The sequence below is a fragment of the Mercurialis annua genome, linkage group LG3 (genome assembly GCF_937616625.2).
Source record: "Mercurialis annua linkage group LG3, ddMerAnnu1.2, whole genome shotgun sequence".
Classification (NCBI taxonomy): domain Eukaryota; kingdom Viridiplantae; phylum Streptophyta; class Magnoliopsida; order Malpighiales; family Euphorbiaceae; genus Mercurialis; species Mercurialis annua.
Window position 1 is genome coordinate 34,640,427 of NC_065572.1, and position 71,856 is coordinate 34,712,282.

A 71,856-nucleotide genomic window follows, 5' to 3' on the forward strand; every position below is an offset into this window, starting at 1 on the left:
ATTGCAAAAAAATTTAAACTCTTGGTTTTTGTTTTGTAAATTTTGTAAATGTTTGGCTTATATTGCTAAAAATGTGAAACATTTAGATTTGTTTCTTAACGTTTGGATTTGTTTGGCTTCAATCGCTAAAAATGTGAAATGTTTGGATTTGTTTCGTAACGTTTATAAACGTTTGGCATAAATTGCTAAAAAGGTAAAACGTTTGTATTTGTTTTGTAACTTTTTACACGTTTGGCTTAAATCGCTAAAATGGGAAAACGTTTAGATTTGTTTTGTAACGTTTGTAAACGTTTGGCTTAAATTGCTTAAAAGGCGAAATGTTTGGATTTGTTTCGTAACATTTTGTAAAGGTTTGGCTTAAATCGCTAAAAATGTGAAATAATTGGATTTGTATCGCAACTTTTGTAAACGTTTGTCTTATATTGCTAAAAAAGGTGAAACGCTTGGATTTGTTTCGTAACGTTTGGAAACGTTTGTAAACGTTTGGCTTAAATTGCTAAAAAGGTGAAACGTTTGGATTTGTTTCGTAGCGTTTGTAAACGTTTAGCTTAAATCGCTAAAAAGGTGAAATGTTTGGATTTGTTTCGTAACGTTTTAAACGTTTGGTTTCATATCGTAATGTTTGTAAACGTTTGGCTTAAATTCTAAAAAAGGATAAACGTCATGTTTTGTTTCGTAATTTTTGTAAACGTTTGGCTTATATCGCTAAAAAAGGTGAAACGTCCTGTTTTGTTTCGTAATGTTTGTAAACACTTTGTTTTATTTCATAACGTTTGTAAACGTTTGGCTTAAATTGTTAAATATGGGAAACGTTTGGATTTGTTTCATAACGATTGTAAACGTTTGGCTTAAATCGCTAAAAGGTGAAACGTTTGGATTTGTTTCGTAATGTTTGTAAATGTTTGACTTAAATCGCTAATAAGGTGAAACGTCCTGTTTTGTTTCGTAATGCTTGTAAACGTTTGACTTAAATCGTAAAAAAGGTGAAACGTCCTGTTTGGTTTCGTAACATTTGTAAATGTTTGGCTTAAATCGCTAAAAAGGTGAAATGTTTGGATTTGTTTCATAAAGTTTGTAAACGTTTGGCTTAATTCGCTAAAAAGCAGGAACGTTTGGATTTGTTTCGTAACGTTTTGAAACGTTTGGCTTAAATCGCAAAAAAGGTGAAACGCTTGGATTTGTTAAGTAAAGTTTATAAACTTTTGGCTTAAATAGATAAAAAGGGGAAACGTTTAGATTTGTTTCGTAACATTTGTTTGGCTTAAATCGCTAAAAAGGTGAAACTTTTGGATTTGTTTCGTAACGTTTGTAAATATTTGGCTTAAATCATTAAAAAGGTAAAATGTTTGGTTTTGTTTTGTTACGTTTGTAAACATTTGGCTTAAATCACTAAAAAGGTGAAACGTTTGAATTTGTTTCGTAACGTTTGTAAACATTTGTTTTATATCGCTAAAGAGGTGAAACGTTTGGATTTGTTTCGTAAGGTTTGTAAACATTTGGCTTAAAATGCTAATAAGGGTTTCTTAACATTTTAAACGTTTTGATTAGTTTTGTAACGTTTGTAAATGTTTGGCTTAAATTATTGAAAAGGTGAAACATTTGGATTTGTTTTGTAACCTTTGTTAACGTTCGGCTTAAATTGCTAAAAACGTGAAACGGTTGGATTTGTTTGTAACGTTTTTAACTTTTAAATTTGTTTCGAAACGTTTGGATTTTTTTCATAACGTTTGTAAATGTTAGGCTTCAATCAATAAAATGGTGAAACGTTCGGATTTGTTTCGTAACGTTTGTAAACGTTTGGCTTAAATCACTAAAAATGGGAAACGTTTGGAGTTGTTTCGTAACGTTTAGCATCGTTTGGTTTTGTTTCGTAACGTTTGTAAACGTTTGGTTTAAATTGCTAAAATGGGGAAACATTTGGTGTTGTTTTGTAACTTTTGTAAACATTTGGATTCGTTTCGTAACGTTTTGAAAGTTTGGTTTTAACGTTTATAAACGTAGGACTTAAATCGATAAAAAGGTGAAACGTTTGGCTTAAATCGATAAAAAGGTGAAACGTTTGGATTTGTTTCGTAACGTTTGTTAACGTTTGGCTTAAATTGCTGAAAAGGTGAAACACTTGGTTTTGTTTCGTAACGTTTGTAAACGTTTGGCTTAAATTATTAAATATGAGAAACGTTTGGATTTGTTTCCCAACATTTGTAAACGTTTGGCTTAAATCGCTAAAAGGTGACACGTTTTGATTTGTTTTGTAAGGTTTGTATATATTTGGCTTAAATTGCTAAAAAGGTGAAACGTTTGGATTTGTTTCGTAACGTTTGTAAACGTTTGGCTTAAATCGCTAAAAAGGTGAAACGTTTGGATTTGTTCGTAATGTTTGTAAACGTTTGGCATAAATCGCTAAAAAGGTGAAATGTTTGGATTTGTTTTGAAACGTTTTAAACGTTTGGTTAAATCGCTAAAATGGGGAAACATTTGGATTTGTTTCTTAACGTTTGTAAACGTTTGGCTTAAATCGCTAAAAAGGTGAAACGTTTGGATTTGTTTCGTAGCGTTTCTAAACGTTTGGCTTAAATCGCTAAAAAGGTGAAACGTTTGGATTTCTTTCGTACCGTTTGTAAACGTTTGGCTTAAATCGCTAAAAATATGAAACGTTTGGATTTGTTTCGTAACGTTTGTAAAAGTTTGGCTTAAATTGCTAAAAAGTTGAAACTCTTGGTTTTGTTTCGTAAATTTTGTAAACGTTTGGCTTAAATTGTTAAATATGAGAAACATTTGAATTTGTTTCGTAACGTTTGTAAAGATTTGGTTTCAATCGCTAAAAATGTGAAACCTTTGGATTTGTGTCGTAACGTTTGTAAATGTTTGGCTTTCAACGCTAATTAGGGGAAGTGTTTGGATTTGTTTCGTAACGTTTGGAAACGTTCGCCTTAAATCGCTAAAAAGGTGAAACGTTTGAATTTGTTTCATAACGTGTGTAAATGTTCGGCTTAAATCGCTAAAAAGGTTAAACGTTTGGATTTGTTTCGTAACGTTTGCAAACGTTTGTCTTAAATCGTTAAAAAGGTGAAACGTTTGGATTTATTTCGTAACGTTTGTAAACGTTTGGCTTAAATCGCTAAAAAGATGAAACGTTTGGATTTGTTTTATATCGTTTCTAAAAGTTTGGATTAAATAGCTAAAAAGGTAAAACGTTTGGATTTGTTTCGTAACATTTTAAACGTTTGTTTTTTTTCCTAACGTTTTTTGACGTTTGGCTTAAATAGCTAAAAGGTGAAACGTTTAGATTTGTTTCGTAACGTTTGTAAACGTTTGGCTTAAATCGCTAAAAAGATGAAACGTTTGGATTTGTTTGGTAACGTTTGTAAACGTTTGGCGTATATCGCTATAAAGGTGAAACGTTTGGATTTGTTTCCTAATGTTTGTAAACGTTTGGCTTAAATTTCTAAAAAGGTGAACCTCTTGGATTTGTTTGATAATGTTTGTAAATGTTTGGTTTAAATTGCTAAAAAGGTGAAACGCTTGGATTTGTTTCGTAACGTTTGTAAACGTTTGGCTTAAACTACAAAAAACGTGAAACGCTTGGTTTTTGTTTTGTAACTTTTGTAAATGTTTGGCTAATATTGCTAAAAATGTGAAACGTTTAGATTGTTTCTTAACGTTTGGATTTGTTTGGCTTCAATCGCTAAAAATGTGAAATGTTTGGATTTGTTTCGTAACGTTTGTAAACGTTTGGCATAAATTGCTAAAAAGGTAAAACGTTTGGATTTGTTTCGTAACTTTTTAAACGTTTGGCTTAAATCGCTAAAATGGGGAAACGTTTAGATTTGTTTTGTAACGTTTGTAAACGTTTGGCTTAAATTGCTTAAAAGGCGAAACATTTGGATTTGTTTCGTAACATTTTGTAAAGGTTTGGCTTAAATCGCTAAAAATGTGAAATAATTGGATTTGTATCGCAACTTTTGTAAACGTTTGTCTTATATTGCTAAAAAAGGTGAAACGCTTGGATTTGTTTCGTAACGTTTGGAAACGTTTGTAAACGTTTGGCTTAAATTGCTAAAAAGGTGGAACTTTTGGATTTGTTTGGTAGCGTTTGTAAATGTTTGGCTTAAATCGCTAAAAAGGTGAAATGTTTGGATTTGTTTCGTAACGTTTTAAACGTTTGGTTTCATATCGTAATGTTTGTAAACGTTTGGCTTTAATTCTAAAAAAGGATAAACGTCATGTTTTGTTTCGTAATGTTTGTAAACATTTGGCTTATATCGCTAAAAAGGTGAAACGTCCTGTTTTGTTTCGTAAAGTTTGTAAACAGTTGGTTTTATTTCATAACGTTTGTAAACGTTTGGCTTAAATTGTTAAATATGTGAAACGTTTGGATTTGTTTCATAACGTTTGTAAACGTTTGGCTTAAATCGCTAAAAGGTGAAACGTTTGGATTTGTTTCGTAATGTTTGTAAATGTTTGGCTTAAATCGCTAATAAGGTGAAACGTCCTGTTTTGTTTCGTAATGTTTGTAAACGTTTGACTTAAATCGTAAAAAAGGTGAAACGTCCTGTTTTGTTTCGTAACGTTTGTAAACGTTTGGCTTAAATCGCTAAAAAGGTGAAACGTTTGGATTTGTTTCATAAAGTTTGTAAACGTTTGGCTTAATTCGCTAAAAAGCAGGAACGTTTGGATTTGTTTCGTAACGTTTTGAAACGTTTGGCTTAAATCGCAAAAAAGGTGAAACGCTTGGATTTGTTTCGTAACGTTTATAAACTTTTGGCTTAAATAGATAAAAAGGGGAAACGTTTAGATTTGTTTCGTAGCATTTGTAAATGTTTCGCTTAAATCGCTAAAAAGGTGAAACTTTTGGATTTGTTTCGTAACGTTTGTAAATATTTGGCTTAAATCATTAAAAAGGTAAAATGTTTGGTTTTGTTTGGTTACGTTTGTAAACATTTGGCTTAAATCACTAAAAAGGTGAAACGTTTGAATTTGTTTCGTAACGTTTGTAAACATTTGTTTTATATCGCTAAAGAGGTGAAACGTTTGGATTTGTTTCGTAAGGTTTGTAAACATTTGGCTTAAAATGCTAATAAGGGTTTCTTAACATTTTAAACGTTTTGATTAGTTTTGTAACGTTTGTAAACGTTTGGCTTAAATTATTGAAAAGGTGAAACATTTGGATTTGTTTTGTAACCTTTGTTAACGTTCGGCTTAAATTGCTAAAAACGTGAAACGGTTGGATTTGTTTCGTAACGTTTTAAACGTTTTAAATTTGTTTCGAAACGTTTGGATATTTTTCATATTGTTTGTAAATGTTAGGCTTCAATCACTAAAATGGTGAAACGTTCGGATTTGTTTCGTAACGTTTGTAAACGTTTGGCTTAAATCACTAAAAATGTGAAACGTTTGGATTTGTTTCGTAACGTTTCGCATCGTTTGGTTTTGTTTCGTAACGTTTGTAAACGTTTGGTTTAAATTGCTAAAATGGGGAAACATTTGGTGTTGTTTTGTAACTTTTCTAAACGTTTGGATTCGTTTCGCAACGTTTTGAAAGTTTTGTTTTAACGTTTATAAATGTTTGGCTTAAATCGCTAAAAAGGTGAAGCGTTTGGCTTAAATCGATAAAAAGGGGAAACGTTTTGATTTGTTTCGTAACGTTTGTTAACGTTTGGCTTAAATTTCTGAAAAGGTGAAACACTTGGTTTTGTTTCGTAACGTTTGTATACGTTTGGCTTAAATTATTAAATATGAGAAACATTATGATTTGTTTCCCAACATTTGTAAACGTTTGGCTTAAATCGCTAAAAGGTGAAACGTTTGGATTTGTTTTGTAAAGTTTGTATACATTTGGCTTAAATTGCTAAAAAGGTGAAACTTTTGGATTTGTTTCGTAACGTTTGTAAACGTTTGGCTTAAATCGCTAAAAAGGTGAAACGTTTGGATTTGTTCGTAAATTTTTTAAACGTTTGGCATAAATCGCTAAAAAGGTGAAATAATTGGATTTGTTTTGAAACGTTTTAAACGTTTGGTTAAATCGCTAAAATGGGGAAACATTTGGATTTGTTTCTTAACGTTTGTAAACGTTTGGCTTAAATCGCTAAAAAGGGGAAACGTTTGGATTTGTTTCGTAGCGTTTGTAAACGTTTGGCTTAAATCGCTAAAAAGGTGAAACGTTTGGATTTCTTTCGTACCGTTTGTAAACGTTTGGCTTAAATCGCTAAAAATATGAAACGTTTGGATTTGTTTCGTAGCGTTTGTAAACGTTTGGCTTAAATTGCTAAAAAGGTGAAACTCTTGGTTTTGTTTCGTAAATTTTGTAAACGTTTGGCTTAAATTGTTAAATATGAGAAACATTTGAATTTGTTTTGTAACGTTTGTAAAGGTTTGGTTTCAATCGCTAAAAATGTGAAACGTTTGGATTTGTGTCGTAACGTTTGTAAATGTTTGGCTTTCAACGCTAAATAGGGGAAGTGTTTGGATTTGTTTCGTAACGTTTGGAAACGTTCGCCTTAAATCGCTAAAAAGGTGAAATGTTTGAATTGGTTTCGTAACGTGTGTAAATGTTCGGCTTAAATCGCTAAAAAGGTTAAACGTTTGGATTTGTTTCGTAACATTTGCAAATGTTTGTCTTAAATCGTTAAAAAGATGAAACGTTTGGATTTATTTCGTAACATTTGTAAACGTTTGGCTTATATTGCTAAAAAGGGGAAACATTTAGATTGATTTCGTAGCGTTTGTAAACGTTTGGCTTAAATCGCTAAAAGGGGGAAACTTTTGGATTTGTTTCGTACCGATTGTAAACGTTTGGCTTAAATCGCTAAAAAGGTGAAATGTTTGGATTTGTTTTGTATCGTTTCTAAAAGTTTGGATTAAATCGCTAAAAAGGTAAAACGTTTGGATTTGCTTCGTAACATTTTAAACGTTTGGTTTTTTTTCTTAACGTTTTTTGACGTTTGGCTTAAATAGCTAAAAGGTGAAACATTTGGATTTGTTTCGTAACGTTTGTAAACGTTTGGCTTAAATCGCTAAAAAGGTGAAACGTTTGGATTTGTTTGGTAACGTTTGTAAACATTTGGCTTATATCGCTATAAAGGGGAAACGTTTGGATTTGTTTCCTAACGTTTGTAAACGTTTGGCATAAATTTCTAAAAAGGTGAACCTATTGGATTTGTTTGATAATGTTTGTAAATGTTTCGTTTAAATTGCTAAAAAGGTGAAGCGCTTGGATTTGTTTCGTAACGTTTGTAAACGTTTGGCTTAAATTGCTAAAAATGTGAAACGCTTGGATTTGTTTCGTAACGTTTGTAAACGTTTGGTTTATATTGCTAAAAAGGTGAAACGCTTGGATTTGTTTCGTAACGTTTGTACACGTTTGGCTTAAATTGCTAAAAATGTGAAACGTTTGGTTTTTTTTCGTAACGTTTGTAAATGTTTGGCTTTAAATCGCTTAAAAGGTTAAACATTTGGATTTGTTACGTAATGTTTGTATACGTTTGCCATAAATCGCCAAAAAGGTGAAATGTTTGGATTTTTGTTGTAAAGTTTGTAAACGTTTGGCTTAAATTGCTAAAGAGGCGAAACATTTGGGTTTATTTCGTAATGTTTGTAAACGTTCGGCTTAAATGGCTAAAAAGGTAAAATGTTTGGTTTTGTTTAGTAACGTTTGTAAACGTTCGGCTTAAATAGCTAAAAAGGGGAAACTTTTGGTTTTGTTTCGTAACATTCTTAAACTTTTGGCTTAAATCACTATGAAGGGGAAACATTTGGATTTGTTCCGTAACGTTTGTAAATGTTTGGCTTAAATTTCTAAAAAGGGGAAACGTTTTGATTTGTTTCGTAATGTTTGTAAACGATTGGTTTTGTTTCGCAATGTTTGTAAATGTTTGGCTTAAATCGCTAAAAATGTGAAATTTTTTAATTTGTTTTGCAATGTTTTAAACGTTTGGTATTGTTTCATAACGTTTGTAAACGTTTGACTTAAATCGCTAAAAAGGTGAAACATTTGGATTTGTTTCGAAAAGTTTATAATAGTATTCCTTAAATTGTTAAAAAGGTGAAACGTTTGGATTTGTTTCGTAAGATTTGTAAACGTTTGGCTTCAATCTCTAAAAAGGTGAAACATTTGGATTTGTTTAGTAACGTTTGTAAACGTTTGGCTTATATCACTAAAAAGGTGAAACGTTTAGATTTGTTTCATAACGTTTTAAATGTTTGGCTTAAATCGCTAAAATGGGGAAACATTTGGATTTGTTTCGTAACGTTTGTAAACGTTTTACTTAAATCGCTAAAAAGGTAACACATTTGGATTTGTTTCGTAACATTTGTAAACGTTTGACTTATATTGATAAAAAGGGTAAATAAACGCTTGGATTTGTTTCGTAATGTTTGTAAAAGTTTAGATTATGTTGCTAAAAAGGTGAAACTTTTGGATTTGTTTCGTAATATTTGTAAACGTTTGCCTTCAATCTCAAAATTGGGGAAACGTTTGGATTTGTTTCGTAACGTTTGTAAACGTTTGGTTTAAATCGCTAAAACTGGAAAACCTTTGGATTTATTTCGTAACCTTTGTAAACGTTTGGCTTAAATCGCTAAAAAGGTGAAACGTTTGGATTTGTTTCGTGACATTTGTAAATGTTTGGCTTAAATCGCTAAAAATGGTGAAACGTTTGGATTTGTTTTGTAATGTTTGTACACATTTGGATATGTTTGTAATCGTTTGGGTTTTGTTTCGTAACGTTCATAAACATTTGGCTTAAATCGCTAAAATGGGGAAAAGTTTGGATTTGTTTCTTAACGTATGTAAATGTTTGGCTTCAATCGCTAAAAAGGTGAAACGTTTGGATTTGTTTTGTAACGTTTGTAAATGTTTGGCCTAAATTGCTAAAAATGAGAAAAGTTTGTTTTTGTTCCGTAATGTTTGTAAAGGTTTGGTTTTGTTTAGTAACGTTTGTAAACGTTCGGCTTAAATTGACAAAAAGGTGAAATGTTTAGATTTGTTTCGTAGCGTTTGTAAACGTTCGGCTTAAATCCCTTAATAGGTCAAATGTTTGGATTTTTTTTGTAACGTTTGTAAACGTTTGGCTTAAATTGCTAAAAAGGCGAAATGTTTGGTTTTGTTTCGTAATGTTTGTAAACGTTCGGCTTAAATCGCTAAAAAGGTGAAATGTTGGGTTTTGTTTAGTAACGTTTGTAAACGTTCTGCTTAAATAGCTAAAAAGGTGAAACGTTTGGTTTTGTTTCGTAACATTCGTAAACGTTTGGCTTAAATCGCTATGAAGGGGAAACGTTTGGATTTGTTCCGTAACGTTTGTAAATATTTGGCTTGAATTGTTAAAAAGGGGAAACGTTTTGATTTATTTGGTAATGTTTGTAAATGATTGGTTTTGTTTCGTAATGTTCGTAAATGTTTGGCTTAAATCGCTAAAAATGTGAAATTTTCTAATTTGTTTTGTAATGTTTTAAAAGTTTGGTATTGTTTCGTGACGTTTGTAAACGTTTGGCATAAATCGTTAAAAAGGTGAAACATTTGGATTTGTTTCGTAAAGTTTGTAATAGTTTGTCTTAAATTGCTGAAAAGGTGAAACGTTTGGATTTATTTCGTAACATTTGTAAACGTTTGGCTTCAATCTCTAAAAAGGTGAAACGTTTGGCTATGTTTAGTAACGTTTGTAAACGTTTGGCTTAAGTCGCTAAAAAGGTGAAACGTTTGGATTTGTTTCGTAACGTTTGTAAACGTCTGGCTTAAATTGCTAAAAATGGGGAAACATTTGGATTTGTTTCGTACTTAAATCACTAAAAAGGTGAAACATTTGGATTTGTTTCGTAATGTTTGTAAACGTTTGTCTTATATTGATAAAAAGGGGAAATAAACGCTTGCATTTGTTTCGTAACTTTTGTAAAAGTTTGGATTATATTGCTAAAAAGGTGAAACTTTTGGATTTGTTTCGTAATATTTATAAACGTTTGCCTTCAATTGCGAAAAAGGGGAAACGTTTGGATTTGTTTTGTAATGTTTGTAAACGTTTGGCTTAAATTGCTAAAATTGGAAAACCTTTGGATTTATTTCGTAACATTTGTAAACGTTTGGCTTAAATCACTAAAGAGGTGAAACGGTTGGATTTGTTTCGTGACGTTTGTAAACGTTTGGCTTAAATCGCTAAAAAGGTGAAACATTTGAATTTGTTTCGTAAAGTTTGTAAACGTTTGGCTTATATTAATAAAATGGGGAAATAAACGATTGGATTTATTTCGTAACGTTTGTAAAAATTTGGATTATATGGCTAAAAAGGTGAAACTTTTGGATTTGTTTCGTAATATTTATAAACGTTTGCCTTCAATCTTAAAATTGAGGAAACTTTTGGATTTGTTTCGTAACGTTTATAAACGTTTGGCTTAAATAGCTAAAATTGGAAAACCTTTGGATTTATTTCGTAACATTTGTAAACATTTGGCTTAAATCGCTAAAAAGGTGAAACGTTTGGATTTGTTTCGTGACGTTTGTAAACGTTTGGCTTAAATCGCTAAAAATGGGGAAACGTTTGGATTTGTTTTGTAACGTTTGTACACATTTGGATATGTTGCGTAACGTTTGTGAACGTTTGGGTTTTGTTTCGTAACGTTTATAAACATTTGGCTTAAATCGCTAAAATGGGGAATAGTTTGGATTTGTTTCTTAACATATGTAAATGTTTGGCTTCAATCGCTAAAAAGGTAAAACGTTTGGATTTGTTTTGTAACGTTTGTAAATGTTTGGCTTAAATTGCTAAAAATGAGAAGAGTTTGTTTTTGTTCCGTAATGTTTTTAAAGGTTTGGATTTGTTTCGTAACGTTGGTAACCGTTTGGCTTAAATCGCTAAAAAGGTGAAAAGTTTGGATTTTTTCGTAACGTTTGTAAACGTTTGGCTTAAATCGTTGAAATAGGGAAATGTTTAGATTTGTTTCGTAACGTTTGTAAACGTTTGGATTTTATTTCGTAATGTTTGTAAACGTTTGGATTTTGTTTCGTAACGTTTGTAAACGTTTGGCTTAAATTGCTAAAAAGGTGAAATGTTTGGATTTGTTTTGTAACGTTTGTAAACATTTGGCTTAAATTGCTAAAAAGGTGAAACGCTTGGATTTTTTTTGTAACTTGTGTAAACGTTTGGCTTAAATCGCTAAAAAGGTGAAATGCTTGGATTCGTTTCGTAACATTTGTAAACGTTTGGCTTAAATCGAAAATGGGAAACGTTTTGTTTTGTTCCGTAACGTTTAAACGTTTGGCTTAAATAGCTAAAAATATGAAACGTTTGGATTTTCGTAACGTTTTAAACGTTTGGTTTTGTTTCTTAACGTTTGTAAACGTTTGGCTTAAATCGTTAAAAAGGTGAAACATTTGGATTTGTTTCGTAACGTTTGTAAACGTTTGTCTTAAATCGCTAAAATGGGTGAAACGTTTGGATTTCTTTCGTAACGTTTGTAAATGTTTGGCTTAAATCGCTAAAAAAGTGAAACGTTTCGATTTGTTTCGTAACGTTTGTAAACGTTTGGCTTAAATCGCTATAAATATGAAACATTTGGATTTGTTTCCTAACGTTTGTAAACGTTTGGATTAAATTTCTAAAAAGGTGAAACGCTTGGATTAGTTTGATAACGTTTGTAAATGTTTGGTTTAAATTGCTAAAAAGGTAAAAGGCTTGGTTTTTGTTTCGTAATGTTTGTAAATGTTTGGCTTAAATTGCTAAAAATGTGAGACGTTTGGATTTGTTTCGTAACGTTTGGATTTGTTTGGCTTCAATCGCTAAAAATGTAAAATGTTTGGATTTGTTTCGTAATGTTTGTAAACGTTTAGCATAAATTGCTAAAAAGGTAAAACGTTTGGATTCGTTTCGTAATTTTTTAAACGTTTGGCTTAAATCGCTAAAATGGGGGAACGTTTGGATTTTTTTTGTAACGTTTGTAAATGTTTGGCTTAAATTTCTTAAAAGGGGAAACGTTTGGATTTGTTTCGCAACATTTTGTAAAGGTTTGCCTTAAATCGATAAAAAGGTGAAACGATTGGATTTGTATCGTAACTTTTGTAAACGTTTGGCCTAAATTGCTAAAAAGGGTGAATAGCTTGGATTTGTTTCGTAACGTTTGGAAATGTTTGGCTTAAATTGCTAAAAAGGTTAAACGTTTGGATTTGTTTCGTAGCGTTTGTAAGAGTTTGGCATAAATCCCTAAAAAGGTGAAACGTTTGGATTTGTTTCCTAATGTTTTAAACGTTTGGTTTCATATCGTAATGTTTGTAAACGTGTGGCTTAAATTTTAAAAAATGATAAACGTCATGTTTTGTTTCGTAATGTTTGTAAACGTTTGGCTTAAATCGCTAAAAAAGGTGAAACATCCTGTTTTGTTTCGTAATATTTGTAAACACTTGGTTTTGTTTCATAACGTTTGTAAACGTTTGGCTTAAATTGTTAAATATTGGAAACGTTTGGATTTGTTTCATAACGTTTGTAAACGTTTGGCTTAAATCGCTAAAAGGTGAAACGTTTGGATTTGTTTCGTAAGGTTTGTAAATGTTTGGCTTAAATCGCTAAAAAGGTGAAACGTCCTGTTTTGTTTCGTAATGTTTGTAAACGTTTGACTTAAATCGTAAAAAAGGTGAAATGTCATTTCTTGTTTCGTAACATTTGTAAACGTTTGCCTTAAATCGCTAAAAAAGGTGAAACGTTTGGATTTGTTTCATAAAGTTTGCAAACGTTGGGCTTAATTCGCTAAAAAGCAGAAACATTTGGATTTGTTTCGTAACGTTTTGAAATGTTTGGCTTAAATAGCTAAAGAGGTGAAACGCTTGGATTTGTTTCGTAACGTTTGTAAACTTTTGGCTTAAATATATAAAAAGGGGGAAACGTTTGGATTTGTTTCGTAACATTTGTAAACGTTTGGCTTAAATCGCTAAAAAGGTGAAACTTTTGGATTTGTTTCGTAATGTTTGTAAATGTTTGGCTTAAATCGCTAAAAAGGTGAAACGTTTGGTTTTGTTTTGTTACATTTGTAAATGTTTGGCTTAAATCACTAAAAAAGGTCAAACGTTTGGATTTGTTTCGTAACGTTTGTTTTATATCACTAAAGAGAAGAAACGTTTGGATTTGTTTCGTAACGTTTGTATACATATGGCTTAAATTTTAAACGTTTTGATTAGTTTCGTAACGTTTGTAAACGTTTGGCTTAAATTACTGAAAAGGTGAAATATTTGGATTTGTTTTGTAACCTTTGTAAACGTTCGGCTTAAATTGCTAAAAAGGTGAAACGGCTGGATTTGTTTCGTAGCGTTTTAAACCTTTTGATTTGTTTCGAAACGTTTGGATTTTTTTCATAGCGTTTGTAAATGTTTCGCTTCAATCACTAAAATGGCGAAACGTTTGGATTTTTTCGTAATGTTTGGCTTAGATCACTAAAAATGTTAAACAAATGGATTTGTTTCATAACGTTTACCATCGTTTGGTTTTGTTTCGTAACGTTTATAAACGTTTGGCTTAAATCCCTAAAATGGGGAAACGTTTGGTATTGTTTTGTAGCTTTTGTAATCATTTGGATTCGTTTCGTAACGTTTTGAAAGTTTGGTTTTAACGTTTACAAACGTTTGGCTTAAATCGCTAAAAAGGTGAAACGTTTGGCTTAAATCGATAAAAAGGTGAAACGTTTGGATTTGTTCGTAACGTTTGTTAACGTTTGGCTTAAATTGCTGAAAAGGTGAAACACTTGGTTTTGTTTCGTAACGTTTGTAAACGTTTGGCTTAAATTATTAAATATGAGAAACGTTTGGATTTGTTTCCCAACGTTTGTAAACGTTTGGCTTAAATCGCTAATAGGTGAAACATTTTGATTTGTTTCGTAAAGTTTGTATACATTTGGCTAAAATTGCTGAAAAGGTGAAACGTTTGGATTTATTTCGTAACGTTTGTAAACGTTTGGCTTAAATCGCTTAAAAGGGGAAACGTTTGGATTTGTTCGTAACGTTTGTAAACGTTTGGCATAAATCGCTAAAAAGGTGAAATGTTTGGATTTGTTTTGTAACGTTTTAAACGTTTGGCTTAAATCGCTAAAATGGGGAAACATTTGGATTTGTTTCTTAACGTTTGTAAACGTTTGGCTCAAATCGCTAAAAAGGTGAAACGTTTGGATTTGTTTCGTAGCGTTTGTAAACGTTTGGCTTAAATCGCTAAAAAGGGGAACGTTTGGATTTCTTTCGTACCGTTTGTAAACGTTTGGCCTAATATTGCTAAAAATGTGAAACGTTTGGATTCGTTTCGTAACGTTTGTAAACGTTTGGCTTAAATTGCTAAAAAGGTGAAACTCTTGGTTTTGTTTCGTAAATTTTGTAAACGTTTGGCTTAAATTGTTAAATATGAGAAACATTTGAATTTGATTCGTAACGTTTGTAAAGGTTTTGTTTCAATCGCTAAAAATGTGAGATATTTGGATTTGTTTCGTAACGTTTGTAAACGTTTGGCTTTCATCGCTAAAAAGGGGAATCGTTTGGATTTGTTTCGTACCGTTTGGAAACGTTCGGCTTAAATCGTTAAAAATGTGAAACGTTTTAATTTGTTTCGTAACGTGTGTAAACGTTCGGCTTAAATCGCTAAAAAGGTTAAACGTTTGGATTTCTTTCGTAACGTTTGAAAATGTTTGTCTTAAATCGCTAAAAACGTGAAACGTTTGGATTTATTTCGTAACGTTTGTAAACGTTTGGCTAATATTCCTAAAAAGGTGAAACGTTTAGATTGATTTCGTAGCGTTTGTAAACATTTGGCTTAAATCGCTAAAAAGGGGAAACGTTTAGATTTTTTCGTACCGATTGTAAACGTTTGGCTTAAATCGCTAAAAAGGTGAAACGATTGGATTTGTTTTATATTATTTCTAAAAGTTTGGCTTAAATCGCTAAAAAGGTGAAACGTTTGGATTTGTTTCGTAACATTTTAAACGTTTGGTTTTTTTCGTAACGTTTTTCGACATTTGGCTTAAATCGCTATAAGGTGAAACGTTTGGATTTGTTTCGTAACGTTCGTAAACGTTTGGCTTAAATCGCTAAAAAGGTGAAACGTTTGGATTTGTTTCGTAACGTTTGTAAACGTTTGGCTTAATTCGCTATAAAGGTAAAACGTTTGGATTTGTTTCCTAACGTTTGTAAACGTTTGGCTTAAATTGCTAAAAAGGTGAAACTCTTGGATTTGTTTGATAAGGTTTTTAAACGTTTGGTTTAAATTGCTAAAAAGGTGAAACGCTTGGATTTGTTTCGTAACGTTTGTAAACGTTTGGCTTAAATTGCAAAAAAATTTAAACTCTTGGTTTTTGTTTTGTAAATTTTTTAAATGTTTGGCTTATATTGCTAAAAATGTGAAACATTTAGATTTGTTTCTTAACGTTTGGATTTGTTTGGCTTCAATCGCTAAAAATGTGAAATGTTTGGATTTGTTTCGTAACGTTTGTAAACGTTTGGCATAAATTGCTAAAAAGGTAAAACGTTTGGATTTGTTTTGTAACTTTTTAAACGTTTGGCTTAAATCGCTAAAATGGGAAAACGTTTAGATTTGTTTTGTAACGTTTGTAAACGTTTGGCTTAAATTGCTTAAAAGGCGAAACGTTTGGATTTGTTTCGTAACATTTTGTAAAGGTTTGGCTTAAATCGCTAAAAATGTGAAATAATTGGATTTGTATCGCAACTTTTGTAAACGTTTGTCTTATATTGCTAAAAAAGGTGAAACGCTTGGATTTGTTTCGTAACGTTTGGAAACGTTTGTAAATGTTTGGCTTAAATTGCTAAAAAGGTGAAACGTTTGGATTTGTTTTGTAGCGTTTGTAAACGTTTAGCTTAAATCGCTAAAAAGGTGAAATGTTTGGATTTGTTTCGTAACGTTTTAAACGTTTGGTTTCATATCGTAATGTTTGTAAACGTTTGGCTTAAATTCTATAAAAGGATAAACGTCATGTTTTGTTTCGTAATGTTTGTAAACGTTTGGATTATATCGCTAAAAAAGGTGAAACGTCCTGTTTTGTTTCGTAATGTTTGTAAACACTTTGTTTTATTTCATAACGTTTGTAAACGTTTGGCTTAAATTGTTAAATATGGGAAACGTTTGGATTTGTTTCATAACGATTGTAAACGTTTGGCTTAAATCGCTAAAAGGTGAAACGTTTGGATTTGTTTCGTAATGTTTGTAAATGTTTGGCTTAAATCGCTAATAAGGTGAAACATCCTGTTTTGTTTCGTAATGTTTGTAAACGTTTGACTTAAATCGTAAAAAAGGTGAAACGTCCTGTTTTGTTTCGTAACGTTTGTAAATGTTTGGCTTAAATCGCTAAAAAGGTGAAACGTTTGGATTTGTTTCATAAAGTTTGTAAACGTTTGGCTTAATTCGCTAAAAAGCAGGAACGTTTGGATTTGTTTCGTAACGTTTTGAAACGTTTGGCTTAAATCGCAAAAAAGGTGAAACGCTTGGATTTGTTAAGTAAAGTTTATAAAATTTTGGCTTAAATAGATAAAAAGGGGAAACATTTAGATTTGTTTCGTAACATTTGTTTGGCTTAAATCGCTAAAAAGGTGAAACTTTTGGATTTGTTTCGTAACGTTTGTAAATATTTGGCTTAAATCATTAAAAAGGTAAAATGTTTGGTTTTGTTTTGTTACGTTTGTAAACATTTGGCTTAAATCACTAAAAAGGTGAAACGTTTGAATTTGTTTCGTAACGTTTGTAAACATTTGTTTTATATCGCTAAAGAGGTGAAACGTTTGGATTTGTTTCGAAAGGTTCGTAAACATTTGGCTTAAAATGCTAATAAGGGTTTCTTAACATTTTAAACGTTTTGATTAGTTTTGTAACGTTTGTAAACGTTTGGCTTAAATTATTGAAAAGGTGAAACATTTGGATTTGTATTGTAACCTTTGTTAACGTTCGGCTTAAATTGCTAAAAACGTGAAACGGTTGGATTTGTTTGTAACGTTTTTAACGTTTTAAATTTGTTTCGAAACGTTTGGATTTTTTTCATAACGTTTGTAAATGTTAGGCTTCAATCAATAAAATGGTGAAACGTTCGGATTTGTTTCGTAACGTTTGTAAACGTTTGGCTTAAATCACTAAAAATGGGAAACGTTTGGATTTGTTTCGTAACGTTTAGCATCGTTTGGTTTTGTTTCGTAACGTTTGTAAACGTTTGGTTTAAATTGCTAAAATGGGGAAACATTTGGTGTTGTTTTGTAACTTTTGTAAACATTTGGATTCGTTTCGTAACGTTTTGAAAGTTTGGTTTTAACGTTTATAAACGTAGGACTTAAATCGATAAAAAGGTGAAACGTTTGGCTTAAATCGATAAAAAGGTGAAACGTTTGGATTTGTTTCGTAACGTTTGTTAACGTTTGGCTTAAATTGCTGAAAAGGTGAAACACTTGGTTTTGTTTCGTAACGTTTGTAAACGTTTGGCTTAAATTATTAAATATGAGAAACGTTTGGATTTGTTTCCCAACATTTGTAAACGTTTGGCTTAAATCGCTAAAAGGTGACACGTTTTGATTTGTTTTGTAAGGTTTGTATACATTTGGCTTAAATTGCTAAAAAGGTGAAACGTTTGGATTTGTTTCGTAACGTTTGTAAACGTTTGGCTTAAATCGCTAAAAAGGTGAAACGTTTGGATTTTGTTCGTAATGTTTGTAAACGTTTGGCATAAATCGCTAAAAAGGTGAAATGTTTGGATTTGTTTTGAAACGTTTTAAACGTTTGGTTAAATTGCTAAAATGGGGAAACATTTGGATTTGTTTCTTAACGTTTGTAAACGTTTGGCTTAAATCGCTAAAAAGGTGAAACGTTTGGATTTGTTTCGTAGCGTTTGTATACATTTGGCTTAAATTGCTAAAAAGGTGAAACGTTTGGATTTGTTTCGTAACGTTTGTAAACATTTGGCTTAAATCGCTAAAAAGGTGAAACGTTTGGATTTGTTCGTAATGTTTGTAAACGTTTGGCATAAATCGCTAAAAAGGTGAAATGTTTGGATTTGTTTTGAAAAGTTTTAAACATTTGGTTAAATCGCTAAAATGGGGAAACATTTGGATTTGTTTCTTAACGTTTGTAAACGTTTGGCTTAAATCGCTAAAAAGGTAAAACGTTTGGATTTGTTTCGTAGCGTTTGTAAACGTTTGGCTTAAATCGCTAAAAAGGTGAAACGTTTGGATTTCGTTCGTACCGTTTGTAAACGTTTGGCTTAAATCGCTAAAAATATGAAACGTTTGGATTTGTTTCGTAACGTTTGTAAACGTTTGGCTTCAATTGCTAAAAAGTTGAAACTCTTGGTTTTGTTTCGTAAATTTTTTAAACGTTTGGCTTAAATTGTTAAATATGAGAAACATTTGAATTTGTTTCGTAACGTTTGTAAAGATTTGGTTTCAATCGCTAAAAATGTGAAACCTTTGGATTTGTGTCGTAACGTTTGTAAATGTTTGGCTTTCAACGCTAAATAGGGGAAGTGTTTGGATTTGTTTCGTAACGTTTGGAAACGTTCGCCTTAAATCGCTAAAAAGGTGAAACGTTTGAATTTGTTTCATAACGTGTGTAAATGTTCGGCTTAAATCGCTAAAAAGGTTAAACGTTTGGATTTGCTTCGTAACGTTTGCAAACGTTTGTCTTAAATCGTTAAAAAGGTGAAACGTTTGGATTTATTTCGTAACGTTTGTAAACGTTTGGCTTAAATAGCTAAAAAGATGAAACGTTTGGATTTGTTTTGTATCGTTTCTAAAAGTTTGGATTAAATAGCTAAAAAGGTAAAACGTTTGGATTTGTTTCGTAACATTTTAAACGTTTGGTTTTTTTCGTAACGTTTTTTGACGTTTGGCTTAAATAGCTAAAAGGTGAAACGTTTATATTTGTTTCGTAACGTTTGTAAACGTTTGGCTTAAATCGCTAAAAAGGTGAAACGTTTGGATTTGTTTGGTAACGTTTGTAAACGTTTGGCTTATATCGCTATAAAGGGGAAACGTTTGGATTTGTTTCCTAATGTTTGTAAACGTTTGGCTTAAATTTCTAAAAAGGTGAACCTCTTTGATTTGTTTGATAATGTTTGTAAATGTTTGGTTTAAATTGCTAAAAATGTGAAACGCTTGGATTTGTTTCGTAACGTTTGTAAACGTTTGGCTTAAACTGCAAAAAACGTGAAACGCTTGGTTTTCGTTTTGTAACTTTTGTAAATGTTTGGCTAATATTGCTAAAAATGTGAAACGTTTAGATTTGTTTCTTAATGTTTGGATTTGTTTGGCTTCAATCGCTAAAAATGGGAAATGTTTGGATTTGTTTCGTAATGTTTGTAAACGTTTGGCATAAATTGCTAAAAAGGTAAAACGTTTGGATTTGTTTCGTAACTTTTTAAACGTTTGGCTTAAATCGCTAAAATGGGGAAACGTTAAGATTTGTTTTGTAACGTTTGTAAACGTTTGGCTTAAATTGCTTAAAAGGCGAAACGTTTGGATTTGTTTCGTAACATTTTGTAAAGGTTTGGCTTAAATCGCTAAAAATGTGAAATAATTGGATTTGTATCGCAACATTTGTAAACGTTTGTCTTATATTGCTAAAAAAGGTGAAACGCTTGGATTTGTTTCGTAACGTTTGGAAACGTTTGTAAACGTTTGGCTTAAATTGCTAAAAAGGTGAAACTTTTGGATTTGTTTCGTAGCGTTTGTAAATGTTTGGCTTAAATCGCTAAAAAGGTGAAATGTTTGGATTTGTTTCGTAACGTTTTAAATGTTTGGTTTCATATCGTAATGTTTGTAAACGTTTGGCTTTAATTCTAAAAAAGGATAAACGTCATGTTTTGTTTCGTAATGTTTGTAAACATTTGGCTTATATCGCTAAAAAGGTGAAACGTCCTGTTTTGTTTCGTAATGTTTGTAAACACTTGGTTTTATTTCATAATGTTTGTAAATGTTTGGCTTAAATTGTTAAATATGTGAAACGTTTGGATTTGTTTCATATCGTTTGTAAACGTTTGGCTTAAATCGCTAAAAGGTGAAACGTTTGGATTTGTTTCGTAATGTTTGTAAATGTTTGGCTTAAATCGCTAATAAGGTGAAACGTCCTGTTTTGTTTCGTAATGTTTGTAAACGTTTGACTTAAATTGTAAAAAAGGTGAAACATCCTGTTTTGTTTCGTAACGTTTGTAAACGTTTGGCTTAATTCGCTAAAAAGGTGAAACGTTTGGATTTGTTTCATAAAGTTTGTAAACGTTTGGCTTAATTCGCTAAAAAGCAGGAACGTTTGGATTTGTTTCGTAACGTTTTGAAACGTTTGGCTTAAATCGCAAAAAAGGTGAAACGCTTGGATTTGTTTCGTAACATTTATAAACTTTTGGCTTAAATAGATAAAAAGGGGAAACGTTTAGATTTGTTTCGTAACATTTGTAAATGTTTGGCTTAAATCGCTAAAAAGGTGAAACTTTTGGATTTGTTTCGTAACGTTTGTAAATATTTGGCTTAAATCATTAAAAAGGTAAAATGTTTGGTTTTGTTTGGTTACGTTTGTAAACATTTGGCTTAAATCACTAAAAAGGTGAAACGTTTGAATTTGTTTCGTAACGTTTGTAAACATTTGTTTTATATCGCTAAAGAGGTGAAACGTTTGGATTTGTTTAGTAAGGTTTGTAAACATTTGACATAAAATGCTAATAAGGGTTTCTTAACATTTTAAACGTTTTGATTAGTTTTGTAACGTTTGTAAACGTTTGGCTTAAATTATTGAAAAGGTGAAACATTTGGATTTGTTTTGTAACCTTTGTAAAAGTTCGGCTTAAATTTCTAAAAACGTGAAACGGTTGGATTTGTTTCGTAACGTTTTAAACGTTTTAAATTTGTTTCGAAACGTTTGGATTTTTTTCATATCGTTTGTAAATGTTAGGCTTCAATCACTAAAATGGTGAAACGTTCGGATTTGTTTCGTAACGTTTGTAAGCGTTTGGCTTAAATCACTAAAAATGTGAAACGTTTGGATTTGTTTCGTAACGTTTAGCATCGTTTGGTTTTGTTTCGTAACGTTTGTAAACGTTTGGTTTAAATTGCTAAAATGGGGAAACATTTGGTGTTGTTTTGTAACTTTTCTAAACGTTTGGATTCGTTTCGTAACGTTTTGAAAGTTTGGTTTTAACGTTTATAAATGTTTGGCTTAAATCGCTAAAAAGGTGAAACTTTTGGCTTAAATCGATAAAAAGGGGAAACGTTTGGATTTGTTTCGTAACGTTTGTTAACGTTTGGCTTAAATTGCTGAAAAGGTGAAACACTTGGTTTTGTTTCGTAACGTTTGTAAACGTTTGGCTTAAATTATTAAATATGAGAAACATTATGATTTGTTTCCCAACATTTGTAAACGTTTGGCTTAAATCGCTAAAAGGTGAAACGTTTTGATTTGTTTCGTAAAGTTTGTATACATTTGGCTTAAATTGCTAAAAAGGTGAAATGTTTGGATTTGTTTCGTAACGTTTGTAAACGTTTGGCTTAAATCGCTAAAAAGGTGAAACGTTTGGATTTGTTCGTAAATTTTGTAAACGTTTGGCATAAATCGCTAAAAAGGTGAAATGTTTGGATTTGTTTTGAAACGTTTTAAACGTTTGGTTAAATCGCTAAAATGGAGAAACATTTGGATTTGTTTCTTAACGTTTGTAAACGTTTGGCTTAAATCGCTAAAAAGGTGAAACGTTTGGATTTGTTTCGTAGCGTTTGTAAACGTTTGGCTTAAATCGCTAAAAAGGTGAAACGTTTGGATTTCTTTCGTACCGTTTGTAAACGTTTGGCTTAAATCACTAAAAATATGAAACATTTGGATTTGTTTCGTAACGTTTGTAAACGTTTGGCTTAAATTGCTAAAAAGGTGAAACTCTTGGTTTTGTTTCGTAAGTTTTGTAAACGTTTGGCTTAAATTGTTAAATATGAGAAACATTTGAATTTGTTTCGTAACGTTTGTAAAGGTTTGGTTTCAATCGCTAAAAATGTGAAACGTTTGGATTTGTGTCGTAACGTTTGTAAATGTTTGGCTTTCAACGCTAAATAGGGGAAGTGTTTGGATTTGTTTCCTAACGTTTGGAAACGTTCGCCTTAAATCGCTAAAAAGGTGAAACGTTTGAATTGGTTTCGTAACGTGTGTAAATGTTCGGCTTAAATCGCTAAAAAGGTTAAACGTTTGGATTTGTTTCGTAACATTTGCAAATGTTTGTCTTAAATCGTTAAAAAGATGAAACGTTTGGATTTATTTCGTAACGTTTGTAAACGTTTGGCTTATATTGCTAAAAAGGGGAAACATTTAGATTGATTTCGTACCGATTGTAAAAGTTTGGCTTAAATCGCTAAAAAGGTGAAATGTTTGGATTTGTTTTGTATCGTTTCTAAAAGTTTGGATTAAATCGCTAAAAAGGTAAAACATTTGGATTTGTTTCGTAACATTTTAAACGTTTGGTTTTTTTCGTAACGTTTTTTGACGTTTGGCTTAAATAGCAAAAAGGTGAAACATTTGGATTTGTTTCGTAACGTTTGTAAACGTTTGGCTTAAATCGCTAAAAAGGTGAAACGTTTAGATTTGTTTGGTAACGTTTGTAAACGTTTGGCTTATATCGCTATAAAGGGGAAACGTTTGGATTTGTTTCCTAACGTTTGTAAACGTTTGGCGTAAATTTCTAAAAAGGTGAACCTATTGGATTTGTTTGATAATGTTTGTAAATGTTTCGTTTAAATTGCTAAAAAGGTGAAACGCTTGGATTTGTTTCCTAACGTTTGGAAACGTTCGCCTTAAATCGCTAAAAAGGTGAAACGTTTGAATTGGTTTCGTAACGTGTGTAAATGTTCGGCTTAAATCGCTAAAAAGGTTAAACGTTTGGATTTGTTTCGTAACATTTGCAAATGTTTGTCTTAAATCGTTAAAAAGATGAAACGTTTGGATATATTTCGTAACGTTTGTAAACGTTTGGCTTATATTGCTAAAAAGGGGAAACATTTAGATTGATTTCGTAGCGTTTGTAAACGTTTGGCTTAAATCGCTAAAAAGGGGAAACTTTTGGATTTGTTTCGTACCGATTGTAAACGTTTGGCTTAAATCGCTAAAAAGATGAAATGTTTGGATTTGTTTTGTATCGTTTCTAAAAGTTTGGATTAAATCGCTAAAAAGGTAAAACGTTTGGATTTGCTTCGTAACATTTTAAACGTTTGGTGTTTTTTCGTAACGTTTTTTGACATTTGGCTTAAATAGCTAAAAGGTGAAACATTTGGATTTATTTCGTAACGTTTGTAAACGTTTGGCTTAAATCGCTAAAAAGGTGAAACGTTTGGATTTGTTTGGTAACGTTTGTAAACGTTTGGCTTATATCGCTATAAAGGTGAAACGTTTGGATTTGTTTCCTAACGTTTGTAAACGTTTGGCTTAAATTTCTAAAAAGGTGAACCTATTGGATTTGTTTGATAATGTTTGTAAATGTTTCGTTTAAATTGCTAAAAAGGTGAACCGCTTGGATTTGTTTCGTAACGTTTGTAAACGTTTGGCTTAAATTGCTAAAAATGTGAAACGCTTGGATTTGTTTCGTAACGTTTGTAAACGTTTGGTTTATATTGCTAAAAAGGTGAAACGCTTGGATTTGTTTCGTAACGTTTGTAAACGTTTGGCTTAAATTGCTAAAAATGTGAAACGTTTGGTTTTTTTCCGTAACGTTTGTAAATGTTTGGCTTTAAATCGCTTAAAAGGTGAAACATTTGGATTTGTTACGTAATGTTTGTATACGTTTGCCATAAATCGCCAAAAAGGTGAAATGTTTGGATTTTTGTTGTAACGTTTGTAAACGTTTGGCTTAAATTGCTAAAGAGGCGAAACGTTTGGGTTTGTTTCGTAATGTTTGTAAACGTTCGGCTTAAATGGCTAAAAAGGTAAAATGTTTGGTTTTGTTTAGTAACGTTTGTAAACGTTCGGCTTAAATAGCTAAAAAGGGGAAACGTTTGGTTTTGTTTCGTAACATTCTTAAACTTTTGGCTTAAATCACTATGAAGGGGAAACATTTGGATTTGTTCCGTAACGTTTGTAAATGTTTGGCTTAAATTGCTAAAAAGGGGAAACGTTTTGATTTGTTTCGTAATGTTTGTAAACGATTGGTTTTGTTTCGCAATGTTTGTAAATGTTTGGCGTAAATCGCTAAAAATGTGAAATTTTTTAATTTGTTTTGCAATGTTTTAAACGTTTGGTATTGTTTCATAACGTTTGTAAACGTTTGACTTAAATCGCTAAAATGGTGAAACATTTGGATTTGTTTCGAAAAGTTTATAATAGTATTCCTTAAATTGCTAAAAAGGTGAAACGTTTGGATTTGTTTCGTAAGATTTGTAAACGTTTGGCTTCAATCTCTAAAAAGGTGAAACATTTGGATTTGTTTAGTAACGTTTGTAAACGTTTGGCTTAAATCACTAAAAAGATGAAACGTTTAGATTTGTTTCATAACGTTTTAAATGTTTGGCTTAAATCGCTAAAATGGGGAAACATTTGGATTCGTTTCGTAACGTTTGTAAACGTTTTACTTAAATCGCTAAAAAGGTAAAACATTTGGATTTGTTTCGTAACATTTGTAAACGTTTGACTTATATTGATAAAAAGGGGAAATAAACGCTTGGATTTGTTTCGTAATGTTTGTAAAAGTTTGGATTATGTTGCTAAAAAGGTGAAACTTTTGGATTTGTTTCGTAATATTTGTAAACGTTTGCCTTCAATCTCAAAATTGGGGAAACGTTTGGATTTGTTTCGTAACGTTTGTAAACGTTTGGTTTAAATCGCTAAAACTGGAAAACCTTTGGATTTATTTCGTAACATTTGTAAACGTTTGGCTTAAATCGCTAAAAAGGTGAAACGTTTGGATTTGTTTCGTGACATTTGTAAACGTTTGGCTTAAATCGCTAAAAATGGTGAAACGTTTGGATTTGTTTTGTAATGTTTGTACACATTTGGATATGTTTGTAATCGTTTGGGTTTTGTTTCGTAACGTTCATAAACATTTGTCTTAAATCGCTAAAATGGGAAAAAGTTTGGATTTGTTTCTTAACGTATGTAAATGTTTGGCTTCAATCGCTAAAAAGGTGAAACGTTTGGATTTGTTTTGTAACGTTTGTAAATGTTTGGCTTAAATTGCTAAAAATGAGAAAAGTTTGTTTTTGTTCCGTAATGTTTGTAAAGGTTTGGTTTTGTTTAGTAACGTTTGTAAACGTTCGGCTTAAATTGACAAAAAGGTGAAATGTTTAGATTTGTTTCGTAGCGTTTGTAAACGTTCGGCTTAAATCGCTTAATAGGTCAAATGTTTGGATTTTTTTGTAACGTTTGTAAACGTTTGGCTTAAATTGCTAAAAAGGCGAAACGTTTGGTTTGGTTTCGTAATGTTTGTAAACGTTCGGCTTAAATCGCTAAAAAGGTGAAATGTTGGGTTTTGTTTAGTAACGTTTGTAAACGTTCTGCTTAAATAGCTAAAAAGGTGAAACGTTTGGTTTTGTTTCGTAACATTCGTAAACGTTTGGCTTAAATCGCTATGAAGGGGAAACGTTTGGATTTGTTCCGTAACGTTTGTAACTGTTTGGCTTGAATTGTTAAAAAGGGGAAACGTTTTGATTTGTTTCGTAATGTTTGTAAATGATTGGTTTTGTTTCGTAATGTTCGTAAATGTTTGGCTTAAATCGCTAAAAATGTGAAATTTTCTAATTTGTTTTGTAATGTTTTTAACGTTTGGTATTGTTTCGTGACGTTTGTAAACGTTTGGCATAAATCGTTAAAAAGGTGAAACATTTGGATTTGTTTCGTAAAGTTTGTAATAGTTTGTCTTAAATTGCTAAAAAGGTGAAACGTTTGGATTTATTTCGTAACATTTGTAAACGTTTGGCTTCAATCTCTAAAAAGGTGAAATGTTTGGCTATGTTTAGTAACGTTTGTAAATGTTTGGCTTAAGTCGCTAAAAAGGTGAAATGTTTGGATTTGTATCGTAACGTTTGTAAACGTCTGGCTTAAATTGCTAAAAATGGGGAAACATTTGGATTTGTTTCGTAACGTTTGTAAACGTTTGACTTAAATCACTAAAAAGGTGAAACATTTGGATTTGTTTCGTAATGTTTGTAAACGTTTGTCTTATATTGATAAAAAGGGGAAATAAACGCTTGCATTTGTTTCGTAACTTTTGTAAAAGTTTGGATTATATTGCTAAAAAGGTGAAACTTTTGGATTTGTTTCGTAATATTTATAAACGTTTGCCTTCAATTGCAAAAAAGGGGAAACGTTTGGATTTGTTTCGTAACGTTTGTAAACGTTTGGCTTAAATTGCTAAAATTGGAAAACCTTTGGATTTATTTCGTAACATTTGTAAACGTTTGGCTTAAATCACTAAAGAGGTGAAACGGTTGGATTTGTTTCGTGACGTTTGTAAACGTTTGGCTTAAATCGCTAAAAAGGTGAAACATTTGAATTTGTTTCGTAAAGTTTGTAAACGTTTGGCTTATATTAATAAAAAGGGGAAATAAACGATTGGATTTATTTCGTAACGTTTGTAAAAATTTGGATTATATTGCTAAAAAGGTGAAACTTTTGGATTTGTTTCGTAATATTTGTAAACGTTTGCCTTCAATCTTAAAATTGAGGAAACTTTTGGATTTGTTTCGTAACGTTTATAAACGTTTGGCTTAAATAGCTATAATTGGAAAACCTTTGGATTTATTTCGTAACATTTGTAAACGTTTGGCTTAAATCGCTAAAAAGGTGAAACGTTTGGATTTGTTTCGTGACGTTTGTAAACGTTTGGCTTAAATCGCTAAAAATGGGGAAACGTTTGGATTTGTTTTGTAACGTTTGTACACATTTGGATATGTTGCGTAACGTTTGTGAACGTTTGGGTTCTGTTTCGTAACGTTTATAAACAATTGGCTTAAATCGCTAAAATGGGGAATAGTTTGGATTTGTTTCTTAACATATGTAAATGTTTGGCTTCAATCGCTAAAAAGGTAAAACGTTTGGATTTGTTTTGTAACGTTTGTAAATGTTTGGCTTAAATTGCTAAAAATGAGAAAAGTTTGTTTTTGTTCCGTAATGTTTGTAAAGGTTTGGATTTGTTTCGTAACGTTGGCAACCGTTTGGCTTAAATCGCTAAAAAGGTGAAAAGTTTGGATTTTTTCGTAAGGTTTTAAACGTTTGGCTTAAATCGTTGAAATAGGGAAATGTTTAGATTTGTTTCGTAACGTTTGTAAACGTTTGGATTTTATTTCGTAACGTTTGTAAACGTTTGGATTTTGTTTCGTAACGTTTGTAAACGTTTGGCTTAAATTGCCAAAAAGGTGAAATGTTTGGATTTGTTTCGTAACGTTTGTAAACATTTGGCTTAAATTGCTAAAAAGGTGAAACGCTTGGATTTTTTTTGTAACTTGTGTAAACGTTTGGCTTAAATCGCTAAAAAGTTGAAATGCTTGGATTCGTTTCGTAACATTTGTAAACGTTTGGCTTAAATCGAAAATGGGAAACGTTTTGTTTTGTTCCGTAACGTTTAAACGTTTGGCTTAAATAGCTAAAAATATGAAACGTTTGGATTTTCGTAACGTTTTAAACGTTTGGTTTTGTTTCTTAACGTTTGTAAACGTTTGGCTTAAATCGTTAAAAAGGTGAAACATTTGGATTAGTTTCGTAATGTTTGTAAACGTTTGTCTTAAATCGCTAAAATGGGGAAACTTTTGGATTTGTTTCATAACGTTTGTAAACGTTTGGCTTACATCGCTAAAAAGGAAAAACGTTGGGACTTGTTTCGCAACGTTTGTAAATGTTTGGCTTCAATCGCTAAAATGGGGAAACGTTTGGATTTGTTTCGTAACGTTTGTAAATGTTTGGCTTAAATAGCTAAAAACGTGAAACGTTTGGATTTGTTTCGTAACGTTTGGCTTCATTCACTAAAAAATTGCAAATGTTTGGCTTAAATAACAAAAAAGGTTAAACCTTTGGATTTGTTTCGGAATGTTTGTAAACGTTTGGCTTAAATTGCTAAAAAGGTTAAATGCTTGCATTTGCTTCGTAACGTTTGTAAACGTTTGTTTTGTTTCACAATGTTTGTAAACTTTTGCTTCAATCGCTAAGAAGGTGAAACGTTTGGATTTGTTTCGTAATGCTTGTAAACGTTTGGCTTAAATTGCTAAAAAGGTGAAACGCTTGGATTTCTTTTAAAACGTTTGTAAACGTTTGGTTTATAATGCTAAAACGGTGAAACGCTAAAAAGGTGAAACGTTTGGATTTGTTTCGTAACATTTTAAACGTTTGGTTTTGTTTTGTATCGTTTGTAAAATTTTGGCTTAAATCGCTAAAAAGGTGAAATGCTTGGATATGTTTCGTAACATTTGTAAACGTTTGGCTTAAATCGCTAAAATGGGAAAACGTTTGGATTTGTTTCGCTACGTTTCTAAACGTTTGGCTTAAATTGCTAAAAAGTTGTAACGTTTAGATTTTTTCGTAACGTATGTAACTGTTTGGCATAAATTGCAAATAAGGTGAAACGCTTGGATTTGTTTCGCAACATTTTAAACGTTTGGCTTAAATCGCTAAAAAGGTGAAATGTTGGTTTTTGTTCCGTAACGTTTGTAAACTTTTCACTTAAATCGCTAAAAAGGGGAAACGTTTGGTTTAATTTCAAAACGTTTGGCTTAAATAGCTAAAATGGGAAAACATTTGGATTTGTTTCGTAATGTTTGTAAACGTTTGGCTTACATCGCTGAAAAGGTGTAATGTTTGGATTTGTTTCGTAACATTTGTAAACAATTGGCTTAAATCTCTAAAAAGGTTAAACGTTTGGATTTCTTTCGGTATGTTTTATACGTTTTTCTTTAAATCGCTAAAATGGGAAAACCTTTTGATTTGTTTCGTAATGTTTGTAAACGTTTGACTTATATCACTAAAAAGGTGAAACGTTTGGATTTGTTTCGTAAAGTTTGTAAACGTTTGGATTATATTTCTAAAACGGTGAAACGCTTTGAATTTATTTCGTAATGTTTGTAAACGTTTGGCTTCAATCGGAGAAAGGGGAAAAGTTTTTGGATTTGTTTCGTAACGTTTGTAAACGTTTGGCTTAAATCGCTAAAATGGGGAATAGTTTCAATTTGTTTTGCAACGTTTGCAAACGTTTTGTCTAAATCGCTAAAAGGGTGAAACGTTCGGATTTGTTTCGTAATATTTGTAAACGTTCGGCTTAAATCACTAAAAGGTGAAATGTTTGGATTTCTTTCGTAACGTTTGTAAACGTTTGGCTTAGATTGCTAAAAGGGTTAAACGCTTGGATTTGTTTCGTTACGTTTGTAAACGTTTGACTTAAATTTGTAAAAAGGTGAAACGCTTGGATTTTTTTCGGAACGTTTGTAAACGTTTGGCTTAAATTGCTAAAAAGGTGAGATGCTTGGTTTTGTTTCGTAACGTTTGTAAAGGTTTGGCTTAAATCGCTAAAAAAGTGAAATGTTTGGATAGGTTTTGTAACGTTTCAAATGTTTGGTTTGTTTCGTAACGTTTATAAGCGTTTGGCTAAAATCACTAAAAAGGAGAAACGTTTGGATTTGTTTCGTAACGTTTGTAAACGTTTAGCTTAAATCGCTATAAAGGCAAAACTTTTGAATTTGTTTCGTAACGTTGGTAAAAGTTTGGCTTAAATTGCTAATAAGGTGAAATGCTTGGTTTTGTTTTGTAACGTTTGTAAAGGTTTGGCTTAAATCGCTAAAAATGTAAAATCTTTGAATAGGTTTCATAATGTTTTAAAAGTTTGGTTTTGTTTTGTAACGTTTGTAAATGTTTGGCTAAAATCGCTAAAAAGGAGAAACGTTTGGATTTGTTTCGTAAAGTTTGTAAACGTTTAACATAAATCGCTATAAAGGCGAAACGTTTTGATTTGATTCGTAACGTTTGGCTTAAATCGCTAAAAAGATGAAACGTTTGGATTTGTTTCGTAACGTTTGTAAACGTTTGGCATAAATCGCTAAAAAGGTGAATCCTTTTGATTTATTTCGTATCGTTTGTAACGTTTGGCTTAAATCGCTAAAAAGGCGAAACGTTTGGATTTGTTTTGTACGTTTGGCTTAAATTGCTAAAAAGGTGAAACGCTTTGATTTGTTTCGTAACGTTTGTAAACGTTTGGCTTAAATTGATAAAAAGGTGAAACGCTTGGTTTTGTTTCGTAACGTTTGTAAAGGTTTGCCTTAAAGCGCAAAAATGTGTAACGTTTGGATTTGTTTCGTAACGTTTTAAACGTTTGGTTTTGTTTCGTAACGTTTGTAAAGGTTTGGCTTAAATTGCTAAAAATGTGAAACGTTTGGATTTTTTTCGTAACGTTTAAAACATTTGGTTTTGTTTCGTAACGTTTGTTATCGTTTGTTATCGTTTGCTTTAAATCGCTAAAAAGGAGAAACGTTTGGATTTGTTTCGTAGCGTTTGTAAACGTTTGGCTTAAATTGCTAAAAATGTGAAACGCTTGGATTTGTTTCGTAACGTTTGTAAACGCTTGGCTTAAATTACTAAAAAGGTGAAACGCTTGGTTTTGTTTCGTAACGTTTGTAAAGGTTTGCCTTAAAGCGCTAAAAATGTGACACGTTTGGATTTGTTTCGTAACGTTTTAAACGTTTGGTTTTGTTTCGTAACGTTTGCAAAGATTTGGCTTAAATTGCTAAAAATGTGAAACGTTTAGATTTTTTTCGTAACGTTTAAAACATTTGGTTTTGTTTCGTAACGTTTGTTATCGTTTGTTTTAAATCGCTAAAAGGGGAAATGTTTGGATTTGTTTCGTAGCGTTTGTAAACGTTTGGCTTAAATTGCTAAAAATGTGAAATGCTTGGATTTGTTTCGTAACGTTTGTAAACGCTTGGCTTAAATTACTAAAAAGGTGAAACGCTTGGATTTGTTTCGAAACAATTGTAAACGTTTGGCTTAACTTGCTAAAAACTTGAAACATTTGGATTTGTTTCATAACCTTTGTAAGCGTTTGCCTTAAATCGCTAAAAAGGTGAAACGTTTGTAAACGTTTAGCTTAAATCACTAAAAAGGGGATACATTTGGATTTGTTGCGTAAAATTTGTAAACGTTTCGCTTCAATCGCTAAAAAGGTGAAACTTTTGTATTTGTTTCGTAATGTTTGTAAATGTTTGGCTTAAATTACTAAAAAGGTGAAACGCTTGGATTTGTTTCAGAATGTTTGTAAACGTTTGGCTTAAATTGCTAAAAAGGTGAAACGCTTGGATTTGTTTCATAATGTTTGTAAACGTTTGGCTTCAAATGCTAAAAAGGTGAAATGCTTGGTTTATTTCGTAACGTTTATAAAGGTTTTGCTTAAATCGCTAAAAATGTGAAACGTTTGAATTTGTTTCGTAACGTTTTTAACATTTGGTGTTGTTTCGTAACGTTTGTAAACGATTGGCTTAAATTGCTAAAAAGGTGAAACATTTGGATTTGTTTCGTAACGTTTGTAAACGTTTGGCTTAAATCGCTATAAAGGCGAAATGTGTGGATGTGTTTCAGAATGTTTGTAAACGTTTGGCTTAAATTGCTAAAAAGATGAAACGTTTGGATTTTTTCGTAACGTTTGTAAACGTTTGGCTTAAATCGTTAAAAGAGGCGAAACGTTTAAATTTATTTCGTATCGTTTGTAAACATTTGGCTTCAATCGTAAAAAGGTGAAACGTTTGGATTTGATTCCTAACATTTGGCTTAAATTGCTAAAAAGGTGAAACGATTTGATTTGTTTCATAACGTTTGTAAACGTTTGGCTTAAAATGCTATAAAGGGGAAACGTTTGGATTTGTTTCGTAGCGTTTATAAACATTTTGCTTTAATCGCTAAAGAGGTGAAACGTTTGGAATTGTTTGTAACGTATCTAAATGTTTGGCTTGAATTGCTAAAAAGGTGAAACGTTTAGATTCATTTCATAACGTTCGTAAACGTTTGGCATAAATTGCTAAAAAGGTGAAACGCTTGGATTTGTTTTGGAACGTTTGTAAACGTTTGGATAAAACTGCTAAAAAGGTGAAACGCTTGGATTTGTTTCGTAACGTTTGTAAACGTTTGGATTATATTTCTAAAACGGTGAAACGCTTTGAATTTATTTCGTAATGTTTGTAAACGTTTGGCTTCAATCGGAGAAAGGGGAAAAGTTTTTGGATTTGTTTCGTAACGTTTGTAAACGTTTGGCTTAAATCGCTAAAATGGGGAATAGTTTCAATTTGTTTTGCAACGTTTGCAAACGTTTTGTCTAAATCGCTAAAAGGGTGAAACGTTCGGATTTGTTTCGTAATATTTGTAAACGTTCGGCTTAAATCACTAAAAGGTGCAATGTTTGGATTTCTTTCGTAACGTTTGTAAACGTTTGGCTTAGATTGCTAAAAGGGTTAAACGCTTGGATTTGTTTCGTTACGTTTGTAAACGTTTGACTTAAATTTGTAAAAAGGTGAAACGCTTGGATTTTTTTCGGAACGTTTGTAAACGTTTGGCTTAAATTGCTAAAAAGGTGAGATGCTTGGTTTTGTTTCGTAACGTTTGTAAAGGTTTGGCTTAAATCGCTAAAAAAGTGAAATGTTTGGATAGGTTTTGTAACGTTTCAAATGTTTGGTTTGTTTCGTAACGTTTATAAGCGTTTGGCTAAAATCGCTAAAAAGGAGAAACGTTTGGATTTGTTTCGTAACGTTTGTAAACGTTTAGCTTAAATCACTATAAAGGCAAAACTTTTGAATTTGTTTCGTAACGTTGGTAAAAGTTTGGCTTAAATTGCTAATAAGGTGAAATGCTTGGTTTTGTTTTGTAACGTTTGTAAAGGTTTGGCTTAAATCGCTAAAAATGTAAAATCTTTGAATAGGTTTCATAATGTTTTAAAAGTTTGGTTTTGTTTTGTAACGTTTGTAAATGTTTGGCTAAAATCGCTAAAAAGGAGAAACGTTTGGATTTGTTTCGTAAAGTTTGTAAACGTTTAACATAAATCGCTATAAAGGCGAAACGTTTTGATTTGATTCGTAACGTTTGGCTTAAATCGCTAAAAAGATGAAACGTTTGGATTTGTTTCGTAACGTTTGTAAACGTTTGGCATAAATCGCTAAAAAGGTGAATCCTTTTGATTTATTTCGTATCGTTTGTAACGTTTGGCTTAAATCGCTAAAAAGGCGAAACGTTTGGATTTGTTTTGTACGTTTGGCTTAAATTGCTAAAAAGGTGAAACGCTTTGATTTGTTTCGTAACGTTTGTAAACGTTTGGCTTAAATTGATAAAAAGGTGAAACGCTTGGTTTTGTTTCGTAACGTTTGTAAAGGTTTGCCTTAAAGCGCAAAAATGTGTAACGTTTGGATTTGTTTCGTAACGTTTTAAACGTTTGGTTTTGTTTCGTAACGTTTGTAAAGGTTTGGCTTAAATTGCTAAAAATGTGAAACGTTTGGATTTTTTTCGTAACGTTTAAAACATTTGGTTTTGTTTCGTAACGTTTGTTATCGTTTGTTATCGTTTGCTTTAAATCGCTAAAAAGGGGAAACGTTTGGATTTGTTTCGTAGCGTTTGTAAACGTTTGGCTTAAATTGCTAAAAATGTGAAACGCTTGGATTTGTTTCGTAACGTTTGTAAACGCTTGGCTTAAATTACTAAAAAGGTGAAACGCTTGGTTTTGTTTCGTAACGTTTGTAAAGGTTTGCCTTAAAGCGCTAAAAATGTGACACGTTTGGATTTGTTTCGTAACGTTTTAAACGTTTGGTTTTGTTTCGTAACGTTTGTAAAGATTTGGCTTAAATTGCTAAAAATGTGAAACGTTTAGATTTTTTTCGTAACGTTTAAAACATTTGGTTTTGTTTCGTAACGTTTGTTATCGTTTGTTTTAAATCGCTAAAAGGGGAAATGTTTGGATTTGTTTCGTAGCGTTTGTAAACGTTTGGCTTAAATTGCTAAAAATGTGAAATGCTTGGATTTGTTTCGTAACGTTTGTAAACGCTTGGCTTAAATTACTAAAAAGGTGAAACGCTTGGATTTGTTTCGAAACATTTGTAAACGTTTGGCTTAACTTGCTAAAAACTTGAAACATTTGGATTTGTTTCATAACCTTTGTAAGCGTTTGCCTTAAATCGCTAAAAAGGTGAAACGTTTGTAAACGTTTAGCTTAAATCACTAAAAAGGGGATACATTTGGATTTGTTGCGTAAAATTTGTAAACGTTTCGCTTCAATCGCTAAAAAGGTGAAACTTTTGTATTTGTTTCGTAATGTTTGTAAATGTTTGGCTTAAATTACTAAAAAGGTGAAACGCTTGGATTTGTTTCAGAATGTTTGTAAACGTTTGGCTTAAATTGCTAAAAAGGTGAAACGCTTGGATTTGTTTCATAATGTTTGTAAACGTTTGGCTTCAAATGCTAAAAAGGTGAAATGCTTGGTTTATTTCGTAACGTTTATAAAGGTTTTGCTTAAATCGCTAAAAATGTGAAACGTTTGAATTTGTTTCGTAACGTTTTTAACATTTGGTGTTGTTTCGTAACGTTTGTAAACGATTGGCTTAAATTGCTAAAAAGGTGAAACATTTGGATTTGTTTCGTAACGTTTGTAAACGTTTGGCCTAAATCGCTATAAAGGCGAAATGTGTGGATGTGTTTCAGAATGTTTGTAAACGTTTGGCTTAAATTGCTAAAAAGATGAAACGTTTGGATTTTTTCGTAACGTTTGTAAACGTTTGGCTTAAATCGTTAAAAGAGGCGAAACGTTTAAATTTATTTCGTATCGTTTGTAAACATTTGGCTTCAATCGCTAAAAAGGTGAAACGTTTGGATTTGATTCCTAACATTTGGCTTAAATTGCTAAAAAGGTGAAACGATTTGATTTGTTTCATAACGTTTGTAAACGTTTGGCTTAAAATGCTATAAAGGGGAAACGTTTGGATTTGTTTCGTAGCGTTTATAAACATTTTGCTTTAATCGCTAAAGAGGTGAAACGTTTGGAATTGTTTGTAACGTATCTAAATGTTTGGCTTGAATTGCTAAAAAGGTGAAACGTTTAGATTCATTTCATAACGTTCGTAAACGTTTGGCATAAATTGCTAAAAAGGTGAAACGCTTGGATTTGTTTTGGAACGTTTGTAAATGTTTGGATAAAACTGCTAAAAAGGTGAAACGCTTGGATTTGTTTCGTAACGTTTGTAAACGTTTGGATTATATTTCTAAAACGGTGAAACGCTTTGAATTTATTTCGTAATGTTTGTAAACGTTTGGCTTCAATCGGAGAAAGGGGAAAAGTTTTTGGATTTGTTTCGTAACGTTTGTAAACGTTTGGCTTAAATCGCTAAAATGGGGAATAGTTTCAATTTGTTTTGCAACGTTTGCAAACGTTTTGTCTAAATCGCTAAAAGGGTGAAACGTTCGGATTTGTTTCGTAATATTTGTAAACGTTCGGCTTAAATCACTAAAAGGTGAAATGTTTGGATTTCTTTCGTAACGTTTGTAAACGTTTGGCTTAGATTGCTAAAAGGGTTAAACGCTTGGATTTGTTTCGTTACGTTTGTAAACGTTTGACTTAAATTTGTAAAAAGGTGAAACGCTTGGATTTTTTTCGGAACGTTTGTAAACGTTTGGCTTAAATTGCTAAAAAGGTGAGATGCTTGGTTTTGTTTCGTAACGTTTGTAAAGGTTTGGCTTAAATCGCTAAAAAAGTGAAATGTTTGGATAGGTTTTGTAACGTTTCAAATGTTTGGTTTGTTTCGTAACGTTTATAAGCGTTTGGCTAAAATCGCTAAAAAGGAGAAACGTTTGGATTTGTTTCGTAACGTTTGTAAACGTTTAGCTTAAATCGCTATAAAGGCAAAACTTTTGAATTTGTTTCGTAACGTTGGTAAAAGTTTGGCTTAAATTGCTAATAAGGTGAAATGCTTGGTTTTGTTTTGTAACGTTTGTAAAGGTTTGGCTTAAATCGCTAAAAATGTGAAATCTTTGAATAGGTTTCATAATGTTTTAAAAGTTTGGTTTTGTTTTGTAACGTTTGTAAATGTTTGGCTAAAATCGCTAAAAAGGAGAAACGTTTGGATTTGTTTCGTAAAGTTTGTAAACGTTTAACATAAATCGCTATAAAGGCGAAACGTTTTGATTTGATTCGTAACGTTTGGCTTAAATCGCTAAAAAGATGAAACGTTTGGATTTGTTTCGTAACGTTTGTAAACGTTTGGCATAAATCGCTAAAAAGGTGAATCCTTTTGATTTATTTCGTATCGTTTGTAACGTTTGGCTTAAATCGCTAAAAAGGCGAAACGTTTGGATTTGTTTTGTACGTTTGGCTTAAATTGCTAAAAAGGTGAAACGCTTTGATTTGTTTCGTAACGTTTGTAAACGTTTGGCTTAAATTGATAAAAAGGTGAAACGCTTGGTTTTGTTTCGTAACGTTTGTAAAGGTTTGCCTTAAAGCGCAAAAATGTGTAACGTTTGGATTTGTTTCGTAACGTTTTAAACGTTTGGTTTTGTTTCGTAACGTTTGTAAAGGTTTGGCTTAAATTGCTAAAAATGTGAAACGTTTGGATTTTTTTCGTAACGTTTAAAACATTTGGTTTTGTTTCGTAACGTTTGTTATCGTTTGTTATCGTTTGCTTTAAATCGCTAAAAAGGGGAAACGTTTGGATTTGTTTCGTAGCGTTTGTAAACGTTTGGCTTAAATTGCTAAAAATGTGAAACGCTTGGATTTGTTTCGTAACGTTTGTAAACGCTTGGCTTAAATTACTAAAAAGGTGAAACGCTTGATTTTGTTTCGTAACGTTTGTAAAGGTTTGCCTTAAAGCGCTAAAAATGTGACACGTTTGGATTTGTTTCGTAACGTTTTAAACGTTTGGTTTTGTTTCGTAACGTTTGTAAAGGTTTGGCTTAAATTGCTAAAAATGTGAAACGTTTAGATTTTTTTCGTAACGTTTAAAACATTTGGTTTTGTTTCGTAACGTTTGTTATCGTTTGTGTTAAATCGCTAAAAGGGGAAATGTTTGGATTTGTTTCGTAGCGTTTGTAAACGTTTGGCTTAAATTGCTAAAAATGTGAAATGCTTGGATTTGTTTCGTAACGTTTGTAAACGCTTGGCTTAAATTACTAAAAAGGTGAAACGCTTGGATTTGTTTCGAAACATTTGTAAACGTTTGGCTTAACTTGCTAAAAACTTGAAACATTTGGATTTGTTTCATAACCTTTGTAAGCGTTTGCCTTAAATCGCTAAAAAGGTGAAACGTTTGTAAACGTTTAGCTTAAATCACTAAAAAGGGGATACATTTGGATTTGTTGCGTAAAATTTGTAAACGTTTCGCTTCAATCGCTAAAAAGGTGAAACTTTTGTATTTGTTTCGTAATGTTTGTAAATGTTTGGCTTAAATTACTAAAAAGGTGAAACGCTTGGATTTGTTTCAGAATGTTTGTAAACGTTTGGCTTAAATTGCTAAAAAGGTGAAACGCTTGGATTTGTTTCATAATGTTTGTAAACGTTTGGCTTCAAATGCTAAAAAGGTGAAATGCTTGGTTTATTTCGTAACGTTTATAAAGGTTTTGCTTAAATCGCTAAAAATGTGAAACGTTTGAATTTGTTTCATAACGTTTTTAACATTTGGTGTTGTTTCGTAACGTTTGTAAACGATTGGCTTAAATTGCTAAAAAGGTGAAACGTTTGGATTTATTTCGTAACGTTTGTAAACGTTTGGCTTAAATCGCTATAAAGGCGAAATGTGTGGATGTGTTTCAGAATGTTTGTAAACGTTTGGCTTAAATTGCTAAAAAGATGAAACGTTTGGATTTTTTCGTAACGTTTGTAAACGTTTGGCTTAAATCGTTAAAAGAGGCGAAACGTTTAAATTTATTTCGTATCGTTTGTAAACATTTGGCTTCAATCGCTAAAAAGGTGAAACGTTTGGATTTGATTCCTAACATTTGGCTTAAATTGCTAAAAAGGTGAAACGATTTGATTTGTTTCATAACGTTTGTAAACGTTTGGCTTAAAATGCTATAAAGGGGAAACGTTTGGATTTGTTTCGTAGCGTTTATAAACATTTTGCTTTAATCGCTAAAGAGGGGAAACGTTATGAATTGTTTGTAACGTTTCTAAATGTTTGGCTTGAATTGCTAAAAAGGTGAAACGTTTAGATTCATTTCATAACGTTCGTAAACGTTTGGCATAAATTGCTAAAAAGGTGAAACGCTTGGATTTATTTTGGAACGTTTGTAAATGTTTGGATAAAACTGCTAAAAAGGTGAAACGCTTGGATTTGTTTCGTAACGTTTGTAAACGTTTGGCTTAACTTGCTAAAAACTTGAAACATTTGGATTTGTTTCATAACCTTTGTAAACGTTTGCCTTAAATCGCTAAAAAGGTGAAACGTTTGTAAACATTTAGCTTAAATCACTAAAAAGGGGATACGTTTGGATTTATTGCGTAACATTTGTAAACGTTTGGCTTCAATCGCTAAAAAGGTGAAACTTTTGTATTTGTTTCGTAATGTTTGTAAATGTTTGGCTTAAATTACTAAAAAGGTGAAACGCTTGGATTTGTTTCAGAATGTTTGTAAACGTTTGGCTTAAATTGCTAAAAAGGTGAAACGCTTGGATTTGTTTCATAATGTTTGTAAACGTTTGGCTTCAAATGCTAAAAAGGTGAAATGCTTGGTTTATTTCGTAACGTTTATAAAGGTTTTGCTTAAATCGCTAAAAATGTGAAACGTTTGAATTTGTTTCATAACGTTTTTAACATTTGGTGTTGTTTCGTAACGTTTGTAAACGATTGGCTTAAATTGCTAAAAAGGTGAAACGTTTGGATTTATTTCGTAACGTTTGTAAACGTTTGGCTTAAATCGCTATAAAGGCGAAATGTGTGGATGTGTTTCAGAATGTTTGTAAACGTTTGGCTTAAATTGCTAAAAAGATGAAACGTTTGGATTTTTTCGTAACGTTTGTAAACGTTTGGCTTAAATCGTTAAAAGAGGCGAAACGTTTAAATTTATTTCGAATCGTTTGTAAACATTTGGCTTCAATCGCTAAAAAGGTGAAACGTTTGGATTTGATTCCTAACATTTGGCTTAAATTGCTAAAAAGGTGAAACGATTTGATTTGTTTCATAACGTTTGTAAACGTTTGGCTTAAAATGCTATAAAGGGGAAACGTTTGGATTTGTTTCGTAGCGTTTATAAACATTTTGCTTTAATCGCTAAAGAGGGGAAACGTTATGAATTGTTTGTAACGTTTCTAAATGTTTGGCTTGAATTGCTAAAAAGGTGAAACGTTTAGATTCATTTCATAACGTTCGTAAACGTTTGGCATAAATTGCTAAAAAGGTGAAACGCTTGGATTTATTTTGGAACGTTTGTAAATGTTTGGATAAAACTGCTAAAAAGGTGAAACGCTTGGATTTGTTTCGTAACGTTTGTAAACGTTTGGCTTAACTTGCTAAAAACTTGAAACATTTGGATTTGTTTCATAACCTTTGTAAACGTTTGCCTTAAATCGCTAAAAAGGTGAAACGTTTGTAAACATTTAGCTTAAATCACTAAAAAGGGGATACGTTTGGATTTATTGCGTAACATTTGTAAACGTTTGGCTTCAATCGCTAAAAAGGTGATACGTTTCTATTTGTTTCGTAACGTTTGTGAATGTTTGGTTTAAATTATTAAAAAGGTGAAACGCTTGGATTTGTTTCAGAATGTTTGTAAACGTTTGGCTTAAATTGCTAAAAAGGTGAAACGCTTGGATTTGTTTCATAATATTTGTAAACGTTTGGCTTCAAATGCTAAAAAGGTGAAATGCTTGGTTTATTTCGTAACATTTATAAAGGTTTGGCTTAAATCGCTAAAAATGTGAAACGTTTGGATTTGTTTCTTAACGTTTTTAACATTTTGTGTTGTTTCGTAACGTTTGTAAACGATTGGCTTAAATTGCTAAAAAGGTGAAACGTTTGGATTTGTTTCGTAACGTTTGTAAACGTTTGGCTTAAATCGCTATAAAGGCGAAATGTGTGGATGTGTTTCAGAACGTTTGTAAACGTTTGGCTTAAATCGCTAAAAAGATGAAACGTTTGGATTTTTTTCGTATCGTTTGTAAACGTTTGGCTTAAATCGCTAAAGAGGCGAAACGTTTGTAAACATTTGGCTTTGATTCCTAAAAAGGTGAAACGTTTGGATTTGATTCCTAACATTTGGCTTAAATTGCTAAAAAGGTGAAGCGATTTGATTTGTTTCATAACGTTTGTAAACGTTTGGCTTAAAATGCTATAAAGGGGAAACGTTTGGATTTGTTTCGTAGCGTTTATAAACATTTTGCTTTAATCGCTAAAGAGGTGCAACGTTTGGAATTGTTTGTACCGTTTCTAAATTTTTGGCTTCAATTGCTAGAAAGGGGAAACGTTTAGATTCATTTCATAACGTTCGTAAACGTTTGGCTTAAATTTCTAAAAAGGTGAAACGCTTGGATTTGTTTTGGAACGTTTGTAAATGTTTGGATAAAACTGTTAAAAAGGTGAAACGCTTTGATTTGTTTCGTAACGTTTGTAAACGTCTGGGTTAAATTGTTAAAAAGGTGAAACGCTTGGTTTTGTTACGTAATGTTTGTAAAGGTTTGTCTTAAATCGCTAAAAATGTGAAACGTTCGGATTTGTTTCATAACATTTTAAACGTTTGGTTTGGTTTCATAACGTTTGTAAAGGTTTGGCTTAAATCGCTAAAAATGTAAAACGTTTGGATTTGTTTCGTAACGTTTTAAACATTTGGTTTTGTTTCGAAACGTTTGTAAACATTAGGCTTAAATCTCTAAAAAGGTGAAACGTTTAGTTTTGTTTCGTAACGTTTGTAAAGGTTTGGCTTAAATTGCTAAAAATGTGAAACGTTTGGATTTTTTTTCGTAACGTTTAAAATATTTTGTTTTGTTTCGTAACGTTTGTTATCGTTTATTTTAAATCGCTAAAAAGGGGAAATGTTTGGATTTGTTTCGTAGCGTTTGTAAACGTTTGGCTTAAATTGCTAAAAAGGTGAAACACTTGGATTTGTTTCGTAACGTTTGTAAACGCTTGGCATAAATTACTAAAAAGGTGAAACGTTTGGATTTGTTTCGAACCATTTGTAAACGTTTGGCTTCAATTGCTAAAAAGGGGAAAGCTTGGATTTGTTTCGCAACGTTTGTATACGTTTGGCTTAACTTGCTAAAAACTTGAAACATTTGGATTTGTTTCATAACCTTTGTAAACGTTTGCCTTAAATCGATAAAAAGGTGAAACGTTTGGATTCTGTTTCGTAACGTTTGTAAACGTTTAGCTTAAATCACTAAAAAGGGGATACGTTTGGATTTGTTGCGTAACATTTGTAAACGTTTGGCTTCAATCTCTAAAAAGGTGAAACGTTTGTATTTATTTCGTAATGTTTGTAAATGTTTGGTTGGAATTATTAAAAAGGTGAAACGCTTGGATTTGTTTCAGAATGTTTGTAAACGTTTGGCTTAAATTGCTAAAAAGGTGAAACGCTTGGATTTGTTTCATAATGTTTGTAAACGTTTGGCTTCAAATGCTAAAAAGGTGAAATGCTTGGTTTATTTCGTAACGTTTATAAAGGTTTGGCTTAAATCGCTAATAATGTGAAACGTTTGGATTTGTTTCTTAACGTTTTTTACATTTTGTGTTGTTTCGTAACGTTTGTAAACGATTGGCTTAAATCGCTAAAAAGGTGAAACGTTTGGATTTGTTTCGTAACGTTTGTAAACGTTTGGCTTATATCGCTATAAAGGCAAAATGTGTGGATGAGTTTCAGAACGTTTGTAAACGTTTGGCTTAAATCGCTAAAAAGATGAAACATTTGGATTTTTTCGTAACGTTTGTAAACGTTTGGCTTAAATCGCTAAAGAGGCGAAACGTTTCTAAACATTTGGCTTTGATTCCTAAAAAGGTGAAACGTTTGGATTTGATTCCTAACATTTGGCTTAAATTGCTAAAAAGGTGAAACGATTTGATGTGTTTCATAATGTTTGTAAACGTTTGGCTTAAAATGCTATAAAGGGGAAACGTTTGGATTTGTTTCGTAGCGTTTATAAACATTTTGCTTTAATCGCTAAAAAGGTGAAACGCTTGGATTTGTTTTGGAACGTTTGTAAATGTTTGGATAAAACTGCTAAAAAGGTGAAACGCTTTGATTTGTTTCGTAACGTTTGTAAACGTCTGGGTTAAATTGCTAAAAAGGTGACACGCTTGGTTTTGTTTAGTAATGTTTGTAAAGGTTTGTCTTAAATCGCTAAAAATGTGAAACGTTCGGATTTGTTTCATAACATTTTAAATGTTTGGTTTGGTTTCATAACGTTTGTAAAGGTTTGGCTTAAATCGCTAAAAATGTAAAACGTTTGGATTTGTTTCGTAACGTTTTAAACGTTTGGTTTTGTTTCGAAATGTTCGTAAACATTAGGCTTAAATCTCTAAAAAGGTGAAACGTTTAGTTTTGTTTCGTAACGTTTGTAAAGGTTTGGCTTAAATTGCTAAAAATATGAAACGTTTGGATTTTTTTCGTAACTTTTAAAATATTTGGTTTTGTTTCGTAACGTTTATTATCGTTTGTTTTAAATCGCTAAAAAGGGGAAATGTTTGGATTTGTTTCGTAGCATTTGTAAACGTTTGGCTTAAATTGCTAAAAAGGTGAAACGCTTGGATTTGTTTCGTAACGTTTGTAAACGCTTGACATAAATTACTAAAAAGGTTAAACGCTTGGATTTGTTTCGAAACATTTGTAAACGTTTGGCTTCAATTGCTAAAAAGGGGAAACGCTTGGATTTGTTTCGCAACGTTTGTATACGTTTGGCTTAACTTGCTAAAAACTTGAAACATTTGGATTTGTTTCATAACCTTTGTAAACGTTTGCCTTAAATCGCTAAAAAGGTGAAACGTTTGGATTCTATTTCGTAACGTTTGTAAACGTTTAGATTAAATCACTAAAAAGGGGATACGTTTGGATTTGTTGCATAACATTTGTAAACGTTTGGCTCCAATCTCTAAAAAGTTGAAACGTTTGTATTTGTTTCGTAATGTTTGTAAATGTTTGGTTTAAATTATTAAAAAGGTGAAACGCTTGGATTTGTTTCAGAATGTTTGTAAACGTTTGGCTTAAATTGCTAAAAAGGTGAAACGCTTGGATTTGTTTCATAACGTTTGTAAACGTTTGGCTTCAAATGCTAAAAAGGTGAAATGCTTGGTTTATTTCGTAACGTTTATAAAGGTTTGGCTTAAATCGCTAATAATGTGAAACGTTTAGATTTGTTTCTTAACGTTATTAACATTTGGTGTGGTTTCGTAACGTTTCTAAACGATTGGCTTAAATTGCTAAAAAGGTGAAACGTTTCGATTTGTTTCGTAACGTTTGTAAACGTTTGGCTTAAATCGCTATAAAGGCGAAATGTGTGGATGTGTTTCAGAACGTTTGTAAACGTTTGGCTTAAATCGCTAAAAAGATGAAACGTTTGGATTTTTTCGTAACGTTTGTAAACGTTTGCCTTAAATCGCTAAAGAGGCGAAACGTTTATAAACATTTGGCTTTGATTCCTAAAAAGGTGAAATGTTTGGATTTGATTCCTAACATTTGGCTTAAATTGCTAAAAAGGTGAAACGATTTGATTTGTTTCATAACGATTGTAAACGTTTGGCTTAAAATGCTATAAAGGGGAAACGTTTGGATTTGTTTCATAGCGTTTATAAACATTTTGCTTTAATCGCTAAAGAGGTGCAACGTTTGGAATTGTTTGTAACGTTTCTAAATGTTTGGCTTCAATTGCTAAAAAGGTTAAACGTTTAGATTCATTTCATAACGTTCGTAAACGTTTGGCTTAAATTGCTAAAAAGGTGAAACGCTTGGATTTGTTTTGGAACGTTTGTAAATGTTTGGATAAAACTGCTAAAAAGGTGAAACGCTTTGATTTGTTTCGTAACGTTTGTAAACGTCTGGGTTAAATTGCTAAAAAGGTGAAACGCTTGGTTTTGTTTCGTAACGTTTGTAAAGGTTTGTCTTAAATCGCTATAAATGTGAAACGTTCGGATTTGTTTCATAACATTTTAAACGTTTGGTTTGGTTTCATAACGTTTGTAAAGGTTTGGCTTAAATGGCTAAAAATGTAAAATGTTTGGATTTGTTTCGTAACGTTTTAAACGTTTGGTTTTGTTTCGAAACGTTTGTAAACATTAGGCTTAAATCTCTAAAAAGGTGAAACGTTTGATTTTGTTTCGTAACGTTTGTAAAGGTTTGGCTTAAATTGCTAAAAATATGAAACGTTTGGATTTTTTTCGCAACGTTTAAAATATTTGGTTTTGTTTCGTAACGTTTGTTATCGTTTGTTTTAAATCGCTAAAAAGGGGAAATGTTTGGATTTGTTTCGTAGCGTTTGTAAACGTTTGGCTTAAATTGCTAAAAAGGTGAAACGCTTGGATTTGTTTCGTAACGTTTGTAAACGCTTGGCATAGATTACTAAAAAGGTGAAACGCTTGGATTTGTTTCGAAACATTTGTAAACGTTTGGCTTCAATTGCTAAAAAGGGGAAACGCTTGGATTTGTTTCGCAACGTTTGTAAACGTTTGGCTTAACTTGCTAAAAACTTGAAACATTTGGATTTGTTTCATAACCTTTGTAAACGTTTGCCTTAAATCACTAAAAAGGTGACACATTTGGATTCTGTTTCGTAACGTTTGTAAACGTTTAGCTTAAATCACTAAAAAGGGGATACGTTTGGATTTGTTGCGTAACATTTGTAAACGTTTGGCTTCAATCGCTAAAAAGGTGAAACGTTTGTATTTGTTTCGTAATGTTTGTAAATGTTTGGTTTAAATTATTAAAAAGGTGAAACACTTGGATTTGTTTCAGAATGTTTGTAAACTTTTGGCTTAAATTGCTAAAAAGGTGAAACGCTTGGATTTGTTTCATAATGTTTGTAAACTTTTGGCTTCAAATGCTAAAAAGGTGAAATGCTTGGTTTATTTCGTAACGTTTATAAAGGTTTGGCTTAAATCGCTAAAAATGTGAAACGTTTGGATTTGTTTCTTAACGTTTTTAACATTTGGTGTGGTTTCGTAACGTTTGTAAACGATTGGCTTAAATCGCTAAAAAGGTGAAACGTTTGGATTTGTTTCGTAACGTTTGTAAACGTTTGGCTTAAATCGCTATAAAGGCGAAATGTGTGGATGTGTTTCAGAACGTGTGTAAACATTTGGCTTAAATCGCTAAAAAGATGAAACGTTTGGATTTTTTCGTAACGTTTGTAAACGTTTGGCTTAAATCGCTAAAGAGGCGAAACGTTTGTAAACATTTGGCTTTGATTCCTAAAAAGGTGAAACGTTTGGATTTGATTCCTAACATTTGGCTTAAATTGCTAAAAAGGTGAAACGATTTGATTTGTTTCATAACGTTTGTAAACGTTTGGCTTAAAATGCTATAAAGGGGAAACGTTTGGATTTGTTTCGTAGCGTTTATAAACATTTTGCTTTAATCGCTAAAGAGGTGCAACGTTTGGAATTGTTTGTAACGTTTCTAAATTTTTGGCTTCAATTGCTAAAAAGGTGAAACGTTTAGATTCATTTCATAACGTTCGTAAACGTTTGGCTTAAATTGCTAATAAGGTGAAACGCTTGGATTTGTTTTGGAACGTTTGTAAATGTTTTGATACAACTGCTAAAAAGGTGAAACGCTTTGATTTGTTTCGTAACGTTTGTAAACGTCTGGGTTAAATTGCTAAAAAGGTGAAACGCTTGGTTTTGTTTCGTAACGTTTGTAAAGGTTTGTCTTAAATCGCTAAAAGTGTGAAACGTTCGGATTTGTTTCATAACATTTTAAACGTTTGGTTTGGTTTCATAACGTTTGTAAAGGTTTGGCTTAAATGGCTAAAAATGTAAAACGTTTGGATTTGTTTCGTAACGTTTTAAATGTTTGGTTTTGTTTCGAAACGTTTGTAAACATTAGGCTTAAATCTCTAAAAAGGTGAAACGTTTGATTTTGTTTCGTAACCTTTGTAAAGGTTTGGCTTAAATTGCTAAAAATGTGAAACGTTTGGATTTTTTTCGCAACGTTTAAAATATTTGGTTTTGTTTCGTAACGTTTGTTATCGTTTGTTTTAAATCGCTAAAAAGGGGAAATGTTTGGATTTGTTTCGTAGCGTTTGTAAACGTTTGGCTTAAATTGCTAAAAAGGTGAAACGCTTTGATTTGTTTCGTAACGTTTGTAAACGCTTGGCATAGATTACTAAAAAGGTAAAACGCTTGGATTTGTTTCGAAACATTTGTAAACGTTTGGCTTCAATTGCTAAAAATGGGAAACGCTTGGATTTGTTTCGCAACGTTTGTAAACGTTTGGCTTAACTTGCTAAAAACTTGAAACATTTGGATTTTTTTCATAACCTTTGTAAACGTTTGCCTTAAAACGCTAAAAAGGTTAAATGTTTGGATTCTGTTTCGTAACGTTTGTACACGTTTAGCTTAAATCACTAATAAGGGGATACGTTTGGATTTGTTGCGTAACATTTGTAAACGTTTGGCTTCAATCGCTAAAAAGGTGAAACGTATGTATTTGTTTCGTAATGTTTGTAAATGTTTGGTTTAAATTATTAAAAAGGTGAAACGCTTGGATTTGTTTCAGAATGTTTGTAAACGTTTGGCTTAAATTGTTAAAAAGGTGAAACGCTTGGATTTGTTTCATAATGTTTGTAAACTTTTGGCTTCAAATGCTAAAAAGGTTAAATGCTTGGTTTATTTCGTAACGTTTATAAAGGTTTGGCTTAAATCGCTAAAAATGTGAAACGTTTGGATTTGTTTCTTAACGTTTTTAACATTTGGTGTGGTTTCGTAACGTTTGTAAACGATTGGCTTAAATTGCTAAAAAGGTGAAACGTTTGGATTTGTTTCGTAACGTTTGTAAATGTTTGGCTTAAATCGCCATAAAGGCGAAATGTGTGGATGTGTTTCAGAACGTTTGTAAACGTTTGGCTTAAATCGCTAAAAAGATGAAACGTTTGGATTTTTTCGTAACGTTTGTAAACGTTTGGCTTAAATCGCCAAAGAGGCGAAACGTTTGTAAACATTTGGCTTTGATTCCTAAAAAGGTGAAACGTTTGGATTTGATTCCTAACATTTGGCTTAAATTGCTAAAAAGGTGAAGCGATTTGATTTGTTTCATAACGTTTGTAAATGTTTGGCTTAAATCGCTAAAAAGGTGAAACTTTTGGCTTAAATCGATAAAAAGGGGAAACGTTTGGATTTGTTTCGTAACGTTTGTTAACGTTTGGCTTAAATTGCTGAAAAGGTGAAACACTTGGTTTTGTTTCGTAACGTTTGTAAACGTTTGGCTTAAATTATTAAATATGAGAAACATTATGATTTGTTTCCCAACATTTGTAAACGTTTGGCTTAAATCGCTAAAAGGTGAAACATTTGGATTCGTTTGGATTCGTTTCGTAACGTTTTGAAAGTTTGGTTTTAACGTTTATAAACGTAGGACTTAAATCGATAAAAAGGTGAAACGTTTGGCTTAAATCGATAAAAAGGTGAAACGTTTGGATTTGTTTCGTAACGTTTGTTAACGTTTGGCTTAAATTGCTGAAAAGGTGAAACACTTGGTTTTGTTTCGTAACGTTTGTAAACGTTTGGCTTAAATTATTAAATATGAGAAACGTTTGGATTTGTTTCCCAACATTTGTAAACGTTTGGCTTAAATCGCTAAAAGGTGACACGTTTTGATTTGTTTTGTAAGGTTTGTATATATTTGGCTTAAATTGCTAAAAAGGTGAAACGTTTGGATTTGTTTCGTAACGTTTGTAAACGTTTGGCTTAAATCGCTAAAAAGGTGAAACGTTTGGATTTGTTCGTAATGTTTGTAAACGTTTGGCATAAATCGCTAAAAAGGTGAAATGTTTGGATTTGTTTTGAAACGTTTTAAACGTTTAGTTAAATCGCTAAAATGGGGAAACATTTGGATTTGTTTCGTAGCATTTGTAAACGTTTGGCTTAAATCGTTAAAAAGGTGAAACGTTTGGATTTGTTTCGTAACGTTTGTAAACGTTTGGCTTAATTCGCTATAAAGGTAAAACGTTTGGATTTGTTTCCTAACGTTTGTAAACGTTTGGCTTAAATTGCTAAAAAGGTGAAACTCTTGGATTTGTTTGATAAGGTTTTTAAACGTTTGGTTTAAATTGCTAAAAAGGTGAAACGCTTGGATTTGTTTCGTAACGTTTGTAAACGTTTGGCTTAAATCGCTAAAAAGGTGAAACGTTTGGATTTGTTTCATAAAGTTTGTAAACGTTTGGCTTAATTCGCTAAAAAGCAGGAACGTTTGGATTTGTTTCGTAACGTTTTGAAACGTTTGGCTTAAATCGCAAAAAAGGTGAAACGCTTGGATTTGTTAAGTAAAGTTTATAAACTTTTGGCTTAAATAGATAAAAAGGGGAAACGTTTAGATTTGTTTCGTAACATTTGTTTGGCTTAAATCGCTAAAAAGGTTAAACTTTTGGATTTGTTTCGTAACGTTTGTAAATATTTGGCTTAAATCATTAAAAAGGTAAAATGTTTGGTTTTGTTTTGTTACGTTTGTAAACATTTGGCTTAAATCACTAAAAAGGTGAAACGTTTGAATTTGTTTCGTAACGTTTGTAAACATTTGTTTTATAACGCTAAAGAGGTGAAACGTTTGGATTTGTTTCGTAAGGTTTGTAAACATTTGGCTTAAAATGCTAATAAGGGTTTCTTAACATTTTAAACGTTTTGATTAGTTTTGTAACGTTTGTAAATGTTTGGCTTAAATTATTGAAAAGGTGAAACATTTGGATTTGTTTTGTAACCTTTGTTAACGTTCGGCTTAAATTGCTAAAAACGTGAAACGGTTGGATTTGTTTGTAACGTTTTTAACTTTTAAATTTGTTTCGAAACGTTTGAATTTTTTTCATAACGTTTGTAAATGTTAGGCTTCAATCAATAAAATGGTGAAACGTTCGGATTTGTTTCATAACGTTTGTAAACGTTTGGCTTAAATCACTAAAAATGGGAAACGTTTGGAGTTGTTTCGTAACGTTTAGCATCGTTTGGTTTTGTTTCGTAACGTTTGTAAACGTTTGGTTTAAATTGCTAAAATGGGGAAACATTTGGTGTTGTTTTGTAAGTTTTGTAAACATTTGGATTCGTTTCGTAACGTTTTGAAAGTTTGGTTTTAACGTTTATAAACGTAGGACTTAAATCGATAAAAAGGTGAAACGTTTGGCTTAAATCGATAAAAAGGTGAAACGTTTGGATTTGTTTCGTAACGTTTGTTAACGTTTGGCTTAAATTGCTGAAAAGGTGAAACACTTGGTTTTGTTTCGTAACGTTTGTAAACGTTTGGCTTAAATTATTAAATATGAGAAACGTTTGGATTTGTTTCCCAACATTTGTAAACGTTTGGCTTAAATCGCTAAAAGGTGACACGTTTTGATTTGTTTTGTAAGGTTTGTATATATTTGGCTTAAATTGCTAAAAAGGTGAAACGTTTGGATTTGTTTCGTAACGTTTGTAAACGTTTGGCTTAAATCGCTAAAAAGGTGAAACGTTTGGATTTGTTCATAATGTTTGTAAACGTTTGGCATAAATCGCTAAAAAGGTGAAATGTTTGGATTTGTTTTGAAACGTTTTAAACGTTTGGTTAAATCGCTAAAATGGGGAAACATTTGGATTTGTTTCTTAACGTTTGTAAATGTTTGGCTTAAATCGCTAAAAAGGTGAAACGTTTGGATTTGTTTCGTAGCGTTTCTAAACGTTTGGCTTAAATCGCTAAAAAGGTGAAACGTTTGGATTTCTTTCGTACCGTTTGTAAACGTTTGGCTTAAATCGCTAAAAATATGAAACGTTTGGATTTGTTTCGTAACGTTTGTAAACGTTTGGCTTAAATTGCTAAAAAGTTGAAACTCTTGGTTTTGTTTCGTAAATTTTGTAAACGTTTGGCTTAAATTGTTAAATATGAGAAACATTTGAATTTGTTTCGTAACGTTTGTAAAGATTTGGTTTCAATCGCTAAAAATGTGAAACCTTTGGATTTGTGTCGTAACGTTTGTAAATGTTTGGCTTTCAACGCTAATTAGGGGAAGTGTTTGGATTTGTTTCGTAACGTTTGGAAACGTTCGCCTTAAATCGCTAAAAAGGTGAAACGTTTGAATTTGTTTCATAACGTGTGTAAATGTTCGGCTTAAATCGCTAAAAAGGTTAAACGTTTGGATTTGTTTCGTAACGTTTGCAAACGTTTGTCTTAAATCGTTAAAAAGGTGAAACGTTTGGATTTATTTCGTAACGTTTGTAAACGTTTGGCTTAAATCGCTAAAAAGATGAAACGTTTGGATTTGTTTTGTATCGTTTCTAAAAGTTTGGATTAAATAGCTAAAAAGGTAAAACGTTTGGATTTGTTTCGTAACATTTTAAACGTTTGTTTTTTTTCCTAACGTTTTTTGACGTTTGGCTTAAATAGCTAAAAGGTGAAACGTTTAGATTTGATTCGTAACGTTTGTAAACGTTTGGCTTAAATCGCTAAAAAGGTGAAACGTTTGGATTTGTTTGGTAACGTTTGTAAACGTTTGGCGTATATCGCTATAAAGGTGAAACGTTTGGATTTGTTTCCTAATGTTTGTAAACGTTTGGCTTAAATTTCTAAAAAGGTAAACCTCTTGGATTTGTTTGATAATGTTTGTAAATGTTTGGTTTAAATTGCTAAAAAGGTGAAACGCTTGGATTTGTTTCGTAACGTTTGTAAACGTTTGGCTTAAACTACAAAAAACGTGAAACGCTTGGTTTTTGTTTTGTAACTTTTGTAAATGTTTGGCTAATATTGCTAAAAATGTGAAACGTTTAGATTGTTTCTTAACGTTTGGATTTGTTTGGCTTCAATCGCTAAAAATGTGAAATGTTTGGATTTGTTTCGTAACGTTTGTAAACGTTTGGCATAAATTGCTAAAAAGGTAAAACGTTTGGATTTGTTTCGTAACTTTTTAAACGTTTGGCTTAAATCGCTAAAATGGGGAAACGTTTAGATTTGTTTTGTAACGTTTGTAAACGTTTGGCTTAAATTGCTTAAAAGGCGAAACGTTTGGATTTGTTTCGTAACATTTTGTAAAGGTTTGGCTTAAATCGCTAAAAATGTGAAATAATTGGATTTGTATCGCAACTTTTGTAAACGTTTGTCTTATATTGCTAAAAAAGGTGAAACGCTTGGATTTGTTTCGTAACGTTTGGAAACGTTTGTAAACGTTTGGCTTAAATTGCTAAAAAGGTGGAACTTTTGGATTTGTTTGGTAGCGTTTGTAAATGTTTGGCTTAAATCGCTAAAAAGGTGAAATGTTTGGATTTGTTTCGTAACGTTTTAAACGTTTGGTTTCATATCGTAATGTTTGTAAACGTTTGGCTTTAATTCTAAAAAAGGATAAACGTCATGTTTTGTTTCGTAATGTTTGTAAACATTTGGCTTATATCGCTAAAAAAGGTGAAACGTCCTGTTTTGTTTCGTAATGTTTGTAAACACTTGGTTTTATTTCATAACGTTTGTAAACGTTTGGCTTAAATTGTTAAATATGTGAAACGTTTGGATTTGTTTCATAACGTTTGTAAACGTTTGGCTTAAATCGCTAAAAGGTGAAACGTTTGGATTTGTTTCGTAATGTTTGTAAATGTTTGGCTTAAATCGCTAATAAGGTGAAACGTCCTGTTTTGTTTCGTAATGTTTGTAAACGTTTGACTTAAATCGTAAAAAAGGTGAAACGTCCTGTTTTGTTTCGTAACGTTTGTAAACGTTTGGCTTAAATCGCTAAAAAGGTGAAACGTTTGGATTTGTTTCATAAAGTTTGTAAACGTTTGGCTTAATTCGCTAAAAAGCAGGAACGTTTGGATTTGTTTCGTAACGTTTTGAAACGTTTGGCTTAAATCGCTAAAAAGGTGAAACGCTTGGATTTGTTTCGTAACGTTTATAAACTTTTGGCTTAAATAGATAAAAAGGGGAAACGTTTAGATTTGTTTCGTAGCATTTGTAAATGTTTGGCTTAAATCGCTAAAAAGGTGAAACTTTTGGATTTGTTTCGTAACGTTTGTAAATATTTGGCTTAAATCATTAAAAAGGTAAAATGTTTGGTTTTGTTTGGTTACGTTTGTAAACATTTGGCTAAAATCACTAAAAAGGTGAAACGTTTGAATTTGTTTCGTAACGTTTGTAAACATTTGTTTTATATCGCTAAAGAGGTGAAACGTTTGGATTTGTTTCGTAAGGTTTGTAAACATTTGGCTTAAAATGCTAATAAGGGTTTCTTAACATTTTAAACGTTTTGATTAGTTTTGTAACGTTTGTAAACGTTTGGCTTAAATTATTGAAAAGGTGAAACATTTGGATTTGTTTTGTAACCTTTGTTAACGTTCGGCTTAAATTGCTAAAAACGTAAAACGGTTGGATTTGTTTCGTAACGTTTTAAACGTTTTAAATTTGTTTCGAAACGTTTGGATATTTTTCATATTGTTTGTAAATGTTAGGCTTCAATCACTAAAATGGTGAAACGTTCGGATTTGTTTCGTAACGTTTGTAAACGTTTGGCTTAAATCACTAAAAATGTGAAACGTTTGGATTTGTTTCGTAACGTTTCGCATCGTTTGGTTTTGTTTCGTAACGTTTGTAAACGTTTGGTTTAAATTGCTAAAATGGGGAAACATTTGGTGTTGTTTTGTAACTTTTCTAAACGTTTGGATTCGTTTCGCAACGTTTTGAAAGTTTGGTTTTAACGTTTATAAATGTTTGGCTTAAATCGCTAAAAAGGTGAAACGTTTGGCTTAAATCGATAAAAAGGGGAAACGTTTTGATTTGTTTCGTAACGTTTGTTAACGTTTGGCTTAAATTTCTGAAAAGGTGAAACACTTGGTTTTGTTTCGTAACGTTTGTATACGTTTGGCTTAAATTATTAAATATGAGAAACATTATGATTTGTTTCCCAACATTTGTAAACGTTTGGCTTAAATCGTTAAAAGGTGAAACGTTTGGATTTGTTTTGTAAAGTTTGTATACATTTGGCTTAAATTGCTAAAAAGGTGAAACTTTTGGATTTGTTTCGTAACGTTTGTAAACGTTTGGCTTAAATCGCTAAAAAGGTGAAACGTTTGGATTTGTTCGTAAATTTTTTAAACGTTTGGCATAAATCGCTAAAAAGGTGAAATAATTGGATTTGTTTTGAAACGTTTTAAACGTTTGGTTAAATCGCTAAAATGGGGAAACATTTGGATTTGTTTCTTAACGTTTGTAAACGTTTGGCTTAAATCGCTAAAAAGGGGAAACGTTTGGATTTGTTTCGTAGCGTTTGTAAACGTTTGGCTTAAATCGCTAAAAAGGTGAAACGTTTGGATTTCTTTCGTACCGTTTGTAAACGTTTGGCTTAAATCGCTAAAAATATGAAACGTTTAGATTTGTTTCGTAGCGTTTGTAAACGTTTGGCTTAAATTGCTAAAAAGGTGAAACTCTTGGTTTTGTTTCGTAAATTTTGTAAACGTTTGGCTTAAATTGTTAAATATGAGAAACATTTGAATTTGTTTTGTAACGTTTGTAAAGGTTTGGTTTCAATCGCTAAAAATGTGAAACGTTTGGATTTGTGTCGTAACGTTTGTAAATGTTTGGCTTTCAACGCTAAATAGGGGAAGTGTTTGGATTTGTTTCGTAACGTTTGGAAACGTTCGCCTTAAATCGCTAAAAAGGTGAAATGTTTGAATTGGTTTCGTAACGTGTGTAAATGTTCGGCTTAAATCGCTAAAAAGGTTAAACGTTTGGATTTGTTTCGTAACATTTGCAAATGTTTGTCTTAAATCGTTAAAAAGATGAAACGTTTGGATTTATTTCGTAACGTTTGTAAACGTTTGGCTTATATTGCTAAAAAGGGGAAACATTTAGATTGATTTCGTAGCGTTTGTAAACGTTTGGCTTAAATCGCTAAAAAGGGGAAACTTTTGGATTTGTTTCGTACCGATTGTAAACGTTTGGCTTAAATCGCTAAAAAGGTGAAATGTTTGGATTTGTTTTGTATCGTTTCTAAAAGTTTGGATTAAATCGCTAAAAAGGTAAAACGTTTGGATTTGCTTCGTAACATTTTAAACGTTTGGTTTTTTTTCTTAACGTTTTTTGACGTTTGGCTTAAATAGCTATAAGGTGAAACATTTGGATATGTTTCGTAACGTTTGTAAACGTTTGGCTTAAATCGCTAAAAAGGTGAAACGTTTGGATTTGTTTGGTAACGTTTGTAAACGTTTGGCTTATATCGCTATAAAGGGGAAACGTTTGGATTTGTTTCCTAACGTTTGTAAACGTTTGGCATAAATTTCTAAAAAGGTGAACCTATTGGATTTGTTTGATAATGTTTGTAAATGTTTTGTTTAAATTGCTAAAAAGGTGAAACGCTTGGATTTGTTTCGTAACGTTTGTAAACGTTTGGCTTAAATTGCTAAAAATGTGAAACGCTTGGATTTGTTTCGTAACGTTTGTAAACGTTTGGTTTATATTGCTAAAAAGGTGAAACGCTTGGATTTGTTTCGTAACGTTTGTAAACGTTTGGCTTAAATTGCTAAAAATGTGAAACGTTTGGTTTTTTTTCGTAACGTTTGTAAATGTTTGGCTTTAAATCGCTTAAAAGGTTAAACATTTGGATTTGTTACGTAATGTTTGTATACGTTTGCCATAAATCGCCAAAAAGGTGAAATGTTTGGATTTTTGTTGTAAAGTTTGTAAACGTTTGGCTTAAATTGCTAAAGAGGCGAAACGTTTGGGTTTATTTCGTAATGTTTGTAAACGTACGGCTTAAATGGCTAAAAAGGTAAAATGTTTGGTTTTGTTTAGTAACGTTTGTAAACGTTCGGCTTAAATAGCTAAAAAGGGGAAACTTTTGGTTTTGTTTCGTAACATTCTTAAACTTTTGGCTTAAATCACTATGAAGGGGAAACATTTGGATTTGTTCCATAACGTTTGTAAATGTTTGGCTTAAATTTCTAAAAAGGGGAAACGTTTTGATTTGTTTCGTAATGTTTGTAAACGATTGGTTTTGTTTCGCAATGTTTGTAAATGTTTGGCTTAAATCGCTAAAAATGTGAAATTTTTTAATTTGTTTTGCAATGTTTTAAACGTTTGGTATTGTTTCATAACGTTTGTAAACGTTTGACTTAAATCGCTAAAAAGGTGAAACATTTGGCTTTGTTTCGAAAAGTTTATAATAGTATTCCTTAAATTGTTAAAAAGGTGAAACGTTTGGATTTGTTTCGTAAGATTTGTAAACGTTTGGCTTCAATCTCTAAAAAGGTGAAACACTTGGATTTGTTTAGTAACGTTTGTAAACGTTTGGCTTAAATCACTAAAAAGGTGAAACGTTTAGATTTGTTTCATAACGTTTTAAATGTTTGGCTTAAATCGCTAAAATGGGGAAACATTTGGATTTGTTTCGTAACGTTTGTAAACGTTTTACTTAAATCGCTAAAAAGGTAACACATTTGGATTTGTTTCGTAACATTTGTAAACGTTTGACTTATATTGATAAAAAGGGTAAATAAACGCTTGGATTTGTTTCGTAATGTTTGTAAAAGTTTGGATTATGTTGCTAAAAAGGTGAAACTTTTGGATTTGTTTCGTAATATTTGTAAACGTTTGCCTTCAATCTCAAAATTGGGGAAACGTTTGGATTTGTTTCGTAACGTTTGTAAACGTTTGGTTTAAATCGCTAAAACTGGAAAACCTTTGGATTTATTTCGTAACCTTTGTAAACGTTTGGCTTAAATCGCTAAAAAGGTGAAACGTTTGGATTTGTTTCGTGACATTTGTAAACGTTTGGCTTAAATCGCTAAAAATGGTGAAACGTTTGGATTTGTTTTGTAATGTTTGTACACATTTGGATATGTTTGTAATCGTTTGGGTTTTGTTTCGTAACGTTCATAAACATTTGGCTTAAATCGCTAAAATGGGGAAAAGTTTGGATTTGTTTCTTAACGTATGTAAATGTTTGGCTTCAATCGCTAAAAAGGTGAAACGTTTGGATTTGTTTTGTAACGTTTGTAAATGTTTGGCTTAAATTGCTAAAAATGAGAAAAGTTTGTTTTTGTTCCGTAATGTTTGTAAAGGTTTGGTTTTGTTTAGTAACGTTTGTAAACGTTCGGCTTAAATTGACAAAAAGGTGAAATGTTTAGATTTGTTTTGTAGCGTTTGTAAACGTTCGGCTTAAATCCCTTAATAGGTCAAATGTTTGGATTTTTTTTGTAACGTTTGTAAACGTTTGGCTTAAATTGCTAAAAAGGCGAAATGTTTGGTTTTGTTTCGTAATGTTTGTAAACGTTCGGCTTAAATCGCTAAAAAGGTGAAATGTTGGGTTTTGTTTAGTAACGTTTGTAAACGTTCTGCTTAAATAGCTAAAAAGGTGAAACGTTTGGTTTTGTTTCGTAACATTCGTAAACGTTTGGCTTAAATCGCTATGAAGGGGAAACGTTTGGATTTGTTCCGTAACGTTTGTAACTATTTGGCTTGAATTGTTAAAAAGGGGAAACGTTTTGATTTATTTGGTAATGTTTGTAAATGATTGGTTTTGTTTCGTAATGTTCGTAAATGTTTGGCTTAAATCGCTAAAAATGTGAAATTTTCTAATTTGTTTTGTAATGTTTTAAAAGTTTGGTATTGTTTCGTGACGTTTGTAAACGTTTGGCATAAATCGTTAAAAAGGTGAAACATTTGGATTTGTTTCGTAAAGTTTGTAATAGTTTGTCTTAAATTGCTAAAAAGGTGAAACGTTTGGATTTATTTCGTAACATTTGTAAACGTTTGGCTTCAATCTCTAAAAAGGTGAAACGTTTGGCTATGTTTAGTAACGTTTGTAAACGTTTGGCTTAAGTCGCTAAAAAGGTGAAACGTTTGGATTTGTTTCGTAACGTTTGTAAACGTCTGGCTTAAATTGCTAAAAATGGGGAAACATTTGGATTTGTTTCGTACTTAAATCACTAAAAAGGTGAAACATTTGGATTTGTTTCGTAATGTTTGTAAACGTTTGTCTTATATTGATAAAAAGGGGAAATAAACGCTTGCATTTGTTTCGTAACTTTTGTAAAAGTTTGGATTATATTGCTAAAAAGGTGAAACTTTTGGATTTGTTTCGTAATATTTATAAACGTTTGCCTTCAATTGCGAAAAAGGGGAAACGTTTGGATTTGTTTTGTAATGTTTGTAAACGTTTGGCTTAAATTGCTAAAATTGGAAAACCTTTGGATTTATTTCGTAACATTTGTAAACGTTTGGCTTAAATCACTAAAGAGGTGAAACGGTTGGATTTGTTTCGTGACGTTTGTAAACGTTTGGCTTAAATCGCTAAAAAGGTGAAACATTTGAATTTGTTTCGTAAAGATTGTAAACGTTTGGCTTATATTAATAAAATGGGGAAATAAACGATTGGATTTATTTCGTAACGTTTATAAAAATTTGGATTATATGGCTAAAAAGGTGAAACTTTTGGATTTGTTTCGTAATATTTGTAAACGTTTGCCTTCAATCTTAAAATTGAGGAAACTTTTGGATTTGTTTCGTAACGTTTATAAACGTTTGGCTTAAATAGCTAAAATTGGAAAACCTTTGGATTTATTTCGTAACATTTGTAAACATTTGGCTTAAATCGCTAAAAAGGTGAAACGTTTGGATTTGTTTCGTGACGTTTGTAAACGTTTGGCTTAAATCGCTAAAAATGGGGAAACGTTTGGATTTGTTTTGTAACGTTTGTACACATTTGGATATGTTGCGTAACGTTTGTGAACGTTTGGGTTTTGTTTCGTAACGTTTATAAACATTTGGCTTAAATCGCTAAAATGGGGAATAGTTTGGATTTGTTTCTTAACATATGTAAATGTTTGGCTTCAATCGCTAAAAAGGTAAAACGTTTGGATTTGTTTTGTAACGTTTGTAAATGTTTGGCTTAAATTGCTAAAAATGAGAAGAGTTTGTTTTTGTTCCGTAATGTTTTTAAAGGTTTGGATTTGTTTCGTAACGTTGGTAACCGTTTGGCTTAAATCGCTAAAAAGGTGAAAAGTTTGGATTTTTTCGTAACGTTTGTAAACGTTTGGCTTAAATCGTTGAAATAGGGAAATGTTTAGATTTGTTTCGTAACGTTTGTAAACGTTTGGATTTTATTTCGTAACGTTTGTAAACGTTTGGATTTTGTTTCGTAACGTTTGTAAACGTTTGGCTTAAATTGCTAAAAAGGTGAAATGTTTGGATTTGTTTCGTAACGTTTGTAAACATTTGGCTTAAATTGCTAAAAAGGTGAAACGCTTGGATTTTTTTTGTAACTTGTGTAAACGTTTGGCTTAAATCGCTAAAAAGGTGAAATGCTTGGATTCGTTTCGTAACATTTGTAAACGTTTGGCTTAAATCGAAAATGGGAAACGTTTTGTTTTGTTCCGTAACGTTTAAACGTTTGGCTTAAATAGCTAAAAATATGAAACGTTTGGATTTTCGTAACGTTTTAAACGTTTGGTTTTGTTTCTTAACGTTTGTAAACGTTTGGCTTAAATCGTTAAAAAGGTGAAACATTTGGATTTGTTTCGTAACGTTTGTAAACGTTTGTCTTAAATCGCTAAAATGGGTGAAACGTTTGGATTTCTTTCGTAACGTTTGTAAATGTTTGGCTTAAATCGCTAAAAAAGTGAAACGTTTCGATTTGTTTCGTAACGTTTGTAAACGTTTGGCTTAAATCGCTATAAATGTGAAACGTTTGGATTTGTTTCCTAACATTTGTAAACGTTTGGATTAAATTTCTAAAAAGGTGAAACGCTTGGATTAGTTTGATAACGTTTGTAAACGTTTGGTTTAAATTGCTAAAAAGGTAAAAGGCTTGGTTTTTGTTTCGTAATGTTTGTAAATGTTTGGCTTAAATTGCTAAAAATGTGAGACGTTTGGATTTGTTTTGTAACGTTTGGATTTGTTTGGCTTCAATCGCTAAAAATGTAAAATGTTTGGATTTGTTTCGTAATGTTTGTAAACGTTTGGCATAAATTGCTAAAAAGGTAAAACGTTTGGATTCGTTTCGTAATTTTTTAAACGTTTGGCTTAAATCGCTAAAATGGGGGAACGTTTGGATTTTTTTTGTAACGTTTGTAAATGTTTGGCTTAAATTTCTTAAAAGGGGAAACGTTTGGATTTGTTTCGCAACATTTTGTAAAGGTTTGCCTTAAATCGATAAAAAGGTGAAACGATTGGATTTGTATCGTAACTTTTGTAAACGTTTGGCCTAAATTGCTAAAAAGGGTGAATAGCTTGGATTTGTTTCGTAACGTTTGGAAATGTTTGGCTTAAATTGCTAAAAAGGTTAAACGTTTGGATTTGTTTCGTAGCGTTTGTAAGAGTTTGGCATAAATCCCTAAAAAGGTGAAACGTTTGGATTTGTTTCCTAATGTTTTAAACGTTTGGTTTCATATCGTAATGTTTGTAAACGTTTGGCTTAAATTCTAAAAAATGATAAACGTCATGTTTTGTTTCGTAATGTTTGTAAACGTTTGGCTTAAATCGCTAAAAAAGGTGAAACATCCTGTTTTGTTTCGTAATATTTGTAAACACTTGGTTTTGTTTCATAACGTTTGTAAACGTTTGGCTTAAATTGTTAAATATTGGAAACGTTTGGATTTGTTTCATAACGTTTGTAAACGTTTGGCTTAAATCGCTAAAAGGTGAAACGTTTGGATTTGTTTCGTAAGGTTTGTAAATGTTTGGCTTAAATCGCTAAAAAGGTGAAACGTCCTGTTTTGTTTCGTAATGTTTGTAAACGTTTGACTTAAATCGTAAAAAAGGTGAAATGTCATTTCTTGTTTCGTAACATTTGCAAACGTTTGCCTTAAATCGCTAAAAAAGGTGAAACGTTTGGATTTGTTTCATAAAGTTTGCAAACGTTGGGCTTAATTCGCTAAAAAGCAGAAACATTTGGATTTGTTTCGTAACGTTTTGAAATGTTTGGCTTAAATAGCTAAAGAGGTGAAACGCTTGGATTTGTTTCGTAACGTTTGTAAACTTTTGGCTTAAATATATAAAAAGGGGGAAACGTTTGGATTTGTTTCGTAACATTTGTAAACGTTTGGCTTAAATCGCTAAAAATGTGAAACTTTTGGATTTGTTTCGTAATGTTTGTAAATGTTTGGCTTAAATCGCTAAAAAGGTGAAACGTTTGGTTTTGTTTTGTTACATTTGTAAATGTTTGGCTTAAATCACTAAAAAAGGTCAAACGTTTGGATTTGTTTCGTAACGTTTGTAAACGTTTGTTTTATATCACTAAAGAGAAGAAACGTTTGGATTTGTTTCGTAACGTTTGTATACATATGGCTTAAATTTTAAACGTTTTGATTAGTTTCGTAACGTTTGTAAACGTTTGGCTTAAATTACTGAAAAGGTGAAATATTTGGATTTGTTTTGTAACCTTTGTAAACGTTCGGCTTAAATTGCTAAAAAGGTGAAACGGCTGGATTTGTTTCGTAGCGTTTTAAACCTTTTGATTTGTTTCGAAACGTTTGGATTTTTTTCATAGCGTTTGTAAATGTTTCGCTTCAATCACTAAAATGGCGAAACGTTTGGATTTTTTCGTAATGTTGGGCTTAGATCACTAAAAATGTTAAACAAATGGATTTGTTTCATAACGTTTACCATCGTTTGGTTTTGTTTCGTAACGTTTATAAACGTTTGGCTTAAATCCCTAAAATGGGGAAACGTTTGGTATTGTTTTGTAGCTTTTGTAATCGTTTGGATTCGTTTCGTAACGTTTTGAAAGTTTGGTTTTAACGTTTATAAACGTTTGGCTTAAATCACTAAAAAGGTGAAACGTTTGGCTTAAATCGATAAAAAGGTGAAACGTTTGGATTTGTTCGTAACGTTTGTTAACGTTTGGCTTAAATTGCTGAAAAGGTGAAACACTTGGTTTTGTTTCGTAACGTTTGTAAACGTTTGGCTTAAATTATTAAATATGAGAAACGTTTGGATTTGTTTCCCAACGTTTGTAAACGTTTGGCTTAAATCGCTAATAGGTGAAACATTTTGATTTGTTTCGTAAAGTTTGTATACATTTGGCTAAAATTGCTGAAAAGGTGAAACATTTGGATTTATTTCGTAACGTTTGTAAACGTTTGGCTTAAATCGCTTAAAAGGGGAAACGTTTGGATTTGTTCATAACGTTTGTAAACGTTTGGCATAAATCGCTAAAAAGGTGAAATGTTTGGATTTGTTTTGTAACGTTTTAAACGTTTGGCTTAAATCGCTAAAATGGGGAAACATTTGGATTTGTTTCTTAACGTTTGTAAACGTTTGGCTCAAATCGCTAAAAAGGTGAAACGTTTGGATTTGTTTCGTAGCGTTTGTAAACGTTTGGCTTAAATCGCTAAAAAGGGGAACGTTTGGATTTCTTTCGTACCGTTTGTAAACGTTTGGCCTAAAATTGCTAAAAATGTGAAACGTTTGGATTCGTTTCGTAACGTTTGTAAACGTTTGGCTTAAATTGCTAAAAAGGTGAAACTCTTGGTTTTGTTTCGTAAATTTTGTAAACGTTTGGCTTAAATTGTTAAATATGAGAAACATTTGAATTTGATTCGTAACGTTTGTAAAGGTTTTGTTTCAATCGCTAAAAATGTGAGATGTTTGGATTTGTTTCGTAACGTTTGTAAACGTTTGGCTTTCATCGCTAAAAAGGGGAATCGTTTGGATTTATTTCGTACCGTTTGGAAACGTTCGGCTTAAATCGTTAAAAATGTGAAACGTTTTAATTTGTTTCGTAACGTGTGTAAACGTTCGGCTTAAATCGCTAAAAAGGTTAAACGTTTGGATTTCTTTCGTAACGTTTGCAAATGTTTGTCTTAAATCGCTAAAAAGGTGAAACGTTTGGATTTATTTCGTAACGTTTGTAAACGTTTGGCTAATATTGCTAAAAAGGTGAAACGTTTAGATTGATTTCGTAGCGTTTGTAAACATTTGGCTTAAATCGCTAAAAAGGGGAAACGTTTAGATTTTTTCGTACCGATTGTAAACGTTTGGCTTAAATCGCTAAAAAGGTGAAACGATTGGATTTGTTTTATATTATTTCTAAAAGTTTGGCTTAAATCGCTAAAAAGGTGAAACGTTTGGATTTGTTTCGTAACATTTTAAACGTTTGGTTTTTTTCGTAACGTTTTTCGACATTTGGCTTAAATCGCTATAAGGTGAAACGTTTGGATTTGTTTCGTAACGTTCGTAAACGTTTGGCTTAAATCGCTAAAAAGGTGAAACGTTTGGATTTGTTTCGTAACGTTTGTAAACGTTTGGCTTAATTCGCTATAAAGGTAAAACGTTTGGATTTGTTTCCTAACGTTTGTAAACGTTTGGCTTAAATTGCTAAAAAGGTGAAACTCTTGGATTTGTTTGATAAGGTTTTTAAACGTTTGGTTTAAATTGCTAAAAAGGTGAAACGCTTGGATTTGTTTCGTAACGTTTGTAAACGTTTGGCTTAAATTGCAAAAAAATTTAAACTCTTGGTTTTTGTTTTGTAAATTTTGTAAATGTTTGGCTTATATTGCTAAAAATGTGAAACATTTAGATTTGTTTCTTAACGTTTGGATTTGTTTGGCTTCATTCGCTAAAAATGTGAAATGTTTGGATTTGTTTCGTAACGTTTGTAAACGTTTGGCATAAATTGCTAAAAAGGTAAAACGTTTGGATTTGTTTTGTAACTTTTTAAACGTTTGGCTTAAATCGCTAAAATGGGAAAACGTTTAGATTTGTTTTGTAACGTTTGTAAACGTTTGGCTTAAATTGCTTAAAAGGCGAAACGTTTGGATTTGTTTCGTAACATTTTGTAAAGGTTTGGCTTAAATCGCTAAAAATGTGAAATAATTGGATTTGTATCGCAACTTTTGTAAACGTTTGTCTTATATTGCTAAAAAAGGTGAAACGCTTGGATTTGTTTCGTAACGTTTGGAAACGTTTGTAAATGTTTGGCTTAAATTGCTAAAAAGGTGAAACGTTTGGATTTGTTTCGTAGCGTTTGTAAACGTTTAGCTTAAATCGCTAAAAAGGTGAAATGTTTGGATTTGTTTCGTAACGTTTTAAACGTTTGGTTTCATATCGTAATGTTTGTAAACGTTTGGCTTAAATTCTAAAAAAGGATAAACGTCATGTTTTGTTTCGTAATGTTTGTAAACGTTTGGATTATATCGCTAAAAAAGGTGAAACGTCCTGTTTTGTTTCGTAATGTTTGTAAACACTTTGTTTTATTTCATAACGTTTGTAAACGTTTGGCTTAAATTGTTAAATATGGGAAACGTTTGGATTTGTTTCATAACGATTGTAAACGTTTGGCTTAAATCGCTAAAAGGTGAAACGTTTGGATTTGTTTCGTAATGTTTGTAAATGTTTGGCTTAAATCGCTAATAAGGTGAAACGTCCTGTTTTGTTTCGTAATGTTTGTAAACGTTTGACTTAAATCGTAAAAAAGGTGAAACGTCCTGTTTTGTTTCGTAACGTTTGTAAATGTTTGGCTTAAATCGCTAAAAAGGTGAAACGTTTGGATTTGTTTCATAAAGTTTGTAAACGTTTGGCTTAATTCGCTAAAAAGCAGGAACGTTTGGATTTGTTTCGTAACGTTTTGAAACGTTTGGCTTAAATCGCAAAAAAGGTGAAACGCTTGGATTTGTTAAGTAAAGTTTATAAAATTTTGGCTTAAATAGATAAAAAGGGGAAACGTTTAGATTTGTTTCGTAACATTTGTTTGGCTTAAATCGCTAAAAAGGTGAAACTTTTGGATTTGTTTCGTAACGTTTGTAAATATTTGGCTTAAATCATTAAAAAGGTAAAATGTTTGGTTTTGTTTTGTTACGTTTGTAAACATTTGGCTTAAATCACTAAAAAGGTGAAACGTTTGAATTTGTTTCGTAACGTTTGTAAACATTTGTTTTACATCGCTAAAGAGGTGAAACGTTTGGATTTGTTTCGTAAGGTTTGTAAACATTTGGCTTAAAATGCTAATAAGGGTTTCTTAACATTTTAAACGTTTTGATTAGTTTTGTAACGTTTGTAAACGTTTGGCTTAAATTATTGAAAAGGTGAAACATTTGGATTTGTATTGTAACCTTTGTTAACGTTCGGTTTAAATTGCTAAAAACGTGAAACGGTTGGATTTGTTTGTAACGTTTTTAACGTTTTAAATTTGTTTCAAAACGTTTGGATTTTTTTCATAACGTTTGTAAATGTTAGGCTTCAATCAATAAAATGGTGAAACGTTCGGATTTGTTTCGTAACGTTTGTAAACGTTTGGCTTAAATCACTAAAAATGGGAAACGTTTGGATTTGTTTCGTAACATTTAGCATCGTTTGGTTTTGTTTCGTAACGTTTGTAAACATTTGGTTTAAATTGCTAAAATGGGGAAACATTTGGTGTTGTTTTGTAACTTTTGTAAACATTTGGATTCGTTTCGTAACGTTTTGAAAGTTTGGTTTTAACGTTTATAAACGTAGGACTTAAATCGATAAAAAGGTGAAACGTTTGGCTTAAATCGATAAAAAGGTGAAACGTTTGGATTTGTTTCGTAACGTTTGTTAACGTTTGGCTTAAATTGCTGAAAAGGTGAAACACTTGGTTTTGTTTCGTAACGTTTGTAAACGTTTGGCTTAAATTATTAAATATGAGAAACGTTTGGATTTGTTTCCCAACATTTGTAAACGTTTGGCTTAAATCGCTAAAAGGTGACACGTTTTGATTTGTTTTGTAAGGTTTGTATACATTTGGCTTAAATTGCTAAAAAGGTGAAACGTTTGGATTTGTTTCGTAACGTTTGTAAACGTTTGGCTTAAATCGCTAAAAAGGTGAAACGTTTGGATTTTGTTCGTAATGTTTGTAAACGTTTGACATAAATCGCTAAAAAGGTGAAATGTTTGGATTTGTTTTGAAACGTTTTAAACGTTTGGTTAAATTGCTAAAATGGGGAAACATTTGGATTTGTTTCTTAACGTTTGTAAACGTTTGGCTTAAATCGCTAAAAAGGTGAAACGTTTGGATTTGTTTCGTAGCGTTTGTATACATTTGGCTTAAATTGCTAAAAAGGTGAAACGTTTGGATTTGTTTCGTAACGTTTGTAAACGTTTGGCTTAAATCGCTAAAAAGGTGAAACGTTTGGATTTGTTCGTAATGTTTGTAAACGTTTGGCATAAATCGCTAAAAAGGTGAAATGTTTGGATTTGTTTTGAAAAGTTTTAAACGTTTGGTTAAATCGCTAAAATGGGGAAACATTTGGATTTGTTTCTTAACGTTTGTAAACGTTTGGCTTAAATCGCTAAAAAGGTAAAACGTTTGGATTTGTTTCGTAGCGTTTGTAAACGTTTGGCTTAAATCGCTAAAAAGGTGAAACGTTTGGATTTCGTTCGTACCGTTTGTAAACGTTTGGCTTAATTCGCTAAAAATATGAAACGTTTGGATTTGTTTCGTAACGTTTGTAAACGTTTGGCTTCAATTGCTAAAAAGTTGAAACTCTTGGTTTTGTTTCGTAAATTTTTTAAACGTTTGGCTTAAATTGTTAAATATGAGAAACATTTGAATTTGTTTCGTAACGTTTGTAAAGATTTGGTTTCAATCGCTAAAAATGTGAAACCTTTGGATTTGTGTCGTAACGTTTGTAAATGTTTGGCTTTCAACGCTAAATAGGGGAAGTGTTTGGATTTGTTTCGTAACGTTTGGAAACGTTCGCCTTAAATCGCTAAAAAGGTGAAACGTTTGAATTTGTTTCATAACGTGTGTAAATGTTCGGCTTAAATCGCTAAAAAGGTTAAACGTTTGGATTTGCTTCGTACCGTTTGCAAACGTTTGTCTTAAATCGTTAAAAAGGTGAAACGTTTGGATTTATTTCGTAACGTTTGTAAACGTTTGGCTTAAATAGCTAAAAAGATGAAACGTTTGGATTTGTTTTGTATCGTTTCTAAAAGTTTGGATTAAATAGCTAAAAAGGTAAAACGTTTGGATTTGTTTCGTAACATTTTAAACGTTTGGTTTTTTTCGTAACGTTTTTTGACGTTTGGCTTAAATAGCTAAAAGGTGAAACGTTTGGATTTGTTTCGTAACGTTTGTAAACGTTTGGCTTAAATCGCTAAAAAGGTGAAACGTTTGGATTTGTTTGGTAACGTTTGTAAACGTTTGGCTTATATCGCTATAAAGGGGAAACGTTTGGATTTGTTTCCTAATGTTTGTAAACGTTTGGCTTAAATTTCTAAAAAGGTGAACCTCTTGGATTTGTTTGATAACGTTTGTAAATGTTTGGTTTAAATTGCTAAAAATGTGAAACGCTTGGATTTGTTTCGTAACGTTTGTAAACGTTTGGCTTAAACTGCAAAAAACGTGAAACGCTTGGTTTTTGTTTTGTAACTTTTGTAAATGTTTGGCTAATATTGCTAAAAATGTGAAACGTTTAGATTTGTTTCTTAATGTTTGGATTTGTTTGGCTTCAATCGCTAAAAATGTGAAATGTTTGGATTTGTTTCGTAATGTTTGTAAACGTTTGGCATAAATTGCTAAAAAGGTAAAACGTTTGGATTTGTTTCGTAACTTTTTAAACGTTTGGCTTAAATCGCTAAAATGGGGAAACGTTAAGATTTGTTTTGTAACGTTTGTAAACGTTTGGCTTAAATTGCTTAAAAGGCGAAACGTTTGGATTTGTTTCGTAACATTTTGTAAAGGTTTGGCTTAAATCGCTAAAAATGTGAAATAATTGGATTTGTATCGCAACATTTGTAAACGTTTGTCTTATATTGCTAAAAAAGGTGAAACGCTTGGATTTGTTTCGTAACGTTTGGAAACGTTTGTAAACGTTTGGCTTAAATTGCTAAAAAGGTGAAACTTTTGGATTTGTTTCGTAGCGTTTGTAAATGTTTGGCTTAAATCGCTAAATAGGTGAAATGTTTGGATTTGTTTCGTAACGTTTTAAATGTTTGGTTTCATATCGTAATGTTTGTAAACGTTTGGCTTTAATTCTAAAAAAGGATAAACGTCATGTTTTGTTTCGTAATGTTTGTAAACATTTGGCTTATATCGCTAAAAAGGTGAAACGTCCTGTTTTGTTTCGTAATGTTTGTAAACACTTGGTTTTATTTCATAATGTTTGTAAATGTTTGGCTTAAATTGTTAAATATGTGAAACGTTTGGATTTGTTTCATATCATTTGTAAACGTTTGGCTTAAATCGCTAAAAGGTGAAACGTTTGGATTTGTTTCGTAATGTTTGTAAATGTTTGGCTTAAATCGCAAATAAGGTGAAACGTCCTGTTTTGTTTCGTAATGTTTGTAAACGTTTGACTTAAATCGTAAAAAAGGTGAAACATCCTGTTTTGTTTCGTAACGTTTGTAAACGTTTGGCTTAATTCGCTAAAAAGGTGAAACGTTTGGATTTGTTTCATAAAGTTTGTAAACGTTTGGCTTAATTCGCTAAAAAGCAGGAACTTTTGGATTTGTTTCGTAACGTTTTGAAACGTTTGGCTTAAATCGCAAAAAAGGTGAAACGCTTGGATTTGTTTCGTAACATTTATAAACTTTTGGCTTAAATAGATAAAAAGGGGAAACGTTTAGATTTGTTTCGTAACATTTGTAAATGTTTGGCTTAAATCGCTAAAAAGGTGAAACTTTTGGATTTGTTTCGTAACGTTTGTAAATATTTGGCTTAAATCATTAAAAAGGTAAAATGTTTGGTTTTGTTTGGTTACGTTTGTAAACATTTGGCTTAAATCACTAAAAAGGTGAAACGTTTGAATTTGTTTCGTAACGTTTGTAAACATTTGTTTTATATCGCTAAAGAGGTGAAACGTTTGGATTTGTTTAGTAAGGTTTGTAAACATTTGACATAAAATGCTAATAAGGGTTTCTTAACATTTTAAACGTTTTGATTAGTTTTGTAACGTTTGTAAACGTTTGGCTTAAATTATTGAAAAGGTGAAACATTTGGATTTGTTTTGTAACCTTTGTAAACGTTCGGCTTAAATTTCTAAAAACGTGAAACGGTTGGATTTGTTTCGTAACGTTTTAAACGTTTTAAATTTGTTTCGAAACGTTTGGATTTTTTTCATATCGTTTGTAAATGTTAGGCTTCAATCACTAAAATGGTGAAACGTTCGGATTTGTTTCGTAACGTTTGTAAGCGTTTGGCTTAAATCACTAAAAATGTGAAACGTTTGGATTTGTTTCGTAACGTTTAGCATCGTTTGGTTTTGTTTCGTAACGTTTATAAACGTTTGGTTTAAATTGCTAAAATGGGGAAACATTTGGTGTTGTTTTGTAACTTTTCTAAACGTTTGGATTCGTTTCGTAACGTTTTGAAAGTTTGGTTTTAACGTTTATAAATGTTTGGCTTAAATCGCTAAAAAGGTGAAACTTTTGGCTTAAATCGATAAAAAGGGGAAACGTTTGGATTTGTTTCGTAACGTTTGTTAACGTTTGGCTTAAATTGCTGAAAAGGTGAAACACTTGGTTTTGTTTCGTAACGTTTGTAAACGTTTGGCTTAAATTATTAAATATGAGAAACATTATGATTTGTTTCCCAACATTTGTAAACGTTTGGCTTAAATCGCTAAAAGGTGAAACATTTGGATTCGTTTGGATTCGTTTCGTAACGTTTTGAAAGTTTGGTTTTAACGTTTATAAACGTAGGACTTAAATCGATAAAAAGGTGAAACGTTTGGCTTAAATCGATAAAAAGGTGAAACGTTTGGATTTGTTTCGTAACGTTTGTTAACGTTTGGCTTAAATTGCTGAAAAGGTGAAACACTTGGTTTTGTTTCGTAACGTTTGTAAACGTTTGGCTTAAATTATTAAATATGAGAAACGTTTGGATTTGTTTCCCAACATTTGTAAACGTTTGGCTTAAATCGCTAAAAGGTGACACGTTTTGATTTGTTTTGTAAGGTTTGTATACATTTGGCTTAAATTGCTAAAAAGGTGAAACGTTTGGATTTGTTTCGTAACGTTTGTAAACGTTTGGCTTAAATCGCTAAAAAGGTGAAACGTTTGGATTTTGTTCGTAATGTTTGTAAACGTTTGACATAAATCGCTAAAAAGGTGAAATGTTTGGATTTGTTTTGAAACGTTTTAAACGTTTGGTTAAATTGCTAAAATGGGGAAACATTTGGATTTGTTTCTTAACGTTTGTAAACGTTTGGCTTAAATCGCTAAAAAGGTGAAACGTTTGGATTTGTTTCGTAGCGTTTGTATACATTTGGCTTAAATTGCTAAAAAGGTGAAACGTTTGGATTTGTTTCGTAACGTTTGTAAACGTTTGGCTTAAATCGCTAAAAAGGTGAAACGTTTGGATTTGTTCGTAATGTTTGTAAACGTTTGGCATAAATCGCTAAAAAGGTGAAATGTTTGGATTTGTTTTGAAAAGTTTTAAACGTTTGGTTAAATCGCTAAAATGGGGAAACATTTGGATTTGTTTCTTAACGTTTGTAAACGTTTGGCTTAAATCGCTAAAAAGGTAAAACGTTTGGATTTGTTTCGTAGCGTTTGTAAACGTTTGGCTTAAATCGCTAAAAAGGTGAAACGTTTGGATTTCGTTCGTACCGTTTGTAAACGTTTGGCTTAATTCGCTAAAAATATGAAACGTTTGGATTTGTTTCGTAACGTTTGTAAACGTTTGGCTTCAATTGCTAAAAAGTTGAAACTCTTGGTTTTGTTTCGTAAATTTTTTAAACGTTTGGCTTAAATTGTTAAATATGAGAAACATTTGAATTTGTTTCGTAACGTTTGTAAAGATTTGGTTTCAATCGCTAAAAATGTGAAACCTTTGGATTTGTGTCGTAACGTTTGTAAATGTTTGGCTTTCAACGCTAAATAGGGGAAGTGTTTGGATTTGTTTCGTAACGTTTGGAAACGTTCGCCTTAAATCGCTAAAAAGGTGAAACGTTTGAATTTGTTTCATAACGTGTGTAAATGTTCGGCTTAAATCGCTAAAAAGGTTAAACGTTTGGATTTGCTTCGTACCGTTTGCAAACGTTTGTCTTAAATCGTTAAAAAGGTGAAACGTTTGGATTTATTTCGTAACGTTTGTAAACGTTTGGCTTAAATAGCTAAAAAGATGAAACGTTTGGATTTGTTTTGTATCGTTTCTAAAAGTTTGGATTAAATAGCTAAAAAGGTAAAACGTTTGGATTTGTTTCGTAACATTTTAAACGTTTGGTTTTTTTCGTAACGTTTTTTGACGTTTGGCTTAAATAGCTAAAAGGTGAAACGTTTGGATTTGTTTCGTAACGTTTGTAAACGTTTGGCTTAAATCGCTAAAAAGGTGAAACGTTTGGATTTGTTTGGTAACGTTTGTAAACGTTTGGCTTATATCGCTATAAAGGGGAAACGTTTGGATTTGTTTCCTAATGTTTGTAAACGTTTGGCTTAAATTTCTAAAAAGGTGAACCTCTTGGATTTGTTTGATAACGTTTGTAAATGTTTGGTTTAAATTGCTAAAAATGTGAAACGCTTGGATTTGTTTCGTAACGTTTGTAAACGTTTGGCTTAAACTGCAAAAAACGTGAAACGCTTGGTTTTTGTTTTGTAACTTTTGTAAATGTTTGGCTAATATTGCTAAAAATGTGAAACGTTTAGATTTGTTTCTTAATGTTTGGATTTGTTTGGCTTCAATCGCTAAAAATGTGAAATGTTTGGATTTGTTTCGTAATGTTTGTAAACGTTTGGCATAAATTGCTAAAAAGGTAAAACGTTTGGATTTGTTTCGTAACTTTTTAAACGTTTGGCTTAAATCGCTAAAATGGGGAAACGTTAAGATTTGTTTTGTAACGTTTGTAAACGTTTGGCTTAAATTGCTTAAAAGGCGAAACGTTTGGATTTGTTTCGTAACATTTTGTAAAGGTTTGGCTTAAATCGCTAAAAATGTGAAATAATTGGATTTGTATCGCAACATTTGTAAACGTTTGTCTTATATTGCTAAAAAAGGTGAAACGCTTGGATTTGTTTCGTAACGTTTGGAAACGTTTGTAAACGTTTGGCTTAAATTGCTAAAAAGGTGAAACTTTTGGATTTGTTTCGTAGCGTTTGTAAATGTTTGGCTTAAATCGCTAAATAGGTGAAATGTTTGGATTTGTTTCGTAACGTTTTAAATGTTTGGTTTCATATCGTAATGTTTGTAAACGTTTGGCTTTAATTCTAAAAAAGGATAAACGTCATGTTTTGTTTCGTAATGTTTGTAAACATTTGGCTTATATCGCTAAAAAGGTGAAACGTCCTGTTTTGTTTCGTAATGTTTGTAAACACTTGGTTTTATTTCATAATGTTTGTAAATGTTTGGCTTAAATTGTTAAATATGTGAAACGTTTGGATTTGTTTCATATCGTTTGTAAACGTTTGGCTTAAATCGCTAAAAGGTGAAACGTTTGGATTTGTTTCGTAATGTTTGTAAATGTTTGGCTTAAATCGCAAATAAGGTGAAACGTCCTGTTTTGTTTCGTAATGTTTGTAAACGTTTGACTTAAATCGTAAAAAAGGTGAAACATCCTGTTTTGTTTCGTAACGTTTGTAAACGTTTGGCTTAATTCGCTAAAAAGGTGAAACGTTTGGATTTGTTTCATAAAGTTTGTAAACGTTTGGCTTAATTCGCTAAAAAGCAGGAACTTTTGGATTTGTTTCGTAACGTTTTGAAACGTTTGGCTTAAATCGCAAAAAAGGTGAAACGCTTGGATTTGTTTCGTAACATTTATAAACTTTTGGCTTAAATAGATAAAAAGGGGAAACGTTTAGATTTGTTTCGTAACATTTGTAAATGTTTGGCTTAAATCGCTAAAAAGGTGAAACTTTTGGATTTGTTTCGTAACGTTTGTAAATATTTGGCTTAAATCATTAAAAAGGTAAAATGTTTGGTTTTGTTTGGTTACGTTTGTAAACATTTGGCT